Source organism: Talpa occidentalis, unplaced genomic scaffold (genome assembly GCF_014898055.3).
Source record: "Talpa occidentalis isolate TD23 unplaced genomic scaffold, MPIMG_talOcc4v2.1 talOcc4.5, whole genome shotgun sequence".
NCBI classification, from domain to species: domain Eukaryota; kingdom Metazoa; phylum Chordata; class Mammalia; order Eulipotyphla; family Talpidae; genus Talpa; species Talpa occidentalis.
Genome location: NW_023604861.1, coordinates 4,517,626 through 4,589,714, shown reverse-complemented (window position 1 = coordinate 4,589,714; position 72,089 = coordinate 4,517,626). Strand labels below are relative to the sequence as shown.

Genomic DNA, 72,089 nt, shown 5'->3' with positions numbered 1-72,089 from the left:
GCAACACACAGGTCTTCCTTCTCTTAATTACTTACAGGAGCAATTATCTCAACTGTCAAAGGTTAACAATAGATTTTTCCTTAAAAGCTCTTAAGAAGACTTTTCCTTCTTAATCATTAACTAAGCTGACAATTTTATTCACAAGTAAATCATCTGACAGGGATATTTTGAGGTTAGTTTCTGGTTCGATAAGTGAATGTGTTCTAATAAAATGAAAGGACATGAAAAAATAATGACAGGAGAAAAATAAAGCTCTACAAAGTTACCATAGCAAAGTCTTTCATCTCAAAATTGCCCATTTTACCATGAGCTTTCAGAAACCTGCTCTGTGTTATCATGAATGCAAATTTCATTTATAATTCCAACCAACGGTATTCACCTCAAAGGCAGAATAGATTCAAATCATTCCCATCATAAAGCAAGAAGAAAATATTTTTTGCCCAGTTCTATTATTTTTCATACCCTATCATGGATCATGTGTAAGATAGTCATAGTAAATTTCACGTAGTCTGGTGATATTTCATGTCTAGTCAAATGTTCATGTTTGAACACATACATATATTTTGATCAGACAAGCTTAATTTGTATTATGCTAGAACAGTTAATTATAAATATAAATCTGGACTACTCGACTGAATCTTAATCAATGTCCTTAACAAAAGAAATGTCCTGTATATAATTTAAAGTATTTGATTTTCCAATGCGAAATCACTGGGATTCAACAAACATTCTATGAATAGAAACACATTATTCAAAAAAAAAACCCTTTAAACCCTCTTGGATATAAGTTATCATCTAAAATTATTCTCTTATTTGTTGTAAAATTTTGACATAGATAGTAATTAAATATAGCAAAAATTTCACTATAGAAAGTACTGCAGCATGAATATGAGATAAAAATTGAAATGACTAATTTTGGAAGGTATATAAATGCATTGAGTTCACACATTCTATACTATTTGCACATGAAGGCACTAACTGGGTGTTGATAATTAAAGGTTTCATAATTACATAAAGAGTATCTTTGGGAGAAGATAAAACAATTTTTAGATTTTCTGCTTATGGATTTTATCATCGAGATTTGTATTGCTTTCTGTAAATCATTAAATTTATCACTTCATAAAAGTATATTGCATTATAATATCCATTCAAATATCACTTATCATTGTATAGCAAAAATAATGGAATGGTAATTATTAGACGAAGAAGATGTGTCATAGATAGCTGTCTATTTCAAAGAAATGAAGTGCTTTCACTTGTAACATTTCACATATTTTGGCAAATTGACAATGTTCCTATGACGGAAAAATCTTCATTTTCTTAATTTATGAAAAAAAAAAAAAAACAGAGCCACAAAGAGGCTATATGACTAAATAAAACTTAGAATTTGAGGGCAAAGCCATCCAAGATGCAGGATTTTCCTCGCTTTTTAGTTTTAAATCTTATAGATTCATAGAAAGTAGCGAAACTATTTATATGGAGGTCCTGCATACTCTCCTTCCAATCTTCTCCAACAGCATTGCCATGCATGTTTATTGTACAATATCAACACCAGAAAGCTGACATTGTCACAAGAACTTACACAGGTTTTGCATCTACATACAATTGTGCATGTGTGTGTGGTTCTGTGCAGTTCTATCACATGTAGAGATGCATTTAACACCACCAAAGTTAGAAAAAAACCTGTCCCTCCCCTTAAGATCTACACTAAGCCTCCAATCTCTGGCAACCACTAATCTGTTCTTTCTATGATTTCATTATTTAAAAAATGTTATGTAAATAAAAAAAATATAAAGCATGAGTCATTTATACCTTTGGAGATTAGCTTTCACAGCCAACATAATGTCCCTGAAAGGTCCATCCAAGTTGTGTTTATCAATAGTTCATTCATTTTTATTGCTATGTTCCATGGATGTACCAATTTAACTACTACCTTATTGAGATAAATTTTGGTCATTCTCAGTTTTTCACTATTATGAATAAGTTTGATAAGCACAGGATTTTGGGTGAACATTGGTTTTCATTTTGTTCTGAGATAAATTCAAAGGTTGATTTGCTAAGCAGTATGGTAAGCAAATGGTTAGTTTTACATGGACATTTATGCAAGAGGACAGAAACAGAGCTGAAAGGGGCAGGTAAGTAGGTAAGAATGTGTTCCCTGAAACTAATATATCTTGATTTCATATATAAGCTTTACAAGTTATTGTTCATGAGATCCTCGTTGATAAAATAGGAATTGTAATGATATGATGTTATTTCAATAAAACCATTACAGCGGTCAAATTAGTTGATTTATGACAAATTATTAGATCTATGCCTGTCACACAATACCCCTTGAATAAAGGCTAGCTATTATTATAAGATGCATGACTTTGGCTACCAGTGAGATTAAACGTGTTTCCCCTGAGTTGGTTAACTTACTAGTTAATTTCATCTCTAATGTATTAAATGCTCAGGTTTGAATGTATTAATATTATCGAACAATTTTCCTATTGATTTGTCTAATTTTTATCCCCTCTCATAGCAAACACAATTGAATATTCAAATCAATATTTAAAATAAGTAATTATTTATGATAATCAGCAATAAAATATAAACACTCCTGGAACTGTTCTCTATTATAAAGTTCACGAATTCTGTGTTGGTGTTTCCAGAAGATATTGAGGGAAGGTTTTAATGAGCCAGTTGATAGGGGGATGAAAAGTGTAGTGCTTAATTTTCCTGATGTCTGCACAATTTAATGGCAATCTGTCAAAATTAGCCAAACTTCTTTCTATTCAATACACTGGTGGTATTCAAATTATTGAAGTTATGGTTCCAGATAGTATATAAAAGAGTGTTGAATATAAGGAAAAAGGAAACCTCAAAACCACCTTCAAAACATATTGAAACTTTAAAATATATTTGAACTTTTAAAGGGTCCCAAGAGCAGAGAATAAAGTGTGGGGATAGTGTCTTGAAACGAACAGACAAGAGCACTCTCTGGCCACAATCCCCGAGGCCACATATACTATGTGATTTGACTTATGGCACCATTTCCACTTTCTGTTTTGCTTAACTCTAGAGTGTTTAATAAAATGCAATAAAGAGTAAATATTTGCTTTGCTGAACTTATTTTTCTAACAGCTGGCCAATGCATCTAGCTTATGTATACACAGTAAAATTTATGTTATTATTATAAAATTGTTAAAAAAGTTAACATTTCTTATTCATTCCTTTAACAGAGAGCATGAATGCCTACAATATATAAGGGACTAACCTTGCCACCAAGATCACCAAGTAGACCTTGAGACAAAGATTTTGCTTTTATGGTGCTTTTTTCCATTGGGGAAACCCTGCTGTTAAATTAGCAGATGACTATGAGACATAATTACAGGTGATGATGTGGGTATTAAGGGACAGGGATAAAGAGACACAAATGTCCCACTACAGAGGTGACCAGGGAAGGCCTCTAGGATCTTATGTCATGAGAGAAAAGAAGTCCATACGAACAGGTTCAAAAGGTTGTAATCATCTTCCAAAAGATTTTTTTTTTTCAAGCAAAGAACAGGAAGGCCCTAAAAACAAGATGTGTGACTGTGCTATCTTAATAACGAGATTATGTGCTGCTTGTATGTGGTTGCCATCGTGTATCCAGGCTGCTCTACCAAAATGACCACAGACTGGGTGGCTGATGGACAATCAGTTCTGGAGGCTGGAAGACAACAACCAAGGCCCAAGCTGACTGGGGTCTGGTGAGAACCCTCTTCCTGGGTCACAGACAACAGCTTTCTCACTGTAACTTTCTACATAGCAAGGGAGGCACTGGACGCATTCATGAGCACACCCCTCTCATGATTTGAATTACCCCCAAAGATCTTACTTCCAAATGCCAACACCTTGGGAGGGTCAGATTTCAACATATCAATTTGGGGAACATACAAATATTCAGTCTACCTATAGATTATATAGTTTGGCTAAAAACAGTTTTGTAAGGCAGCCTTCCAAAAACTTTCTGAACTCCCAAATAATTGCTTCAAGAACCAAAGGACTAACAGAGGATGCTTCAGAGACTATTGTTGTCAATGTCTGTACATCCATCTTTCCAACTGGATTGTACACCCTTCAAAGTCAACATGGCGTTCAATCATCTCTGACACCAAAACATCACTGACCTCATGGGATAGGTCAGGCATCGAGTCCAAATTTATTAGATGAAATATTTAAAAATCCCTGAACTTCATTTTGTTCTAGAAAACAAGATAGAATTTGCATTTCAGTTCATTATTACATATAGAAGACCTGGCCACTCAAAGATAAAACAAACAAACAAACAATAGTTCAAATCTAATTGCAACATCCTTTCTCCTATTGAATTGTCCTCAACAGTATTCTAACTATCACCAGACCACATGGATTAATGTTCCTGTTTCGTTCACCTAGAAATAGAAAGAAAAAGAGAGTTTACGTGTTGGTACTCTATGTATGATGATGACATTACATGAAGCAAAACAATATTTATTTAAAATCTACCCACTAGGTGCCTAGAATATGCCAAGCAAAGCTATGACACTAGGAAAGGCAATCATGATAGATAAATTTCTAGAACACCTATACTCCTGTAAGATGAAATTAATTAATTATTTACTTAAAATATTTGTGTGTGTATATGTGTGTGTCTCGCTCTCTCTATATATATTTCTATATTTATATATATTTCTATATTTCTATATATATATATATATAGAGAGAGAGAGAGAGAAAGAGAGAGAGAGAGAGAGACAGAGATAATTTAGAGAATTTTACCCAGGGAGATTTTGTAAGATAATAGGAGGGAGACTGGAAATTGTACTGTTTATTTAAAGGCAAAGATTATCTGAAAAAACATTTTATTTAACCAAGTTGCACGTAGTACATTTTAGGATAATCATTAAAAGAACAATAATAGAATTGTTTATAGAACAGTGACAAAAGGGGAAAAAATAATAATTGTTGAATTAAATAGAAAACAGACAATAACAAAATAGGCAAAGAAAGTAAGGATGGAAAACGCAAAATAATATAACTAAACTCAAATATATCAATCATCATAATGGATGAAAGTAGTTTTTTACAAGACCTAAATATTCAGTGGAATTAAAATAATATCTAGATTATATGCAAGGGGCTCAAATATTTATTAAAAAAATGAAAAACTTTAAATATCAGCACAAAAATATTCTAGGAGAATATTAATATTAGACTAATTAGAATATTAGGCTAATATTCTAGGAGATGTTAATATCTGACTAAGTTTACTTTAAGAAGCAAATGTAATTCAGGAAGGAAGAGAGCTATTGCATAAAGATAATATAAAACCTATAAGATTGAGATAACAAACTTGCGATCAACTAGATATGAGAAGAAAAAAGGGGGAATTTGAGGGTCTCCTTGGTGGCACAAGGGGTTAAGTCTCAGCACCATGAGGCTATCAGCAGCCACTGCAGCACAAGTTCGATTCCCGGCCAGGGAACTGACCCACATGGCACAGCAGACCTCTCCTGTCTCGCCCACTGCTCCCCTCAGCAGTGTATTTCAGTGGATCCACCTGTTCTGTTACCTACTCTGTCTCTGGTGAATCCTCTCACCCCCTGCACCTCTGGCCTACACCCCAGTTCTTGTATGCATAAATAAAATAAATCTTAAAAAAAAACAAGGGGGGATTTGAGGGTGAGTTGTTGAGTTTTATCATTTAGGTAATTGGGTGCTTTTATGTAGAAAGGGGGATCCAGAAACTTCCACAAGCTAGGCCAAGACATGGGCACCAACCTCAAAGTGTCCAATAAGAGACATCCAAGAAGTTAGGAGACAGCTTACCCCGCCCTTCCAGAAGGCAGCAGCCCCTCGGAAGTGGGGTCCAGTCTTGTCAGCTTATCTCTGCCTGGCTCGAAGCTGTGGCCTCAGGGAGTGGCCAGCAAGGGCAGAGTGAGGAGATGCCAGGTTGTGGGCTGCTACATTGAAGCAGAAGCTGTGCAGAATGCATCCTAGTTAAACGGTTATTAACATAAAATATTAGTAGAGTAATTGCATAATTTAATATGATATTGTTATAATAAATAAGCAGTGATGCCCTGGTGGAGACTGAAACGTGGGAGTAGGGCTTTAAATCTCCAGGGGCAGCCGGCAGAGGGGCTGAGGTGTGTGCGCCTGGCTGTGCAACTTCCCTGGAATTCTCGCTGGACAGATGTCACCAGAGGCAAAGGAGCAAGTCCCTGCACAGATGCAGGGCGGTGGCCGGGGAGACATGCAGGGTATTTATTTATATCAGGCTCAGTCATACTCATTTAGTTCACTGTTGATCGTCCCAAGACTGGAAAGTTTTAAATAAATATTTGGGTACTGAGCTGTGATGATGGAAATTCTGTTTTATGAACCTTCCTGAGATTCCTTATGGTGAAATCATGAACCACCCCAATGCAGCCCTTTTACTGAAATTTCACATCTTTTAGTTTCTGTATATTAAAATAAAGGTGTATTTTTCTTGATGCTCCTTGATGAGGAACATCAAATTATTTAATCAGGGTTTCTTAGAATCTTTTATTCATTAACCAAATAGATCTTGAGTGCCTTTTAGGTTGCAGGCGGAGGTACTTTGGACACAACGTCAAGGAAAACAGTCTGTTTGCCTTCAGTGCATTTCTTGTAAATTCATATACTGGTGTCCATTAACTCATATAAGTCTGTGCACCTATTGAATAAGGTCCAGCTTTTGCAGTATGCTTCTTTTAGCTAATTAACATGGTTTGCTCATTAAAAATAGATACTTCCAATGTTCTTTTTTGAAGTTAAAAAAGCAAGACTGAATTGCTGATTCAGTTGTCTCCTAAACATCACACAAATGAATCAGAGTTGGAAATTACGAGACCCGATGAAGCAGAAAATCTTTCGTCTCAATTGGAGGTTCAATGAACTTAAGCCAATAAATCCTGTGCTTAATTGTGGATAAAAGGAACACATTTACAGAACATGGAAAAAATATCACGAGAATTTTATCACTTCATGTGTCATTAGGAATTTGATTTCTGGTTTTTGTAGATAGAATCAGCTTTACACGTGTAATATATCTTCTTTTATATATATGTATGCATAAATATAGTCATATTACTTTTATTTTATTTTGGGAGGAAATGCACTAGGTGGTATATGTTTCACTCTAAGGAGAGCTAAAAGAAAACACAAGTCACATTCCCATGACTTGGAGTTGCAGACAAGAGTAGGGATTTCCCTAAGTTCTTTTTCTTCTACTTTCTTAACCCCCATCTCCCTAGCATAGCCTGAGGTTGACAGTAGCTTCAGGTTATGTGTCTCTTTAAGGATCCACCCAGAAGGAGTGAGGCCAGGCTGCAGAGGATGGGTGAGTTCATGCAAGAACAAGGTCACACTTTGCAGAAGTCCCCAGGGTAGCTCATCTCCACTGGTGGCCTGCCTTGAATCATTCACTCTTGAAGGCACAGTAATTGCCCTGAGGTCTCTGAGGGCTACATTCCAGGGAGTAGGAGTAAAATCTTGAGCCAAAGGGTGGATATTTTACAATCAGAATCCTTAAAGGAGAGAAAGAGAGGAACAGATTAGGTCTGCTGAGTGGGAGCCTAGCAAACGACATCCACTTTATTTATGCATATAAATCGGGGTTCCATTCATTTCACTGGTAATGACAAATTCCTTTAAAATGGGCAACACACCCTCAAATTGGGAAATATTTAAGAATAGTGTTGAGGTTCACACTAAAAATGACAAGTTACAGTATAATCTTTGGGGTCTCCTCCAATCTTGAGTTTCTGTGAAGTTTGTGATAATTGCTATTTTTTCCCTAATTTCAAAGCGTCATGAACATTGCACTAGCTGCCTTGTTCAATCTTACCGTGTTTTTATATCATTTGTTTGCTTATTTGGTTTCCATAGAATACAAATTAAGCAAGAAGGAGAGAAACAAAGACTATTTGGAAGACACTGGCTTGCATAACATGGGTAGAGACAGAAGGTGAGAGAGGGTCTTAGAAAGGTGGACCCTCTGTCCCAGTCTTGGAAGCGCTCAGGTGACCAGAGGACGGGGCTTCTCATTCACACAATGTTATCTATAGAGTCTCGGCAAAGCTGTAGACTATTTCCATCGGATGAACATGAATAGATATCAATCTTTCAGCTGCTCTCGATGGTTTCATGTAAAAGTGAAATTGATACACAGCTAGAAAATTCTAAACATGTAGACTAAAGACATGCATGAATTGAATCAACAAATTTCCAATGTAAGCACTTTGAAAATACTTAAGACAAATTAATGTTCCAGTGATGATGCCTAAGATGGGATTTGCTGTTTTACACAAATTTCCAGTAACTTGCATTTATTCACATGTAACATGCAACATGTATGCTTACATATAAAGGCACACACAGTGGAAAGTATATACACACAAGACCACGTTGTGTTTTTCTTTATCTATAAAATATGCAATCTAATTTACAAAAACCTATTCTAATATATTAGCTAGAAAAATGTCACCTCCTTAGAGAACGACTATCTAATCAACCCTGTGACAGTCTGTCCCAGTCACCACACTATTGATTTTTGATGGTTCAAATATTTACTTACTTGTGGACTATTTCCCTATGGAATTCAAGTTCAATGATGACAGAAATATTGCCCGATCTTCTGCCACTGATCCCTAGGGCTTAGAACAGCAATACATGATAGTAAATGTTCAATATTTGTGAATGTAAAATGCATCAATGAAATGGATAAATAAATTTATTTAGAAATAAATGAATTTTAAATAAAGTTGACCCAACACTTCTTGTCAATATACACATGATCTTTATAATGTATTTCTTGAAAATAATATTTGGAGTCTGGCCTATTTCATTCATTTCCAAAAATACTTCAATTTGTTGGTATCATTTTGAAAATAAAAGGTTATAAAATTAAGTAGTTCTTTTCTACTTTGCGGGAGTTAAGTTATTCAACTTTTCTCCAATTACTCTTCCTATCCTTTATTTTAGTTTTTCCTCCTGTGGTTTTGTCATACTATTTGGTCGGTTCTCCAATAATTTAGTTTTTAAATATTTATATATATTATAATAATTTTGCTATTATTCTTTACTAAGAGCAGTAATTTTTTTTATAGTATTATTCTCAGTTCCTCCCTGAAAATTCTCAAGGACAGCTACAATTATCATCCCCAAAGCTCAAGTTATCAGGAAGGAAAATGAAGATAACAAAAAAATGATTTTTTTTCTCAATTTGAATTCAGTTTTCATTCAGTTATTGAGTCGTCCCCTAAGCAAAATTTTGAAAGCTAATTTTATCTATTTTTCAGTATAAATATAGTCTCCTTTGTGTCTGATTTATTATTTTTATAGAGGGAGAATTCAAGAAATTAATTATTGCGCTTACAATTATTTTTATTTTAACAAAGGAATCCATTATTTTGATCATGTAAAGAACATGTTTTTCAAATATGAAAAATTTAGCAAAATTATTTTGACCTGGAAGTTCAGCATATTGTCATTTTTTCCCTTATGATTGTCCATTTTACTCCCTTAATTTTATTATTGTTATTTAATTTGAAACACTTCATGCAGGATGCCCAACCCTGTATCTAGAAAGAGAAAGCTGATGCATTTAAATGAGGTGCACTTGATTTGGTAACACCCAAACAACCTGGAGGCAACATAACTTATCTGTATAGTATGATAATCGATTCATAAATTATTTACACCTGAGCCCTTTTCACCTTAGGCAGGTTAAGAATGTCCAAAAAACCCCATCAAACTTAACACACTCAGAATCAGTGGGTAAGTCATATTTATGGCCAATTAGGGCCACTGTGGACCTATCTAGTCTATTATGCATAGTTGATTGTTAACAGTGACAAATTGAAAGATTTCAGCCCAGATGTATAAACACGCTGTTTGTATTTCTACATTTAACCTCCTACCCATATGTTGATATCTGAATGCTTGTTCCAAAGGTGGAGAGAATTAATTCTCTCAATGAAAACATAAATGATAGTTTGTCCTATAACATTTGTACTAGCGTAGAAATAGACCAGGGAAAGAGAAGGCATATTTTAAGATGCACAGCAAATAAGTCTTTTGTGAGTGTCGACTGATGAGGTGATAGCAACAGGGTCAAAAAATTTAATGATGTCCCATATGGACTGTCACACACAATATTGGGAAACTCCCATAAGAAATGCACCCTCCCATGCTGAGGCATAAAACATGGTGGGTAGAGGATCCAGGAGTGCCTCTTTTGTGGGGCTGTGAATATTTATAATAAGATTACTAGATTTCTAATTACTCAGTCTTAGCTCACTAGGAATATTTTATTGGAGAATTGTTTTTTCTTTCCATATTAAGCTGCCACTGTGAGTCTTCAGGAAATGAAAAAAAAAAAACAAAACTGAATTCTCATAGAACTAAAATCAGTGAAAATGAAATAATTATAGAAGAAAATAAAATCTCAGAGGAAATAAGGAACACTATTGTAATAACACAATGACCAAGTCAACAAAACTCAAAACATTAATAAAATTTAGACCTAAATGACCTCTGAAAGGAAAACTCACTATCCAATTTTGGAGACTATTTCATTGTTTCATACACTGAAGTGTGACAACATATTTTGTTTGGTCAATAATTCAACACTTGCAAAGTGTGCATTTACTTTGTAGTAAGTATTAAAACCTATTTGAATTACTAATTTTCCATTTTTTTCTTTGAAGTATTAGAACAAAAATTTCCTTTATGTTTCAAAAGAAAGATCCTTAAACATTTTGAATTAATTAACATGCTCTTTTCTCCAAAAATATTTGCTTCAAAGTTAACAATGGAAGATTTTCACTTGTTTTTCCTATAAAATCTTATCTTACCCATCAATGACCTATTCATGTGTCAAGCCATTATTCAGATATTTATATTTAATATATCAAAATGAGCTCTGTCCCTTTCGCAGGTGTGTATATTCAGTTTCTACTGGTACAGCATATGCTTTTCAGTTTCACAGACTCCTGGTCCTGTTGGTGATTATTGAGTTATCACTAAGTCACATCTTGTAACCATGAAATACTGTACTATCTGCTATTTTACATTTCTTGTCATTTTTTAAATCCAAGACATGCCTTGAGATTCATCCTATCAAATTCCATACACTTGGCATTTATCCAGCATTCCAGTCTTTTGAGATAATCTGAATTTCAATCTTGCCATTGACTGTTGCATTGCTTATTCCTCCCACATTTTCATCATCTCAAATTTGGAAAACAATATGCTTAGCCTTGTTCATAATTTGCACCCTGGTTTTTACTTATAGCCTGGGCCAATTGATCCATGCCACACACAGATGGTTGCCTAATCCCCAAAGTTATCTTTCTTAAACAGGAAGTGTTTAAGCATCTTCAGCCTCCCTCTTGACAACAAACTTCCATGGTATCATATGGATTTGATATAAACACACAGACTAAATGTTGACGTTATTATGCAGATTTTAATGTGACTAACTATATGTAAAATTTGTAATGCACACTACTTGAAATATGGAATAAAAAGGGGAAATGAATTATATTTTCAGATGGGATTCTAGCTGCTCAATGGGAATGAACATATTGGTTTCATTACATTTCTTGGAAAAAGATTAATATAAATATCAAATACTGATTTTTTTTTAAATAAATGAAGTTGAAAACAAAAGCCAAATAAACCATTTTATATAACTCTCAAATTATCTCATTTGAATTTTCCTAAAATTTAGTAATATATGAGATTCAAAGGAACTTTCTGGCATTCCATTGATTAACTTGCTTTAGAACAGTGTATTAATGAATTTTTCGTCCTCTCTGGCTTTGTTATGGATTTGAAGGACTTTCCAGCAATATCTGTGGAATTTTCTACACCAAAAAAATGTTCATGACATAATATTGTTCACCAGATTGAAGGAAAAGGGGTGGTAGTTTTCAGAAAGCCACATGACTTCTGCTTGGGAAGCCTATTTCTTGTGTTGAGGATGGGCTGGGGGAGGGCAGTGCTCCTGGAGACCAGAACCGGAGTCCTCTCTGCGGCATCTTCAGCCGCCAGCATGCATTTCTTTGCAAGGGTAACTGTGACTTAATTCTTGGGTTGGTTTTGGGAAGGAGACTGGGCTGCTTGGCTGGGAGGGTTTCTTTTCACCACTCTGTATGTGCTCAACCTCAGAGGACTTTCATTGTCTTCACTTTTCTAAACTTTGGAGTGAAATATCTAATTCTTGAGTAGGCATTAAAAAAATTCACGGTCTCCAACATGGTCTGTTTTTAGTGATAAAGATAATAATTTCCACCTGTCAAATTCCTCAAGCTCTATCTCTAATTGATCTCTCCAATTAATATCCACGTCTAGCTGAGAAACAAGACTCATTTCTTTGACCCTCAAATACTTTGATTAATAAAATTTAACAGAAATATCAAGCTACATATACCTGATCATGAAAGAAGTCTATATTTTAGCAAAAAGGAGAAATTCATCCTTTATGTATGAGTTTAAATGCCTTCGCCCTCCATCATCACCTCACCGACATAATAACATTTTGATGTAGGGGAGTAGGGCAAAGGTCAAACACTGGATGCAAGCAATATATATGACTTCCTTTGGAATGAATAAACATTTTGTTCATTATTTATAGTATTTCCTCCAAGTTTCTCTTATTCTGTGCTTTAACTCACAAATCAAAGATCTCTGAAAGGGAGTTATGGCTGAAGGTCATCTGATTCAATACATTTTGAACACAGATAAACATCTAACAGAGTTCTACATGAGACTGTTTTCTTATCTAGATAGGTTCTAACACAGTGTCATGATTTTATTGATTTCAAAATAATATTAGACTATTCTGAGCTAGCATCCCCTCATTGTTATGGAACATACAGATTAATAAGTATTGAGAAAGTATTGCAAATCCCCTCAATTGCAGAGCCTGTAAATATTAGATAACTTGCAAGTTAAAAATAGAAATTATAGAAATTCTAGTAGCCCACCCTAATATTTAATCAACAAAATATTAACTTTGTCTCCTTGCTACGTTCTGTGTTATGTGTAGATAATTGCATATGGATTTATTTTACTGTGGCTTTTAGTCGCGATCCTGAACAAAGCAGGATTAGTTGTAGGGACTCAGTAGAATTTATTTCAATTTCATTCCTACTTCTGTAAATTTCAGCACATGCTTCTCTAAAATATTAGACTATTTTTGATGCTATTTGATATTATCCAGGTTTTTTTTTAAGGTAGGAGTTAATATACCCTATCCTTAGAAAACATTTATTTAATCTAGAATTATCTTTCTCATCATAGTATCACAGCAATGATATTTCTAAGTCTTCAAACATCAGTACTAGCTATAACATTTACTCTTATATTCGCTAAATTAGGGTACAGAATAGGTCCTGGGAGAAACAGATTTGCTAAAGAATCTTGGGGGAGAGTAATTTCCATGCTGACTTTGAAAAAAATGACAATAAAGTCATTAAACTACTTGAAAATTGGCTATAACTCACTTAAAAAATCTTAACCTTTCCATGATTGGTTTAACTTTTATTTTGCTTTTTAGAAATTAACACTAACAGCATACTTCGAAGCTCAGAAATTTTGAAGTGTTAAAACTGCAATTCCATCTTCAAACTATTTTGTGAGCAAAATGATTGTATGAAGTTTCATTAAAGAATGACTAACTCCAGCATATTTATTAAAAATAATTCAAAACTTTAACATAGATTTTTTTCTCACAAAAATTAAACTAAAACTTACCTCTTGGACCTATAATCTGCATGTATTCCAGCAAAACAAGTCTCTCCATGAAAAGACTTTAAATTGTACAGCTATTAATTAGAGAATAATAATGCAATATACATTCACTTTTGCCTCTTAAAAACTAATTCCCTTATCAATTATCACCTCTTTAATTTTCTTTCTTTTTTATAAATTTACTTCTTTTTAATTATTTGATATATTTTTACATCATTTTCCATTTTTGTACAATGTATGCATTTTCATCTTGGTTATAGTTCTGGTAAACACCTCTTCAATTTTCAAAGAAGTGGGTCTCCCCTGGTGGTGCAGCTGTTGAGTGCTGGGCTGCGAAGCTGCCCACAGCCTCTGCAGCGCCGGTTCGATCCCCAGCCACCGGGCGAGGGTCCCACATGGCGCGCAGACCTCTCCTGCCACGCCCGCTGCTCCCCTCAGCAGTGTACTTCGGTCCTTCTGCCTGCTCTGCTCCCTGCTCTGGCTCTGGTGAATTCTCTCACCCTCCCGCGCTTCTGACTGTACCCAGTGCATGTATAAATAAATAAGTAAATATTAAAAAAAGAAAAAGATTTATTAAAAAAATAAAAAATCTTCAAAGAAATAAAATGTTATGTACAAAAAGTTGCAATGCAGCAAAAGAAGTGTATTAACTTTATAACAAAAGTATACAGATCAGAAAGGCTAATCTTGTACTTCTACACTCTGCAGATAAATTTTAAAGAAATTGGGAAGGGAGAGAATCAATTGGGATTTTCAGCTTTGGTCACAAGAGACTCTTGGCTCATGCTTTCCATGGAGATGTCAGCCTCCTAAATCAGCAGGCGCTTCCCATTCAGGCCTTGCTGGGGAGCCTGTCTGAGGTGTCTGTCTGCTGTGCTGGCAACCGGCCTGCAGGTCTGCAAAGGAGCTGGTGGGACAGGTGGGGGCTGAGGCCTCCTAAGGTGTGAACTCTGAGCGCTGCGACCTGAGCACCGCCTCTGCCTGTCACTGGAGCCCTGGCTCCCGACACTAGGGAGCACACTTTCCCCAGGAATTAGGCGCGAAGGGAGGCAGCGCCCCTTGGCAGCCAGCGCCAGCCGGGGCCTGCCTAGGCAGTGACAGGGCCGAGCGACCAGCGTGCAGGGCAAACGGTGACAGCCCCGGCAGGGCTCAGAGGCTGTTCCTGCTTCGGCATGTGCCTCTGCAGAAGTGGAGTTATTTTATTTGTGGCATATAAAAATGACGGCATGAACTCTTCACCCCCTTTTTTCCACTTTAAACAAATCAAAATAAGAAAAGTGTTAGCAGTTTTATGATTGTGGCAATGGAAAGTGGGAGGAGGAATTTGGAAATTAGAATGATTTTTCCCTGCAGTAAAAATACAAACACATATTGGTGCATTTTTAAAAAATTAAATGACAGGCCATTTGATTCTGGGGGGCTGGGGGCTGTGGGGTCCCCCCATCAGGGAGCTTAGATGCTTGACAAAGGTCCGGAGAAGGGAGGAGCAGGAGCACTAGGCCCCCACAGTGTTGCTGCATCATTTCATCTGAGTGTGTTAAAGAATTTATCGTTTGCCTCAGAATTTATCATGTTGCCTTAACTCTTTTGAGAGATAAAAAGGATGGACGAAGATGGACGGTGATGGTGGTGGACTCTGGCCACATCCAGAAGGGGTTGAACAAACTTTTAGCTTTAAGGGAAAAATACCTATTTTTAGTTTTTAATCAGCTGAATTTTCAATTAAATGTCAATAATGAACATGAAAATATATTCAACTGACTCTTGATAATGAGTTGGATGTAGCATGGAGAATAGTTTTGACTTGAATGATTCCAGTTTGCTCATTTACATTTTCAGTAAATGGAAGGTACGCCTTGTAAATGCTATTTTTCAACTGTTTTCAGTTTAATTGATTCTTTTTTATTATTACCTAACACATTTCTATAGAAATATTTTATGGATTCTTTCCCAAAGACAATACAATATCGAGAGATCCTTCTTGCATTGAACAGTCTTTGCTACAGTAATTACAGTGAAAAAATACCAACCATCTAATGAATTCCTACGAGGTGCTCTTTGTATTCCAGAATCAAATCAACGTGGTTCCAATTGCCCTGAGACTTTTGCAGAAGCTCTTCTGTTTTCACAAATCTAAACTCAAACAATAACCTTAGGTTAAACTCCATATTCATCACCCGATGGATAATAAAATGTAGGAAGAATTTTATTCCTTGTTAGCTCCTTAACAGTCTCTGGAGAGAATTGTCCCCATTGTCAGTTGCCAGGACAATGAGTTAAAAGCATGTCAGGTTGGTAATTGTGTGCCTAATGGAGGAAGAATTGCTGTGATGATAAGCACTGATCTTCGTGTTGGTCCCTCTTCCTTCTTCTTTTGAGTTCCCAAAGACTATTTCCTGCAAACAAAATTGCTCATAGGCAGGTTGTTAGTATCTAAGCAAATTACTTTGGCCTGATAGTTCCTTTTAGGGATATTACCATAATGCATAACATCACCATCGCAAAGGCTTATGTGGTGCTGGCATTTTTTCATGTAAATTAAGCCTTTGTCTCCAAGGTACCTATTGAGTCACAGAGCAGATTGTAAGATGCACTGTCATATTATAACGATTTTAATAAGTTTTCTCTTTTGTGATTGTGTGTGTGGCAGGACTGCTCTTATTTCCTTCAGGGAAAAGCAATCTAGAAGGACTATTACAAGGGAGTGAGGGTGAAATAAGCATTCGATTTAAGGTCTGGCTGGGGTGACCAGCTTGGATGGATAGTCCCCTTAGGTGTGTTTTGTGGTCTTCATTTAAATGCATATGTACCATATGGAAACTGGGGTTCCACTTCGCCAAAGGTTCAAAAAAGGGTCCCCAGGTAAAAAGCCAAACTTAGTGTGAATTCCAAAAATCACTCTACCTACTTTTTTGACCAATTAAACTTTTGACCACATACAAAGTACTACTTTAAACTTTCTTTATGATTATATCTTCAAATGTCATTTGTCTTCTTATAAACTACAAAGTAATTGAAAAAGAGAAAAGAGAAATGGAGACTTTCTCTTCTTTATCTTAGCCTTGTGATCTTTTAAGTATTATAAACTTAGAGAAAAAGTCATTTGTTTAAAACTTTTAACTCAGGTTTATACAAATTATAATGTAGCCAAGGTCAAAAATTTAATCACACAACTCCGATATACAAAGTCAACTTATACATAGAAATTTTTCTAGAAGTAACTTAATCTTCCTTGTAAGCTCAATACTGCTTAGAAGAGGAGACATTGAGATTTATCCTTGATTTTATCTTGAATTTTATCTTGTTTAAACCATTTCTTTTAAAGGATAAAACTGGACATTTAGTGGTGAGCTTAATGTATATATGCAAGAGAAAATTTACTGAATAAAAAAATGTGCAAGTTGTGTAAAAAATAAAAGAGATACACTCTAAGTCCGGTAATAGAATACAGATTCCCCTTTCAAAATAACATGTTTTGATTTTGAACTTGAAGTGAGAATTTGTAGAGGTCACCTTTTTTTTTTTAAGATTTATTTTATTTATTTATGCATATAAGAGCTACAGTGTAGGCCAGAGGTGTAGGGGTAGGGGATAGAGGTTGGGGGGAGGTGAGGATTCACCAGAGACCCGGTGGGGAGCAGAACAGTGGATCTCCTGAAATGCACTGCTGAGGGGAGCAGCGGGGAGACAGGAGAGGTCTGCTGTGCCATGTGGGTCAGCTCCCTGGCAGAGGATCAAACTCAGGCTGCAGCGGCTGCTGATAGCTTCATGGCACTGAGACTTAAGCCCTCGTGCTGCCAGGGAGGCCCGAGGTCATCTTTTTAAGTCTAAATAGGAGCCTCTGTAATCTACTGAGTTCTTTCTTGATTACAATTTTTGAAACTTTTGCTATGTATTTTTTTTGCACTTAAAATCTGTTTTGACAAAATTTGGATTTCTGACTTACAGAAAGTTGTACAAAGAACACAAAGAATTCTCATATATTCTTAGATCATATTTTCCAAATGGTAGATTTTCACTACATTTGTTTTATCTCCTCCGTCATGATAATTATTTTTGACCTCTCTGTGAGTAAACTGCAGACTTAACGTTACCCTTCATCCCTTAATACCTCAGTGTGAGTTTCTTAAGAACAAAGGCATTCTCCCACAGTCTCACTATTATCAAAGACAGAAAGTCAGCACTGACAGAAAACTATTATCTAATTTATAGGCTGTATTCACACTTTGCCAATTGCTAAAATTGCCCCATCATGTCAATTCTAGCAAAATAGACTCCAGGGTCATGCTTTTTTTTTGAGCAACTCCTTTGGTTAATTTTCAGTTTACTCTAAGTCCACCTGAGCTTCTCTGTGTTCTCATGCTCAGGGTGAAGTAGAGGAGATATGATCATTTTTCCCAGCTCCAAGGGACGAGCACGTTGTCCTAGCCCTGGCCTGCAGGTCCTGGGGTGGGTGCTGGGTTGAGTGGTCTGCACGGCGCCTGTCTCTTGACATGCACAGGCCGGTTCACTGTCTGCAGCCCACCCTGATTCCATGAACACCAGCGATGTGAGAGGAGGGCATCTTAACATCGCCTACCAAAGCAAATTTCCCCCTTTGCTACATTACTATCACCAGCCTGGTGAACATTGCTCCTTGGTTCCCTAAGGGACTTCTGCTGCAGCCGAGGTGAAATAAGAAAAGTCTTCTTGGGTTGTCTCGTGTGTATTTGTATGACTCTATTTCTACCTGCTCCCTAACTTACCTCCTCAGTTTCAGATTGAACCCAACAGACTCAGAAGAGGACAGTTTTTTTCTTTTACTTTCCTATTGGAACATCACTTTCTTTTTGTGATGTCTTAATTATTCCTTGAGTCACCCAACACACCTAGACTTACCCTGATGATATAAGGAAGGTCTTTGACAGCTATAAAAGAATATCCATCCACAAAACCCAACACAGTGAGTTGATAACTTTCCTATTTCTGGAAGATGTGTTCCTTGGGTCATTTAATTCTTAGTTAGGATCTATGTCATTTATCTTTTTTCCCTCATATTTTGTTTTATATACCTATTTTATTGAAACAGTCCAAATAATTCTAAACATTATATTCCAGACTTTGTGTTGAAATTTTAAATTTATACATGGGCCTTTGATTTTCAAGACATCTTTTGTTTTTGCCATTTATTTTACCATCTTATTTTTAATTTATGAATATATTCTCTCTATATGTCTGCCAAAAATACTCTCTTTTTTTTTTTTTTTTTTTTTTTTTTTATAGAGGCATGCTTTATTTATTTGTTTGCTGGTTTGTTTGTTTGTTTTGTTTATACATGCACTGGGTACAGTCAGAAGCGCGGGAGGGCGAGAGAATTCACCAGAGCCAGAGCGGGGAGCAGAGCAGGCAGAAGGACCGAAGCACACTGCTGAGGGGAGCAGCGGGCGGCAGGAGAGGTCTGCGCGCCATGTGGGACCCTCCTCTGGTGGCCGGAGAGCAGCCGGGGATCGAACCGGCGCCGCAGAGGCCGCGCGCAGCTTCGCAACCCAGCGCTCAACCGCTGCGCCACCGGGAGGCCCCAAAAATACTCTCTTGAACACTTTTGTTATAGTTTATCTTTTCCTAAATTGTACCTCTGGATATTTTTTGTTAGTATTTAAGATGTTTGTTTTCTTATTTTAGGCTTTCCTCCTCAATTAAAAAATAAATAAAGCAAGAAATGAAAAAAAAAATGTTTTCCCGTAGATATTTCAAAATGTGATCACGGAATATTGAACACTAGCAACTCTGTGAACGTTGGGCAAACCTCCTCAGCAGATAGTTGCTGCTTTCACTCACAGCAGGAAAGGCTTTATTGTGGGGTGTCCAAATAGGGTAAAGTTTTCTCTTGATATTTTCTTTAGGAAGTAAATCTCTCTTTCGGCTTTGGGTGGGATGACCTTCCATTGTGTGTGCATAATAAACAAGGTCAAGTGTGAATTGTTGATGTTGTACACACTCACTTCACTCACGTCTTATATATTCCAATGCCTCTTTGAGGTTCTGGCATCTACCCCCAGGGGCCTTGGGTCACATTAACATCAGTTTAGTCTTGTTAATCTGTGAGTACCCATTGTGTTTCTTCTTACTGAAATTTTACAAATCTCTCTTCTGCTGAAATCTGCCTAGTTTTTTGCAGTTATGGGATTATATAACTTTTATTATTCCTTTTTTAAATTTTAGCTTGGTTTCAGGAGGGAACATTATAAATATCTGTGGTAAACCTACCATATGTTTTCTGAGTAGATTTTTAAAATTTCAAGCAGGATGACATCATCTCCCTGAAGATTATTGTAGGGAGTTGGTTTCTGGATGAAAATACTCAAAGAAACTTGCCTAGAAAAAGCAATGTAAACAATGTAAACAAGACAGCAATGTAAACAAGACTTTCTATGAAACTAAAAAAAAACAAAAAAACAAAAAAAAACTATAGCAATATCATGCAGAAAGAATTCTTTTTTTTTTTTTTTTGTTTGTTTGTTTGTTTGTTTTCAGAAATAACTTTATGGACAACTATTCCAGGAAGCCAAAAATAAAAATATTTTATTTTACTCTCTACTTTTCCTTTCCTTTTCTCTATTTAGTCATCTTTTACTTTGTTCTCCTTCCTTTATCTTTTCCAATTATCTCCAGCACCCCACCAACCAGACTCAAATTCTTTACCCTAATTCTTCGATAGGGCCTACAGTGAGCTGAGCTCCCAAAAGCTGTCCCAGGGAAAGCAGCTTTCACATCAGAGTTTGGATATACCAGTTGGACTGTCTTGTTCTAACTGGACTAAAGATAAAGTTTGCCCCAAATATTGTAAGGATGCGAAATACTTAGATAATATACCAATCTTTAAATAGATAGCTGGTATTTTTTTTAAAGATTTATTTATTTATACAAGAACCGGAGTACAGGCCAGATTCACAGGAGGGTTAGAAGATTCACCAGAGATAGTGGGGAACAGAACAGGCAGACTGACGAAATACACTGCTGAGGGGAGCAGCAGGCGTGGCAGGAGAGGTCTGTCACACCATGTGGGACCCTCGCCGGCGGCCGGGGATCGAACTGGTGCTGCAGATGCTGCGGAAGGCTTTAAAGTGTGATGCTCAACAGCCTGCGCCATCAGGTGAGGCCCCAGATGATATTATTTTATTTGATTAAATGTCAAGTAAATTTATCAATGAAGTATTTTCAAGTAGGATGCACATAAAGGAAACACACATAGTTATGGTCTTTGAAATACTGTTTGCTCATTCATCTTCAATTTACATTTCAGATTTTCATTTTCCATTTTTCCTATGATATAATTTTAAAATTTTATCTTTATGAGTTCTATGAGAAATTTATTATAGGAACTGGCTCATGTTGGTGGAGGCTGGGAAGTCACAAAATCTGCTCTTTGAGGCTGGCAAATCAAGAAATCCAGTGGTAAAATCCAGCAATTCTAATTTGAGGCATCTATCCCCCCCCAAAAAAAAAATCAAAAACAGTAATTCAAAAGGAAACTTGCACTCACATGTTTATAATAACATTATTCACTGCAGATAAATTATGGAAGCAACCTAAGTGCCCCAAAACAGATGAGTGGATCAAGAAGATGTGGTATATGCACATAATGGAATATTACTCAGCCGTCAAAAAGATAAATTCACACCATTTGTGGCAACATGACGGAGCTAGAAGGGATAATGCTAAATGACATAAATCAGAAAGAGAAAGATAAATACCAGATGGTGTCTCTAATGTGTGGAATATAAAGTAACTAAATTAAGAGTCAGATAAGGCCAAGCTTAAACACTATCCTTTGAAAGCTGACTACAGAACTGAACCACCCAAAGAGGGAGAAAGTGGGGGAAATGAGAGAGAGCTCTATGGATTACGGTGATGGACTATGGATGATTTGGTGGTAGGGGAACTATGTGACACCTAAGAGAGGGGAGGGATCCTATACTTCTAAAATACTAACAATTATGTATATCAGTAATACCAACAAAGTAGGTTACTTGTTAAAGTAGATGGAAGTAAACAGTCAACATGAATATTATCTGTTGATGCCTACTGCAGGTGAAAGTACAAATTATGGATTAAACATTTTCTTTTAAATTAGCTCATCTTCTCTAAACAAAAAACATGTGGGAGTTGGGGTTGTATGGGGGAAGGGAGAGAGAATTTCACCCATGATTCTCTTTCAAAGAAGAACTTAAAATTTCTCAGGTTAATTTTGCCTGATCTCTTCCATTTGCCCACTGTTGAGCAGCCAAACCCTATTCATTATGTGTGTTCAGCTCAGTTACACTACTTGTAGAAATTTTCCACCACTGATTCAACACCAGCACCTAAAACCATGCCAACACATTAACACTTCTCAGTCGCTACTGTTAATACCACTGCCTCCTCCTTTATTCGACTTAAAAAAGTGTGTTCTCTATTCTGTCAAAAACATGGATACCTCTCTTTGCCACATAAAATGTATGTGCTTGTTGTCTTATTTCTCTATGTTACAAGGAACACTGTAAGACACTCATTGTTTTCCAGGCAAACCATAGTATATGATGGGCAAGGAAATTGAATCATTTCCTCCTGTTTATATAAAATAAACCTTCACAAAAGGGATAGAGTATTCCTTTGGAAATTAATATAATGAAGGATGGAAGAAAATGGACACATTTACTATCACTATGTCTGCTTTGTTTTATAATTTATACATGGCCTTGGTTTCATAGTAATGTTGGAATATTAGCCTACTAATGCCAGAAATTATCCTTTTATACTAATTCATTATAAGATTGATGAATTGTTCATATTAAATGATTACTGCTTAAAGTAGCATTATAATATCACTGTGGAAATGGGGATTCAGAACACCTTTTATGTATAACATATATAATATAATATATAACAAAAATATATAATATATAATGTACAATTATATGTATATCATTATATTATATAATATGTAATATAGATTTAATATATAATATATAATTATATGTATATTTTTATATATATAAAAAACAGAAAAACCTGAGCCACCTTTTTAGGTAATCATTTCTTATTGAAAGCATAATATGTAATCATTTGCTTATAGCAAAATTATTTCTAATTTTCTTCATATCGTTTGTGATTTTCTGGATTTGAGATCCAATGAAGAAATCTTGCAGTGACCAGACACTGTTAGACTTATGCTTTATTATATACTTTCATCTACAGGGAAATACATAACTAAACTGTTATATAAGTATATGTAATTTAGATAAATGATATATTACTTGTTAAATCTTGCAGATGCCAAGAATTTAAGCAGGACTGTAGAAGAAAAATTACAGTTCGATTTTTCAAATCCTTTTGGAAACATTTATAGAAAGAAATATTGGGGTTTACAATGAAACAGTAGGGGCATACCTAAAAGACTCAGTGACCTGAGGTGATGGTAGACTATGTCCCTCAGCAAAGGAAAATGAATGAGCAGACAGTTTCTGTAACCCACCCACTGAGCTGGCAGTGCCCATGACTCCCAATAACCTTTGTTTGACTTGTCACTTACAAGACAAATTTGCTCATATATCATGAATGTCAGAATTCCTTTTCGGCAACTGTATCAGTAATTAGCTATGCCTTGTTAGTGCTCAAGGCATGTGTATCTGTCACATTGATAAAAAGGTCTAGTTTTTTTTTCTTCCATTTTCAACTAATATGTTAGCCTCAGCATTGTAATGCCAACAAAGAGCTACAATATTGATCAAAACCTCATTGATGACCTTAAATGCTTACATTGTTTGGGAAAATAAGTAGCACGCAGTTCCATCCTAAGGAGGATTAAAATTAGAGATGAAACATAAATTCTGAAGTTAATATTTGGACTAATTTGGAAATATTTTTGTAAATTCTTTGGATAACTTTCATATTGAATCAGGGAATATGAAGAGGTCTCTGAGAAATGTTAGTTGATAAATTTAATAGATCATTGTCTATTATTAAAAAAACACTGAGTTAACTATGAGTTTCATTTCCACTGGGAAAAGAGGCATTTCAAGTGTTTATTTGTGGTTAGGACAAATAAAAAGAAAGATATGGTATTACATGGATTAGAGATTTTCCTATTTGATCATCAACAAAATCAAAAGTACCAATTACTTTTTAAAAAATTTTCAGACCAAACTTACTGTAACAAAATATCTGTAAAATAAAAGATACTATGAAAGCAAGAAATAGTCTGAAATAAACTATTTGAAAAATAAGGTAAATTTATTATTAACATTCAGATATTTTAAGAAAAAATTAAGTTTGCTACAAAACAATGAGACTAGTTTAAAAAAAATCAGCTAGATATATCAACAGGAAATTCAGAAGAAACAGAGATGGCCAATATTTAAAATTACATAACTTCATTTCTAATCAAGGTAAATCAAAATAAACAAACAATAGTGCTTCTTTTTCATAAGATTTGCAAAATTAGGTATATTCAGTAATTTTAGTCTTGATGTAAGGAATCTAACAATATTTTCCACTAATAGTGAGATTTTTCATTTTGTTAACTTTGAAAAGAAACATAAGAATATCTACCAATATTTTATAGATATGATTTGAGAAAAATTATTCAATTTTGGAGGTGAATTTTATTTCCCAATCATATTAAGATATATGATAGCAATCATTTGGATACTATGTTTGCATTCTCTTACTATTTGATAAGAAATAGAAACTACTTCTGTTCAACAAGAGAAAAGGTATTATTTTTTGCCAGGATGATATTTTTATTAAAGTATGTTATACCTTCTTCCAGAATATATTAATGTAGATTGACAAGTAATTTCATTTTTAGCACATATTTTATGAATAATTACTTGAGTTATATAAACTTGGGTAATATTATTACTCAACTTGAACCTCAAATAACTGTATATTGTGGGAATTATAAATGGAAAATGTGATTTGATCCTTTGAGTTTATCATTCTAACATAAATTAACATGTAACTATATTTAGATACCTAGCATATCATGTCACTGATTGTTAGAAATTTTTAAAAAAATGCAGATTTGGTTTTTTTTTTTTCTTTTTTAGATTTTTATTTATTTATACAAGAAACTGGGGTACAGATCAGAGGCACAGGAGGGTGAGAGAATTCACCAGAGACAGAGTGGGGAGCAGAACAATCAGACAGACTGAAAACACTGCCGAGGGGAGCAGCGAGCGAGACAGGAGAGGTCTGCCATGCCATGTGGCTTTCTCCCAGGCTGACCTGGAATCGAACCCACGCTGCAGAGGCTGTGGACAGCTTCACAACATGGTGCTTAACCCGCTGCACCACCAGAGAGGCCCTGATTTAGTTTATAATAACTGATGGATATAAACCAATTTTAAAATTCCAATTCAATATAATCTAATTATCTTCATTTGACTGGCAATATTAGATTTAAAAAATGTCCTCAGGTGTTTATTTTCTAGGGTATTTATACAATATCTATTTTATATTTGTATCAGAGGAACCAAAGAGACAGTCCCAGTCAAATGAAAATCATTTCATGCCACATAGTGGGATCAACAATAGCCATGCCATATACCTGATGATAAGCTGGGGTAATTAATGTCTACTCCTGGACAGCAGATTACTAATTAACTATGAACACATTAATGCATACATAAAAATAATTATTAAATAACTGAAAATTTTATTAAATAGATAATAAGTAGCATCAAGATTAACAAATTTTATTTGAAAATAAATACATATAATAAAGTGATTCTAAAATTTATGCTCAGGCTCATATGATACCTCTTAACTTGCCTCCTGACCCCTGGCAGGTTATTTCAATAAATATGTCCTTTCTGTTCCCTCCCCAAAATAATAACAAAAAATATATATTCAATTCCAATTGGCCAAGAATCATCATAGAAATTTTAAGAGAATAATGCTATGGATGAATACTTCCAAATATTAAAATTATTATTAATTTGTTATAATTAAGACACTGTGGAGTTGAAACATGAGTTTAAAAATGTCTATGGCTAAGAATGGAAAGACCACACCCAAATATTCCTATGTAATATTTATAAATATTCACTTGGATATTTATCTGTGATGACACGTTAATATATTTAAGTAGTATGGTAGTCCTATAGGTAGTATTGTGCTAGTAGTCTATATCTCAACTACAACAACAGTCATTTCTAGAAGATAGAAAGACACTAATGAGAAAGTTAGACTCCAAAAGACAAAAAAGTGAAACAGCTTCCAATTCCAAATTTGCCAAAGATAGAACAACATTAAAATTCATTTTCTTTTAGAAAATACCAATGGGAGATTGAAAAGGGTAATACACAGTGACAGAAAATATTTCCAATGCATCCATTCTATTAATGCACACAATAAAGGCAGAACGTGTAGAGAAACTCTACAAAACAGTAAGGAAAAGGCAGACAAACTAGTAGGAAATATCAAGACTTAAGCAGACACATTGCAAAAGATAGCTACAGGATCAAAAAACATCTGAAAATAGCTTCTTGGGTTTTGGTAGCCATGTTATTGAGGTTTGATTGGCATACTAAAAGCTGTATGTATTTAACGTACACATCCTATGGCTTTGAAAATAAGGGTTATCTGTGAAGCCATCACCATATGTATGTCATAACCCCCCATCACCTTATGGTACAAACAACAAATACTATAAATAGAATAACATTCAACCTTATAAAAAAGAAATTCTGCTATTTTTGACAACATGGATGAAGTTGAGCTAAGTAAAATAAGTTGGATATAGAAAGACAATCCCACATGATGTTAATATGAGGAATTTTCCTAGCCCAACTCAGAGGAGCGGAGAACAAACTGGAGGATTTTAGGACTCTGAGTTTGGGAGGGAGGAAGGGAGCAGTATTAATCAAAGAAGACTTATTCATCCAGGAAAGATGAATAATACCTAGTACTATCAAAGGGTTGAAAAAGGAGACAACTATAAGAAAAAGAAAAAAATATGAAAGAAGGAATCAGACAAAATATTAACAAAAGTGTAGAAATACTGAAAGTCTCTGGCATTGTTGGCAGAAGTCTTAATTGGCAAAACCCCTTTGAAGCACTTTCAGGAAGTCTGATGATGTCAGCTAAAAGCATAGCTCATATTCCAGCAATTTCTCTTCTAGATATAAACCACAGACATGTATATCCATCTGTACCACCAACATACATTGGAATGTTTTAGATGATAATATTTGTGACCTTGACCCAGTAGAAACTGGACAAATGCCTGTCATCAGTTATACCATGGAATCCCAGAGCACAGCCACACCTGTCCACACCAGTGTGAACAAAGTCAGAGACACAAGGGACAAGATTATATGGTTTGATTTATGGAAAGAACACAACAAAGTATTACTCTCCTGGTAAATGTCAGGGGAGGGAAGAGCCAAGGGAAGAGTCTTCGAAGGAAGCAGACTTCTGTTCTTCATCTTCTGGGGTGAGTTACACAGGTGACTGACTCACTGTGACCGTCTTGAAGAGGCATGTAATGCTTCCTGTAGCATTTTAATAAAAAGGATTATCAGAAAAACAATTTGATGGGAAAAATGTTACTCTGGATGCTATGCAAGAAATCTCCCCACCACAATCGTATTAAATCTCCCAAATAATGGTTGATGTAACATTTTCCTAGTCCCTTTCTGGATCATTCTAAGATAGTTATCAGTGTCCCTCAGTCCCTCCCAGAGGAAATGTGGCTTGTGGTTTCCTGATTTACAGTTTTGTGGTTTTAAAGCAATGTAGTCAAATTGTCACTGGTTTGAGTTTGTTTCAAGGCATTCATTTCGAGTGAGAAATAAAATTTTTATTTTAAGTAATACTAAGTTTCACAGGATTAACCAAGATTTTTTGTGTGTGTGGTGTGGGAGATGTATTTTGATCTTCTTTATGAAGGAACACATTGTTTTCATCATCATTCTCTTCTTAAACTTACATTTCTGTTCTCAACTTTTACAAGGAAATAATGAATAAAGCAGTTAATATAAACAAAGGAAAATAAGTATAAACTTCTTTAAAATGAAAGAAACTATCACTAAAATAAAAAGAAACCTTACTGAATAGGAGAATATATTTGCTCACCATGCATCTGACAAGGGGCTGACATCTAACATCTACAAGGAACTTAAATAACTCAACAAAAAGGAAATAAAGGAGCAATAAAAAATGGGTAAAAGAGCTATATAGACAATTCTCTTAAGACATACAAAAGGCCAACAGGCACATGAAGATATGCTCATCATCACTTACCATCAGGGAAATGCAAATCCCAACCACAATGAGATACAAAGTCACACCTGGGAGAATGACCTCTATCAAAAAGACCAGAAAAACAAGTACTAGTGATGATGTAGAGAAAAAAAGTGACCCTCATACACTATTGGTGGGAATGTGGACTGCTCTGGCGCTTATGGATAACGGTATGGAGATTTCTCAAAATATTAAAAATGGATCTACCATATGATCCAGCAATTCCATTTCTAGGTATCTATCTGAAGAATATAAAACCCACTGATCTCAAGGGATGCATAGACTCTTATGTTTATTGCAGCACTATTTATTTTAAGTAATACTAGCTATGCTACGGAAACAGCCAAGCTATGGAAACAACATAAATGTCCAGAGACAGAGTGAATTAAGATGTGGTATATAAACACAATGGAATACTACTCAGCCATAAAAAGATAAACTATTGTCATTTGTGACAACCTGGATGGAACTGGAGGACATGATTCTAAGCACAATAAGTGAGGAGAAAGAAAAGCACCAGGTGTTGTCACTTATATGTGAAATATAAAGAAACAAAACAAAGGGTCAGGTAGAGTTTTACCAATAACAAAGTCTAGAAATCTGACTCTGGGATTGAGGATCCCAGGGGGAGGTGGTAGAGCACAATGAACTATGGTGAATGTCTGTGATGTGTTGGTAGTTGGTGTGGTGTTCAAATACCTGGAGTGGGTGATCTTCTACCTAAAAAGCCTATGAAGTTGTAAATCAGTGTCATCTCAAATAAAAAAAATAAAAAGGAACAGTTATAAAAGAAAATTAGTAAAGGGGCCAAACACTTCTGCAAGTGCCAGTGGTGATGGCACATCTGATTTATATCTCAATGGAGGTGCCTGTTGGTGTGTTCACAGCAGCCCATGACCATATATGTACTGTTGATTAGGATTAGGATAGAGTTTATTAAGGAGCAAACCAACACTGCTAATGAGAATTCTCACAGGCTGTGTTCCTCCTCAGAGGCTCAGCCCCTCATGGACTCTCAAGTGATTCTAGTGACTTCCTAACAGAAGCTGCTACTTGTGATCGAACTCATGACTCGGTTGGCCATGCTGTGCAGATTGCAACTCAGGAGGACACACATCCTCTCTTAAACGTGTACTTAAGAAGTGTGTTATGTAAGTTGTCTGGATAAGATCCACTAAACCAACTTCTTTTGTTCATTTGATCTTGGAAATACAAGCTACTTCCTCTGAAGGCTCAGTGCCATTTGGAGGTTAACGTTCACTTACATATTTGTAATACATGATCTATTTGTCCAAAACCCATTCTGGATGCTGGAATTTCCACAAATTGCTGATTCTGTATCTTTGGCAAGGCATTCGATTCATGTGCTTTTACAAAGAATTATGATTTAGTGTTTAGAAATAGATGAACGACTCTTGACTTATAGAGTTTGATAAAATAACAGGAAAGGAGAAACTGAATAAAACTGCTCTCTCTGTATAAAGACAAGAACAAATTAAATTACTCATAATGTCTGTTATTTATCACTTTCCAAATAGACCTCATTTTGGAAAGATAAGGAAAGTAATAGGAAGCTATTTCCAGACCATATGGAACTACATCATTTATCAGGGACATTGCCAGATTCACGGAAAGTGACTGCACTTCACAAGCAGGAGAGTTCCTTTCACAGGTGGGGTTCCAGAGATGAGCATCATCTTTTGATGCTGCTGCACCTCTTCATTGCATCCATAGATGCTAGAGCAGTACGCTGATGACCATTTTTTTCAAGATTTTAAATACATACCATGATTCTGCCTTTTTAGTTCTGTTTAAAGTAGAGCTTGCTCTCTCAGACTGTGAGATGTTTCCATGTGGTTGAGTCCATAGGACATGACAATTTTTATTTTTCAAGATGATATTTTTTTACAATTTCCAAACCTCATTTTCTAAAAGGAACTATTTTTTGGATGGGTTCATATTCAAACTAGGGGTGAGCAGAAATTAACATTTGCTCTGAGACAGAACAAAGGCTTCTGGAAATCTTATTGCTTCAATAAGATTTGCTCATTTCACCTCACAAACTGCTGTGGATTGAATCGGGTCCTCAGGACTCATACCTTCAAATCCTATCCCTCAGTAACTCAGAGTGTGACTATATTTGTAGAGGTCTTAAAAGAAGTAGGTAATTCATTTAAAATGAGCCTTTAGGGGAGGCTCTAGTCAATCTGTCTATGGTCTAATAAGGAACACAGGAATGCCAGCTTCCATGAAGAAAGACCACATGAGGACACAGCAAGAAAATGGACACCAAAGAGAGCCAAGGTCATCAAGGTCAGCCAAGACCAGCCTCAGAGAAATCAATCCTGCTCACACCTTGACCTTGGACATCCAGTCTCCAGAACTGCTAGAAAATAAAGCTCTACAATCTGTGTATTTTGTTGTAGTAGCTCTTACAGACAATACGCAAGTTAATCCACCTTCAATACCTCAGCATCTGGCATGGTTGGGTTGTAGTTGTTCTATCTTCTTCTTAGCATATTAGAAAATGATCTAATTTAGCTTTCTGAGAAAGTCAATAAACATTCTGATAGATATTTTATAAATTTAAGACCTTTAAAAAAGTATATTGGAATAAGTACATTTTAATGGTCTAAACGGGAGAAAAGTTAGCTTTTAAATTTTGTACAATTTAAAATATTTATTACCTTTGAATATAGCAGAACTAGTGAAGCAAGAAATGAAGTAATTGAATGAAACACCTGTCTAATACCTAAGTAGTAACTATACCATCAAGGACAAATTGGAGAATCAACTTTGTTATATTTCCCTGATGCCAAGTTAAGAGTTAAGGTTCTGATTAGGATTCTGCATGAAAGGTTAAGCCATAAACTGAACTGTTGCTTTTCCTCACCAACATTATGAAAATTAAAAACACACTTGGCTGGAGAAATCAATAGAAATTTTAATATTTTAAAAAGGTGAAAGATAGATATTCAGGATTTTAGCAGTGGGTGCACAGATTTTAGTAATGTACCTGCACCTCTTTGCCATTTGGATACTAGGTTGGAAATAACTTCTTTGTCTTTGATCTCTCTGCATCTCTGAATGGCACTAGAACAAATAGAGGTACACTTCAGTTGGATGTTCAGGCTTCATGTAGAGTCTCCATTCTTCACGAAGAGTCTCGTGAAGATTGTCGGTGCTCTTCCTTCTGTTAAGTGATAAAATTATGAAGTGTTGTCAATGTTCCATTGTTTCTATGAGTTTAGATGGCATTCTAAGCCATCTTTACGTTGTAGGTTAAATGGAGTGTTTTAGAAAATATCAATGCCTTGTGTATCAGTCATTATTCAGAATTTTCCAGAAATCCTTATATTCTGAGTGTCATTCCTAACTAGGAATAGCCCACATGCAAGTGTAATCCTGACTATTGCATGAAGAAAGACCCCATCCTCAAATTGGTTGCCACTGGACACTGAGCAGGAGTTTCTCAAGTTCCGGGGTCTGCGATGGTGTTCCAAAGGCTCTATCTGACTCTATCAAGAATGATTAAGGAGGAAATAAAACAAAGAGGCAAACATGCATTGCACTGTATATTTTACAAAGTGTTTTCTATTGAAGTTGTTTTGATGGATCCGCTCTCAACTCCAGTGAGGTAACTTAACCTTCTTATAGGATCATAAACTTGGAAGATTCCTTATTACATCAATGGGTGTATAATGATCATTAATGTCTTCAGCTTAATATCTGGTAATCACTAATCTTGAAAGATATCTCAGGGGAAATTTCGGAAACACTATTATTCAAGTTTTATGACATGGCTTTATTAAAAGTAACCAAAGATGCTGTCCTCCAAAGTATTACAGAAAATTTGAATGGATCAGTGAGAAAAAGAATGAAAAACAGCAGAGGTCTGTTTCTGTGCCAGTCAGTCATGGTCAGTGCTTCCTTGTTGACTGCCAGCCTTTTGTGTGCTCACAATGGGGAGTTGCCTCACTGGTGTCCACCCTGACAGTGGATTCTAGCATGATAAAACAGCAAGAGCAAAGGAAGCCTCTCTCACATGTCTGTATGTCCCTTTTTCCCCATCCCTAATTTCCTAGTAGATGAATACATTTTGGAGCATAATGCATTTCTCTTTTTTTGTTAAGACTAGAGTTAGAAAATAGAAGATCAGATGTCAAGTGTCCTATTTTTCCAAATTTCACCTCTCACTTGCAGAAAAGCTCCAGCGATGACACCACAAGCATTCAAATCTTTCTGCTTTGGCAACTGAACTTTGGTGAGTCTCTTCATTTACTCATACATGACACATTTGATTCAATTAGATTTGTTTCCTCAATGAAAGAGTGAGAACTTTCTTTAATTTTTTTTTAGTGTGGCTTATATTCATATAATGAAACGATTATCCATTAAAGAACAGACAACTCCTGACATTTCTGGCAAATAGAAGAGTTTGCAAAATCCAGAGATACTGAAAGAGAATAATGCAATTGTTTCCTTAAACATCCGTCTTCAATTTTTCACTTACAATAGTTCAAATACATCACCTTTTTATCATCTTGTCATCAAACACTAACATGTTTGCTATTTGAGGGAAATTGCCAATTTGAAGATGTTATGGGTGACGCCTAAGTTACTCTGGTTTGTGTTAAAGACGAGTGTACTCCGTTACCAATCTCACTTGTCTGCTGATGTTGAGGAGATCGCTGGCATTCACTGGGCTAGAAAATTACCTAAACATATTTTAGATTTAACTCTCAAAGCATTTTTGATGCTTTTTCACTCTTTCTTATTTTGACAAATAATTCAGTGATAAGGTTGAATACATTCAGAGAAGGGAAGGATGTCTCCATTTTGAGAATAAAGGGAAGCGATACCTTTAATGTTTATTATTACCAAATCAGTGACTGCAGAATGTAAAATCTCTAAGGAAACTTGGAGGAGGTTTGGGTACAAATCCTATCTAATACACATTTGTATCTTTAGATGAAATTGTATTAAGTTCAACAATTATTGCATAATGAAAACATATGATTAATATTTTATCTATTTCTGGATTTCCAGAAAAATATATTTAGTTTTAGCATTTTTTATTATTGAAGAACTAAAAATGTATGCTGCCTATTTCATTATAATTATTGAGCACGCACATCGACCACTTTCAATCAAATAAAATTTAGCTATTTTCTCAGGTTATCTTTTTTTTGGAGTCTCACCTACTGCTTCTCTCAGATGAAGACATTTTTGTCTGAAGCTTATTCATCAGCTTCCAGTCATTTAATAATGAAAAACTTCTTTTCTGTTGGAAGTTTAAGGAGAATGTCCCCTGCAGAAAAGTACAGTGAATTAAAATGAATTAAGTTTCCATTGTTTTTTCAAGTCTCCTGATTATCAGTCCCCTGTATCAGACAATTATGCTTTTTCTTAACATGAAAACTGTGGATGTATTATTTTATCCCATATATGGTATAATTTTGATTTTGGCAGTTGAACAATACACACAGCAAAAATCTTACTTCCTTTCTTCTGTCTTTTCTTTTTATGGTCTTAGAAATGCTCGTATTTAAAAAAAATATTTCTTCCTGAGCACATGATTCCAACATTTTTCTTTTCATTACATTTTAAGTACATGGAATACCTTACCCAGTAGTAACAATTCTGGATATAAACCTTATTGTTATGAGATATTCAAAATTCCATCAGACGAATTTTAAAACACACTAAAACTATACTCAAGAGAGCATTTTCTGTTTTGAGTTTGCAAATGATACTGGTGGGGAGGGGGGAAAGGAAACTGGGGAGTGGATCCAATTGGCTGTTGGGGAGGGTCATGGGTGGCTTGGTGGTGGGCATGGCCTTGTGACAGCATCTGAGGAGGTAGGATCTTGCATCTCCAAATCACACACAGTGGTATAAACCAATGTGGCCTCAAATTAAAAAAAAATAATAAAAAAGAAAATGTTTTCTTGATTGAAGTTGAAACTATGTTGCCTAGTTCCACTAAAAGATGGTTGCCAAAAAAAAAAAAAATGTTATCTTCCATACCTACCACCTGGAAAGGGTAATAAGAGTAATAGATTTAAAAAATCAACATGTTTGATTGGATCATTCATTTTGTTATTTTGTTAACTGTGATATTATAAAGGTTAGATTTACTAAAAGAATTAACTTCTAGGCTTATTCCTGTAATGGGTTCTGTGATAAAGGGCTTGTGCAACATGATAAACTCATTCCTATATTTGTTAATATTGTTCTACGCCGCCCCTTCACACAGTACATGGATGGGATCTCTTAATGACTGTGCTTTGTTCAGGGGGCATTGTAATTGGAGAAGTCCCTTCTACCTGCACAGCACCAGGGCTGTAGCCTGAGGTTCCTGTCCATCGGAATCAGTTCTCCCCATATAACTCTGTGGGAAGCAAAGGTGTCACAATTAAGTGCATGTTGAATTAATAATCTCCTTTAACTTCAAGATTACAATGACTGTTAAGATAACCTTGTGCTACTTTATGCGGTAGATGCCATTTTTCCCATACATGCAAGATTTTAGTTTAATCACTTGTGTTCCATGACTTCTCTCTGGGAGTACTCCTTGAGTCCTTCTCTGGGAGAATAAATTATGAACCATCAAATTATGTGTATCCAAAATAATTTTTGCAATACTTTCACAAAATATGTTTGTTTGTGACTATGATTACAATATGATTATGTCACTAATTTCCCACTTTTGTCCTATAAGCAGTGTTCTCCCAGGAATTCAGATATTACTGATTTATGAGTAAGGAAAAGACCTGGGATAATACTAATGCTTAAAGGGCCAGCTTTATACATGGGGCATTCAATGACTTTTACAGGACTTTCTGGGAGCACCTGAAGTGAGGTTGAGTATTGAGCATCGCCAAAGAGTTCAGATGTAAGGGATTATGTTGACCATGAACCTGATCCCAATTTGTATTCATATCCGTAAGCTATATGTAATAATTTCTTAGTCCCAGAATAAAAAAGACCTTCTCTCTTATTTCCTGGGAAGTGATATCCTAGAAAACATTGAGTGCACACACATCATAAATTCATAGAATGATTTAGATGCTGTTATACTGCATCTATCAAAAATAAATAAGTACATGTAATCATAAAAACACAAATAATGGCAACAGCAGACAGATTTCTTGATGTGACAGGAAGTATTTTCCAGTTTAACAGATAAGTGATAATGTATTTAATTACACAATAGCCAACTATGGAATTTTTTTAATGTTTTTTGAACAGTGAACATAATGCTTTGGGATTATCCTAGAAGAGTTGACCTTCATAAACATATGCATGTGCATCTTTTTCTTTTTGTGAAAACTATTTTAATCCTTGGGCCCTAAATAGACCAAAGACCTAAAAATCAATGGTAGTTCTTAAAGCAAAAGACAGACAGTCAAAAAGTCAATGGAATATCCAAAGTTCTTTGCATATTTTAAAATCAAAATCAATAATGAGGACATGTTCGGTTCCGGTTGTTCATGTATTATTGTTTGTCTTCAACTTCTTCACAACAGACAAGGTTAATAGTTCATATGAAATCTATGAATTTTCTTGTGATGAAAAGAAGGCAAAAGTTCTAGAATAATAATATTAGCAAAGATATTGAAAGTAATTTTACAGTATCTTAGGTAAATATTCTGAGTATGTGTAATATGTACTTTAGTATATTAGAAGATAAAAATAGAAAAATATATCTGGTACATGGTGGGCACTCATTAAATATTTATTGAATGAATGAATGTTTTTATAGTAGGTCAACAAATATTATATATAGTTTTTATAGTAGGTCAACAAATATTTTTATAGTATGTCAACATGTTTTTATAGAACTTTTTTATAGTATATCAACAAATATCATATATTATATATTAGGTCAACAAATATTAACTATATTGCTTGAGGCATGATGACCTGACTTAGAAATCTTCAAATAATTTCAAAATCCTCCTTCAGATTATGAATAGAGGCAGAGAGAAGTTAAGCACCTTTTTTTAAAGGTAAGAATAATATTTGAACTAATGTTTATTATGTTCCAGCTATTTTCTAAGCAGGTCAGTTCATTGTTAATCTACTTATTCACCTCTGATTATACCTACATCTCCTTATTTTTCAAGCAAAAAACTACATATAAGAAAGGTTAGATAATATATCCTAGGCAATGCATTCGTAAGTGGTCAAATTTAATTCAACTTCGACTAACTAAGATTCCATTTGGCTGGCATTTGTTTCACCCTACAACCCGGTTTGAACTGTGTCACAATGTGATCACAATCACTAGTAAAAAAAAGTCCAGACTGAAAATGTCGGTTTCTTCAATAATTCTAGTGTTCTTTCCTCTTAATGATTCGACTCCCTTAGCGTCTCTTGCTGAGAACACATTCCAAATAGGCATTTCTAGATTGGAAGGATGCAAAGCTACTGAGACATAATTCAGTATTCACTAGAATGATGGGCTAGGAAAGAGAAGCATATAGCTATTGCTATGGGAAAGACTAGATCACTATTCAGTTATGGCTGAACAGCGAGACTTCAGTAAAATGCTACTTGTGCTGTCTTTAAATTACATTCCCAGTAAAGTGACGAGCATCATCGGAAATAGAGGTGTGAAAGTAGCATATGTTCAGAGCCCAGCTATGGTCTGTAAGTCAGAACCGACGGGCACGATGTCAAGATTGAGTGGGAAGCAGGACGGCGGCAGATTGTGGAGGCTGTTGAGTGTAACACTGGGGCATTTAGGTTTTATTTTCTTGAAGATGAGGAGCTATTATAAGTATGAGAAGATATATTTGAGAAGGGAAATGGCACAATTTAATTATTATTTTATAACTATAATTAAAATTATATGGAAGATACATCTATTGTGGAAAATCTAAAGCTTTTCAATGCCAAAACTCACTAACAGAGTACTTACTAATTTTCTTCAGATTCTGTTCATTTTTTAAAAGTGAAAGCTCATTTTTTTTTAAATTTTGATGGCATAATCACATTTTTTTATCATAAATTACATTTTAAGGTATGGTCTAGACCAATTTAATATCATCCAAACTTTAACACGTAGGCCACCCATGGAGGCCCCATCAAAATATTTAAATATATTTTTAAGTAAAGATGTATTAAATGAGCTCATGTCCATAACCATATTATTCATTCATCAGTGTATGAACATTTTATAGTTATGTGACTATTTTCTTATGCAAATTGCCTCAGAACAGTGATTAGATGTTGCTGTGGGAATCCAGAAATTAGATTTCTCAATTGTTTTAACCAAGAAGATACAAACCAATATGGAATTTTGCAAAACAACTTGAATATTTTCCCAATTTTAGTTAATGTAATTGGATTTCATCACCTTTCTATTTAGCATGCCAAGGGGATCTAGAACTATCTTTAGCTCTACAAGGAGGATCTTTCTTTCCATTGCAAACAAAGTCATATACCAGTGAGTGAACAAAACAAAGCTTTTTTTTTTTTTCCAGAAGAAAACAAACTAACATTTTTACTTGCTTTTCTGTTAAAGAAACAATGGTGTTCACTGATGGGTCACCTCTAAATCAGCACAGGCATACAATTACAACTCTGGGTGGAGAATTGTCTTTTTGAGGGAGCAGGATATGATATGGTTGTAGATGTCAAGAAACACTATACTGGAAATGAAGTGAGTACTCATTGGAGCCAAACAGAAAATGTGCCTAATTGACTGCTCCAGTGACTCCAAATAGTCTGCAGTCACAGATTCCTGGTGGGGTGATTCCTCTTCAAGGAGCCACACAGGTCTCTGCAATGGTGGGCATCCATGGGAATTCAAAACAGGGTTCCTGATGATTCCATGCCTCCTCTTGTCTTCTCAGAGCTGATTCTGATTCTTTTTAACCACACTGAAATTTCTTGGTTCCTGTTCTGTTGGTTTTCATGAGAGGAAGTAAAAGCTTAGAAGGAATAATATCAAAGTCAGAGGACACTATCCCTTCACTACTATTTTACATTGAAACAAAATGCACTTGATTTATTTTTGGCCACTTGATCATGCCACAGCTATTGTCATCATTTGGTATTTATTGAACCATTGAAAATAATTCTTTTTGTGGTAACTTCATAGCAAGATCAGACTTCCCAATTTCTAAGCAGTTAAGAAAATATTGCATGAGATATTTTAATTTTCAGCCATTTTTAGATGGTTAAATGGATTGAAGTAAAAAAATGAGATATAAATCCAGCAATGACTATACCAAATGAAATAAATTCAAGTAAATTCCTTAATGATTGGAAATTCTGCAATGTTTAGATTAGCCCAATAGAATTTTTTACTTAAAAACAACCAAGAATATTAAATCAAAAGTTCATAAGAATGAAGTTGAAATTTCTCATATGACATAACATTTCTTATCATTATGTCCTGAAAATCGGGAACAAGGAAATGATAGGTTTTCTAACATAGCAACTAACATATATTTATGTATAATATACTTAGTTAAGATACAACTGGAATGATAAAATAATAAAACTGAGCTCAATTTTCATTTTCATAATATATTATCTGTTCCCTATTAAAATAACATTTCTTTGAATTCAAAGAAAATATGTCATATAAATATCAATGAAAGACAAAATTAAAATGAAAATATGGATCAAACAATATTAAAAATATTAGTTTATATATAAAATATAATAACATTTGTTTGAAAATAAAATTATATCTTTATTTGTAAAAATAAATGACATGAGAGTTTTTTTACTGGTTGAAATGAAACAACATATTGATGGTCTTTAAAGTTTTTGAGTCTGTAAATGTTTCATTTATTTTTTTTAAGATTTTATTTATGTATGCATACAAGAACTGGGGTGTAGGCCATTGTCCTTTGTGTGATTTTTATTGAGAAGCTGGCTGTTAATCTTCTGCTTGCTCGGTTATAGGAATTGGCATCTCTTTCCCTCGATATTTTCTAAATTTTTCTCAAATTTGCATACTCTACATTATCTTAACTGCCATTTCTCCTTATCTTTGTGTTTGTTTTTTGTTTTAATATGACTTAAATAACTCTTAATTTCCTTGTTCTGTTTTTCGACTTCAGATTCTCTATGTGGTTCCCTTCATGGATTCCAATTAACTAGTGAAATTCTTTATATTTTCATCCACTTCTTTCATTCTTCTTTTGTACTCTGAAAAAAATCACCATTGTCATTTCAAAAACTTTGTCAACTAGCTTGACATTTGGCTTCACTGTAGGTTTGTTTCATTTTTCACTCTCTCTTTTCCTCTTGATTTTCAGTCCAGTATCAATAACAAATCTCCATTAAGCTTTCACTGCTGCCACTGCAGATGATCATTGTGGAATCTCCAGGTAATATTATCATCCACAGGACCAGAGCTTGATAAACTACAGCTCTTGGGTCAAAGCAGGTTTGTTTTCTGCTTTGCAAATAAAGTTTTATTGAAACACAGAGCATTTATGTATATATTGTCAATGACAGAGCTGAGAAGTTGCAGGGAGAGAATGTATGACCTGACAAGCCAAAAATATTTCCTTTCTGGCTCTTTGCAGAAAATGTAAGCCATCTGCTCTCATTTCAGTCTTCTCAGGGCCTTGCTACATCAAGCTGGGTACAGTTCTGATTGAACACACCCTACCTTGTATCTCCCTGTTCCTTTATGGTTTTTAAATAAAGTCATGGTGGGCTCTCTGCTGTTTTTTCTCCTGAAAATCATCTCATACTTGTCTCAGAAAATTGAAAGAAAAAAAAAAAGTTCCCCTTTGCTTTCTGTGGCTTTTCAGATTGGGTGTTTAGTCTTGCCCCTGTGGAATCCTAGTACTCTGCAAATGTCTTTAGGGGATAACAGCCTTATTCATTCCACATTTCTGCAAAAAATATCTATTTTTTCCTCAGCAGGTATCTTCCATGGACACGTACCTTAGGAAATCAGCTTTCTGTGACCATCTAGAATTAGAAAATTGCTCCATAGCAAAATCATTGCCAAAAGTTTCACTCACTTGTCGAAGGTTCTTTCCTCTCTTTAGTGTTGGTTCCTGAAGTTTTCTGCCTCTGAACTAGGATCATTTCCTTCCTAGTTCTTTCTGTCTTTGCCTCTGTTTTTTTTTTTTTTTTCTGATTGGTTAGGAAAGAGACCTAGTCTGGCACCTACTACTTCTTATCAGCCAGTGAACATCCTGCATTTAACTTAGATCACAGGTATATATGACAGCAATGTGAAACTGACCTTTTATATTGCTCTCCAACTTTTCCCTGGGACCTACTTTTCACTTTCAAAATGTTCATCTTATTATATATGTTTTGTTTTGTAACCCATTTGAAATCTTTCTTAGGAATTGGAGAGGAAAAATGCATTTAATGTTTTGCAAGAAGGCATTAAATGTCTGTTCTTTGCTTTTAAATGGACTTTGACAATCCAGTCTATTTAAATAGAAAATAAAATGCTTTAAGAACAGTGCATTTATGTTGGTCCTTTCACAGTCTCTTTCAAAGGCAGGCTGACAATGAAATAAAAGCAACTGATCCCTCATAAACACAGTCCTGTAGGAATTTCCTTTGACTCTACGAATGGAAATCGTTTTACTATTCACTGTCCCTACTTATGCTTTTTTCTCAGATCCACTAGTACTTCTTTTTGCTCTACTATCATCATACAGTTGTAGCTTGATGGTACATATGATTTTCAATTGTAACTTATTCACAAATGACATATGGTAAATGCTGCTATTATTCCTGCTAGCTTTCATCATCCCTGGTAGTTAGCATTAAATAGATAAAATATAAAAATTTAATTGTCCATCTTAGAGGATGACCCTTGATAAAAGTTTCAGACAAGTTCAACATCTTAGGCACTTGTCAAAATTGCTCCATGTCCTATTGTCTTACCTAATTTACTCATTTTCTAATTTTTGTGTTTTTCTGATACTATGTTATATAAATATCTGTCTTAGAAAATGAGACAATGAGAGGAGACTAAATTTATCAAGAAACTGCGATGACTCAGTTATTGCACTAGTTATATTATACTCTTTGCTTTCCAAACTTAATTTCCATAGAGTTACTCATGTTTGATACATGAGAAAACTAAACTGAAGAAAAGTTTAATAAATCTCCCCTGGTTACTCCCCAAATTACCATTATCACACCTTGAAAGTTACCAATAATTCTTTAATGTTCGTAAATGTCCTAAGGTCACGTCTCAAATTGTCTTATAATAGGGATTCCCATAGAGTTTTATTATTATGGTTTTATAATATAAGGCCTTGACTGAATATAAAGCAAAGACATTTCAGTCTTAATTTCTTTTTGATTTTTTTCTGGACTTCCTTAACACTCATTATTCATGCTGATTAATGTGTAGTTTAGCTAAAAGTATAAGAAATTCCCAAACTAAGGCCATATGTTATCAGACTGACATTAGATTCATACAGTCTTACAAAATTTATTTCATCAATCTAGAGATTTAATGAATCATTCCAAGGAAAATGAGTCTCTATTTTAATCAGGAGTCAAAATACTCTTCTCAAAAGGTATCTTACACCAATGGCAAAGGATAGTAGTTGTTGAACAGTTATAACCCAGACAGAGTCATTGGTGTATATTTCCATTCACATCTATTAGACTGAAGTGTAGTTGATATATCGTTCAGCACTGATTCTATAGAGAAGTGAAGGTAACAGCCAACAGAGTAACAATGAATGGAATAGTATTATGTCCAGGTCATCACTCTGTTAATGAATACATTTCAAGGTAGTTTTTCTTAAATTTATATGTATTAATTAGTCAGAGTGTGATAAAATTCATTTCAATGTACATTTTTAGGAACATTTGATTTTCATTTTCTCTAAGTATTGATTTCAACCTATAAGAAAATGTTTTGTCCATATTAAGGTGAGCCCTTAAGGCTTGATAAACTTTAATCATAAACAGGTTTTATTGTAAGCATTAGAGCAGATTGAAATATGTCTGTTATACTTATCAATAAGCAAGTTGGCTTAAAGATAAAAGGTGTTTTCCACACATGACACATATTTGCACCAGAACACGTGAGCTATGACATGACCTGGTGCTCTCAGTTGTGTAGCTAGTTTCATTTCATCAAGATGCATGACACTCAGTTCAAAATGAAAAGACAAGAGTTTGTAGAATGTTGCAAGATGATATTATTTGTAATAGTCTAAGCTATAATATGCTATTTTCTATATATTTTTTTCTCATTTCAAAATTCATTTTTAATATTTTCACTTTTATTTTTTTAGCACAAACACACACACAACAGATTTGTGTGTGTTTAGATACAAATAAATAATTTTGCCCTTTCAGTGTTTCTTGGCAAGTCCATTATATTTATTTTGTTAAGTCATCTTTTAGACACTGTTTTTCCTATCTTTTGCCATTATCTTAAGAAAGGCATTAGGAAAAACAAATCATAGGAACTCAAGCTTTCTTTGTTGTTAAAATCTAGGGTGAGAGGTGTTTTGTAATGCACTCCAACAAGTTTTCATTTTCTTCCAGTATGCATTTGAGAAATAGTAAAATCAAAGTCATTGAATGTCCGGTTTGAAAACGTATCTTCTTTTTCTGAGTAGTTTTTGCCAAAGAATTTTAAGTGTTCTTTAATCCTTTTTTTGGCCACGTATTTTGAATTTTGCTCTGTTTATCTCTATTAATCAAATATTATGCAATTAAAAACTTTCTCTTTCACATTATACTTTATGAGGTACAGTCCTTAAATAATCTAACATTTGTAATTAATACTGTATAAATATGAGCATTTCAAATGTTCTGTTGTCAAAAAGATATCCCTGTATTACTATTTTTACATCATTAAATTTCCTAAATTTAATATCACAGTTGAATGGTGATGTGTAACTGACTTAATTCAAAACTAATTCAATTTAAAAGCAACTTCTCATTGTAACAAAAGGTTGTTCTCCTTTGGTGATTCCATGAAGGTAATTAATTTTTGTCTTCCATAAAGATTTCAGGGTTGTAATTGGGTAAAGCAGAAATTCAATGGCTCAAATATTTGAATATCTTAGATCTCTTTCTGTACTGGAGATTTTTTTTTTTTTATGTTAAGGTCCTGACATCTACTGGATGTTAATTTATACTCAAATATGTTTGAGTTTCATACCTGGGGAATATCTAACTTGATTTATGATGCAAAACATGGAACCCTGAGTCTAACAAAAATGTTTAAGTCAGGTTCAAATGTGACTGTGGTGTATACATGTTGTCTCCAATATTTATCTTTAGAGATGACAGGACATAATTAGTGTGTACTAGTGAAAACTTAGAAGATTCCATTATTGCAAGATGAATACATTTTAATTCTAAATATTTCATTCATAATTTTTTCTACAAAACTATATAGCATTTAAAAAGGAAAGTATACACGATGAATCATCCATCCATCTATCCATCCATCATTACAACTACTTAGATATCATCTAATTGTCAGTTCTCATTTCAAATTCACTAAGACTTATTTGGTAACTCACTGACAAAATTGTTTGAATGTTTTTGTCTAACACTGTAGTTTCTAATTGGTCTGTTTAGACTTTCCAAACTTTTAATAAGGCATTTCATTTGTCAGGGCCATTGTGCACCATATTCATTCTCAAATCTTAGGAAAAACAAAAAACTCCAAGTCTGTGCTATCATAATTCCCACATGGGGATGGGGAATATGGTAATGATGACAGAGCTATTTCTATCTTGAACATATACATTGATTAGCAACTCATTTTACGGAGACACACGAGACATTGAGGCACTGAAAACGATGGCAGTTCTAAATCTGATCTAAACCCTCTTTTTGCCTTAGGAGAATCTTAAACACTCTTTTGATTCTTTTATTTTTTTTCTGTTTAAGATTTATTTATTTATGCATGCAAGAACTGGGGTACAGGCCAGAGGTGTGGCAAGGTGAGAGTATTCACCAGAGATGGAGTGGGGAGCAGAACAGGTAGATCTACTGAAATACACAGCTGAAGGGAGCAGTGGAGAGACAGGAGAGGTCTGCTGCGTCATGTGGGTCAGCTCCCTGGCCAGCCAGGGATTGAACTTGTGCTGCAGTGGCTGGCAATAGATTGATAGAGCTGTGTCCTTAACCCCTACGTCACCAGGGAGGCCTTGTTTTGACCCTTATAATCAATTCCTGTAACCAGTGATGAGAGACACTGATCCAGAAACTTTACAACTATCAAGGCATATGTAAATCACACACACACACACACACACAATTACAGTGTTGACTTGTGCACATGGCCGCTAATACATTTTATACAGTTACTTCATTTTCACTTGTCAACTTCTTTGAGAAAACGATCATGGGTATTTCACCTCCTGGTCCAAGCCAAGCATTTGCTAATCTAAGGTACTGACACATGGCTTTTCATTGCTGGCCAGCTTGCCCTATTGTTGGCTGTCAATAATGACATTTCTTAACAGTCCACAATTATTGAGCTGCCTAAATGTTTGCTTCAGTAACTCCTCATGCCATCCAAAAGAAAGCGAGCATGTTGACAAATGTTCAAAAGTGTCAGTCAGTAAAGTGAGAATTGAAAATGCCGAAAGGTGACAATTGTGATGTCAGTGCCCAAAGGGAAAAAGACCTGACAGTGTAGAGACTGCGGCCTGAAACGCAGTGGCACTTACATGTGAAAGTCATTCCTCTAACAAAGATGTAGTAGCAAGAATTTGAAGATATGAAGGTCTCAAGGCGGGGGACTTCAAGAGAGAGAATGCCACACATTAAACTCAAAATAAAGGGTTTGGCACATTTCTACTGCTCTCTTACAAAGTCTTGTTTTGTGTAAATTGCTTCAGATTTTTAACACCTCATAGATGACATAGCACAGAATGAGTGTTTCAAGATACGTGTTGATGGAATGAATACAGAGAGAGGATAAAGGGATATGTCACCCGGGCAGAAGGCAAAGGCGAAGTGCCTCAGAGAGCAAGATGTAGGCGATCAGGCTTGAATGTGACAACAAAAACATATGACGCATTTGCAAGGTAAATGAAGAAGAAGGGTAGCGATTCAACATTAGTAACTAGACATGCAGTTTGCAACACACAATGGTAAAATAAAGTGCTATTTAGTAATGTAAATCTTTTTTATTTTATTTTATTTTTTTATTTAAATATTTTATTTTATATAATTCTTACATCTTTTTTCATCTTTGCACAATGCATGCATTTTCATTTTGGTTATATTCCCCATACAATTGCACCCCCCCCTTATTTTGACCCTAATCCTTCCTCTACCCACCCCCCCTTTCCCCCCATAGTGTGTCTCTGGTTTATAGTTGCTTGTTGATTTTGATTTTTACTTTGCATTGATTAGTCTTTTTCCTGGCCCCTTATTTAAGTTTTCTAGATTCCTGCTATGAGTGAGACCATCCGGTATTTTTCTTTTTCTTTCTGGCTTATTTCGCTGAGCATGATCCCTTCTAGCTCCATCCATGTTGCTGCAAATTGCATGAGTTTATCTTTTTTGAAGGCTGAGTAATATTCCATAGTGTATATGGACCACATCTTCTTGATCCAGTCATCTATTTTTGGGTGTTTGTGTTGCTTCCATAGCTTAGCTATTGTAAATAGTGCTGCTATAAACATAGGGGTGCAGTAATTCTTAAGGGCAATGCATTTTAAATGAATTTTGAGCAGGAATCTAAATGGAGATTTGAATAATGCACAGGTGAAAAAATCTATTCTGGAATGAAGAGAGAATGAATGCTCCCTGGATATTAAAAAGCTGGGAAAGCAAGTAAGTTATCAAATACCTGATTTTCATATAATATCAAAACCTTATTAAAAGTGTGCTTAATGATGATAGATATATTATAAAATGTTTGTTCAGCGCTGCTCAAAGGAATTCACATTCATGTTAGAAACACACTTCAAATAATTTTATGGGTAGACTTGGCTACCGAATTATTCCTTCCTGACATGTGGCTTTGGGATTATAGGGAATTAAAACAAAATTAAAGCAGATGAGCAGAACCCCTTCTAGAATGCTGTCTCGTCCAGACCAATCTAACACGCTATCTGTTACTCTCATCATCACTACTAAATATCCAAGTCACCTTATTTGCACAACTTCAAACAGAATTTTCTGATTTATGTTGCCGACTGCATTGATGGCTTTTAGCTTTGGGCACTTCTTAATAATTTCCTACGTTATTTTTCTCTTAATGGGTGCTACAAGACAATTCACATTAATTAGAGTCATATTTATTTACGGCACCATTTATCAACTCTATTGTTCCCTCCAAACTGAGTGTTGATGAGTCGTAATATCGCCATCAGTGTCACTGCTGATAGTTTCCTTGCTCTCCACATGACTACAGTGAAAAGCAGTAAAGGCAGCTTTGGGACACTAAGCAACAACTCTCAACCCAGGATCTCGAGACACTGCCACCTTCCAGACTCTTCTCCAAGAGCCAGAACATTCAGAGAAAGGACAGAAGAAGGAGCAGGCAGAGAAACCAACACTCATCACATGTGACCGACATGAGGAACTGGTAGAAAAATTTTCAGACCTTATTTATTTTAGTGAAAAAGATGGTGGAGCTTCCCTTGATAATAAATCTATAAAACGATTGGCTTTTAATGTCCTATTCTGCGTGTCATCTCATTTATGTTTATTACAATATATACCCTTGATGCAAAAGATCTAATACTTCACAATGCTCTTGGAAATTATGTGGAAACATGCTTAAGAGAAAAATCCCTGCACCCCATGTAGGTCAGTGTTTTCTTTGTAATGCAGTAGGTGTGTTGCTCTACGTGTCAAGATTCTATTCATTCTGCATGTTAAATTTGCAGTTCTTTATTTCACAGTGATATAAACATTTCTCAACATGCTTCATAGCTTTTCTTTTAGAAAATGGGTTGTCAAGTTTTCTAGTACTCTATCAATCATATGGTGGTTTCTTATCCATTATTTCATGGATTGGTCCAAGGTTAATTGCCATATTTACACTAATAACATGCACAATTTGCAAAATATTGTTTTATACTATGTGCTCCACAACAATGAATGTTTTAATGTTTTAAAAAGTGTTTAATTCATTGTGCATCTATTTGATCACTAGTTTTACCGGACATTTTATTCGGCTATCATTTTTATTAATGGAAATTCAGGATTTGTGTTGAAAATTTTCCTTTTAACTAGAAAACTAGATTTTGTGCTTATTCACTTAAAACATGAGTGTTTGTGCTATGATTAATGGTTATTTATGTGACCCAATTTTTATCTTTTAATGTTTCTTCTTTGCAAAGCAAAAAAAAATTTATTTGGTCAAAGTAATCAATATTTTACTTTGTGATTCCTTTCTTGGATTTAGGGCTCAGACTTTCATTATTTTAGTGAATAAAATGATCTGCTGTATTTTATTTTTACAGTGATTGTATTGCTGAAATCTTCTGCTTATTTAGTTTGGGCTGTGTAGGACAAATGGAAACAAAGTCTTGTCAAAGTGTCAGAAGAGTTTTCATTCTCTTAATTTATCACTGTTATTCTAACAGGGTTCTAGCTTATGTATTTCATTGCCATCCTCTTTATGGTATGTAACTGCATGAGGGATTACTCCTTGAGGATCGGACATTTTGTCAATTAGAATTAACCCTGTTTGTCTTGGTCAACAATTTACCTTGTAATCCTTTGCAATTTATTTGCTGTCTGTATTCTGTGCCCTTATTCTTTCACCACATCACTCTCCACTTTAAGTTTCATGTGAAATGTAGTTGTAAATGCCTCTCTGAAGCAGTATTTTGCAGGTTAATATCTTTCATTAATCTAAGAATCCAGGAGTGTACCCAGTCCACGATTGTTCTCGGAAGGGATGATTTGTGTTTCTGTTTTGCTTGTTCATCTGGGTGAGCTCACTCTGCCTGGGTGTGTGTCCCTCTGCTATGGTGTGAGCTCTCTCAGTCTACAGAGAGCCCGATTGGAGTGGGGTGAGGCCAGCAGCGCCGTGTTGCTGCAAAGACCCTCCAGGAAGGCAGGTTGGCTGTATCGGTTGTCTGTCTGGCCCTGTGGTGGAGGGGCAGGTATTGTGATTCTCAGCTCGGGTGTAAGCAGCAGGGATGTGGTTTTCTGCTTTCCATCTTGAGCGCAATGGCAGCAGGTCTAGCGACTGAGAGTGACAAGGAGACCCTCATTTGGTTTCTCAATGTTTACATCACACTTAGAGGTGGAATTCCCTCCTATATTGTTCTGCCCTTTGGGCTTCTGGCACTTTCTTTGCCCTGGCTTGTTTTTCCAAAGCCCTTTGGTTCCCATGGTAGTTATGTTGATGCTTCCTCCCTGTCATCTCTAACACTGCATCCCCAGCCAAATTCTCGCAGTTGCCCTTAACATCTACATCATAGATAGAACTTGAAATAACCAAAGCAACACCCAGAATGCCTCCATTTTCCAGCATGAATCCTGCTCGTGATCTCCTCCAAGGATGGCTTGTGCTCCTTCCTGTCTGTTTTCATAAACATCGCTCCCTGTCTTGCACGCTCTCCCATTTATTCTGAACTGCACAGTCTTTGACCTTCTCAGAGACCTTAAGCTGCAATCACACTCTCCGTCTGGGGTCTTTTTAAGGATTCCTGCTTTGTTTACTCCATTCTCTCAGCTTTACATCTTAATACCAGTTCCTACTGTAGCTGCAGGAAGGGCACAGAGCAGGATCTCTATGATCCGAGCAGACCGTGAAGGAGGAGAGAGTCCTGCAACCCTCGGTGGCTGTTTCAGGCTTATATTGGGATTTACCAGGCACACGGCAGGCAGGGGTGCTGAGGCGCCGGGAGGCTGGCAGGCCTCCCAGCCCCCAGCAAGTTTTCACTCTTTCTGGACTCCCCGGCTCATTCTCTTGCGACCCCTGCTTCTCTGCTGGTTCTCTTCCTGGTCTCTCTTTCACTCTGCAGGTGTCCCCGTGATGCCGCCCTTATAAGCCCAGTCTCAACCCAGGTGTATCCCACCAACGTATGCCCACGCCCCATTCCAGGTGCCGCCATCAGGCATACATTCAGGACCACAGGGATCCATCACCAATCCTCATGGCAGGAGGGCAGAAAAGCTTGACACTTTTTCATTTACCCTACACTACCCTACAAACAAAAGCTATGAAATAAAAATAAGCCTCAGCTCACAGCAGCCTCCAGCTACCACCTTAAATGGTTCCTTGTTTTAACTCTGAGACTTCTTGTTTACACTTAATCTCCCACCTTGACAACCCAACTCACCACTCAACAGAGGGGGGTTCTGCCCTTTGGGCTTCTGGCACCTTCTTTACCCTGGCTTGCTCTCCATTCCCATTTCAGGGAAATTTGTTTTCCTTCATGGGAAATAGGAGGTTCTGGAGGAGTTTGAGAAGTTTCTCAACCATGCAGCTTCACTTCATCATGGACCTGTTGCCCAGGAAAGCCCCTCCTGTCCCCCTGGATTGATTGATTTAGGTGCAGACACATAATTCACGGGATATGTGGCACAGCAGGCTTGCGGACCAGAGATGGACCACAGTTTTAATTTAGTGAAAGATGCCATCTTTCAGTGGAAATCTTGCCAAGTTTTGGGCCACCTCCCCTGGCTGCCATATATCCTGGAATTAGAGAAACCAGGTGAGAGAGAATCGCAGTTATAGACACACAAGTCAGACTAAATGCAGAACATGTCATCCTGGGCTGGGGACCCCAGTGCCAGCTACTCTCCAGGTCCACCCATACATGGAGTTTCTTTGCTGTGACTATTACAACCTCTATTGGTAAAGATTCTCCTGTGCTCCTTTTCATCTAAGCTGAGAGCTTTTAAAGATGCTTGTTGTAGCTATGGTGATGTGGGGTCAGCTTACCCTTCTTATTCTTCTCTTATCACTGCTCATATCTCCAGCCTTCAACTATATTGAACATATATTCATTTTTCAATGTCTAATGCTCCTCTTGTCTCAAGTCCTTCCAAAATGCTAAGCTCTCATTGCAAAATACTCAGTTCCTTTCTCTTCTACTCACTCCTTTGCTTTGATAAGAGTTAATAATGCATTGCAATATGAAAAAGCACCCAAGGCAAAGAAACACAAGATTTAGCCTCATTTGTGTGTCTTGTAGAAGGAAAAATATGATTAGCAGACATGTTTTTTTTAAGTATTAGCCTGCTATGTCCTAACAATGGAAATTCCTGTCTTTATATCTTTTTTTTTGGAAGACTTTGAGGAATAAGTCTTCTTGTAAGTCACTACAGAAATTCTTTCTTCTAAGGAATTGATTGATATTGTCTGAAACTCCCATGAAGTAATTTCATAATACCACTTGTTAGTAAGGTGATTTTCATATATCACTTTGAAATAACCAATGTCCACCACTGGAGGATCCGGGAGGTGGGACCATCTTCTATGCTCAGGTTGAGAAACAGAAAGTGTGGTAACATTTGTAAAAGGATTTTAAAAAAAGAAACAGCAGGTAGACATGACTAAGAGAGATGCCTGTATATATGAAGATAGATTTAAAATGAATCTGGGGAGAAGTTTCTTCAAAGCCGTGCTCAATCAGATATTCATTGTGATGGGTGGTCAGGCTGCGTGCTAAGAGCACAAGCCATGGTCCTGGTGTGCTGCTGCGACCAGAGCTTGATGTCACTTGTGGGCAGATGGCGTGATAGTTGGAAATGGGCCCTATCATGCCCAGAGTTAAAAGTCACTGACCAAGGGATCCTTGTGATGTTCCCGCAGTCCCAGAGCCAGGCTGACTGAGTTTGCTGCCCCAAGGCAGATGCATCCCTGAGGAACTGTGGCGATATCACAAAGGCAGTCTTGGGAGAAACATTTTATAGAACTCAGGCTTGTGCAGGACGGGGTGTGGGAGAAACTAAGAAACAAGGACAGGTTTGGAATTGGATATTTCCTGGAAGAAAAGGGAATTCAGAATTACATATTTTAAGCATTTTCTCTGGGAGAAAGGAGCATTAAAACAGGGTCAGAATCGTCACGGTGATAAAGCAGCATCGGCCATGTCTGTCATGTTTTCCACATGGTCCATGTTCATCCAAAGCTCGATTGTCCAGTTGTTGTGGGGACTGTGTGGTGCCAAGTCCATCTTGTCCCCAGTAGGCTGGCATCACGGGCTTCTTTTAATGTTATTGGTATTCAGTTGAGGGACCTTGTTCTGCCTGTGACAGTGCGTTCTTAGCGTTGCCAGGCGTGACTATGCATCTCTGCTCTCCTGTGGCCCCACGTCTCGTGTGGCCAAGGGACACTGAGTAGAAGTGGTCATGGGCATGATTAGTTGAAGATTTCAAGCAACCATGTTGCCTCCCCAGCAACCTTTACCCTCCTGCGAGCCCCAGGACATTGCAGATGGGCTGCTCCTTGAGCTGTGTCCCCTAAAAGAGCACAGAGAAAGAGTCACTGCCCTCACCAAAGGACAGAGGTCAGAGGACAGGGTGGGTGTGAGATGGTTGCTTGATTTGGTCAGCACCCGAAGCTACTGAGATTTAAGAGTTGTCTGTTCCATGACACTGTGGGGAGTCTAAGCTGGGGGACATGTACAGTTATCAGAGCAGTTCTTGTCCACTAGTGACCAGTCTATAAGTATGGTCTCATTGACATTTTCTGTTACCTTGAAAATAATTGCAGGTTAGTGACCTGATTTGTCCCCGTATTGACTACAGACTCATCTCTCAGACACTGAATCTATAAATAATATATAAAACCAGATTCCCAGCATTTTAATTTACAGTGACAAGTATCACGTCACTGGGCTATTCTCTCAGCAGCGTGAATCATTTCAGAGAAATACCACTGGGCTCCACATCCTCGTCATCTGTGTATGTGGTTTTTAGAGGCAGATCTACAGGGATAAACTAGACCACAATGAACAAACTGCTAAGAAAATGTGGAACCATTGTCTGATAATTGAAGTAAATCAAGTGTTTATTTGCATTAGGCTGTGGCACAATCGTCTTCCATATTGAATGAACCAGCCATTGAACATCCCACGTGGCTTTGTTCTCTCTCCCCTAGACAGCTCATGGTTGGGTGTTGACTTTAACATTTACACTGAGGTAGTGATAGAAATCCTCATCTATGGACCTCCTTGGTGGCTCAGGAGGGTAATTCTCAGCACTATGAAGCTATCCATAGTCACTGCAGCACAATCCCCAGCCAGGGAGCTGACCTACATGGTGCAGCAGACCTCTCCTGTCTCCCCACTGCTCCCCTCAGCAGTGTGTTTCAGGAGATCTTCCTGTTCTGCTCCCCACTCTGTCTCTGGTGAATCCTGTTGCCCCCTGCACCTCTGGCCTGTATCCCAGGTCTTGTATGCATAAATAAATACATATTTAAAAAAAAAGAAATCCTCATCTACTTATTCATACTTTGACATACTTGCATAAAAACCTGGAGGGAGGCTCCTGCCCAACTTTGTGTTCACTATCCTGATGGCACACATACGTTTGCACACTCTGGGAAACACACTTTCCTAATGACTTCATATATGCATTGCTACTTTTCTTAATGGGGGAATTAACCCCTTATAAATCCAGTGCAAATTTGTCACCATCTCCTTCCTTGGTGCCTCTATTAAGTACATCCCATGGGACTGCGAAGCATAGATTCTTGGTGAAGTGAAGCTTTTCAGCCTGGAAGTTGAAAAATTTGTTACTCCCCCAGCAAATGGAGCATCAGTAACTTCGGGCCCATCAGCTCAACTGGTTTTACAGAGTTTCTGCCTGGAGTGTTCTGGCCTTCATGGTATGTGACTTACATCTAAGTTGAGAGGAGCTCCAAAGCTCTGGGTATCAATAGCTGGGTCAAATTATCTCCTGCTCCTTCGATTGACAGTGGTCTTTGCATCAGGTGACAGAAGTAGCTATACAGAATATGAGCCAGATTAAGACTTAGTAGAAAACATGGCTCACTGTATGTGCTGCAGACCACCAAGTGGCCACACCATCACTCCATCAGCCATCAGGTAAATGTGTGGCAGATCAAGAAGGGATGCTTGCCTATCGAGTGATTTTCATTCAGGAAGAAGGTCAAGAAACTCGAAGGGTGGCTCAGGGATGGATTCAGTACCTGTTAATTTATACATCCATGCACTATCTAAAATTTTATTGCATTGGGGGGGAGGGATCAAGCCATTTTATCGAGGTACGTCTTTGCAGGGTCAAATGGCTGGAAAGATGAGATTTGATGTCCTTGAACTGGACAGGGTCTCCCCAGCTTTCCCGGGGCAGAAAGCCTGAGATTTTAATATTGTAAAAACTTGGCTTTGTTTCAAAAGTCTTAGAAATATTATTTACTTGTGGAAGTCATTCAAAAATAATATACTGTAAAATGGGTGCTGGGCTTTGGGGAAGTTGCTGTATTTTTTGGAGCTTCATTTCAAGATGTTGCATCCCCCAGTGTGATTACGTGGAACAGATGTTCAATAGTTTATCCAGTTTCTTTTAAATGCCTGAATTGAAACATTTTATCCACACTAAACTTCTCTAATTTCCTTTCAACTCCAAAAGTGGAATTTGCATTAAGTAGAATCCCAAAGGAATTTCGACCCTGTGATCTAATGCCATGCTGTTTTTGTTTAATTTAGCCACTGTTTCTCAAAGGCCTGGGAGAAGCATCTAGGATGTTGATTCATAAATGTTAAGGAGCATAGTTCTTTCCTTTTTTTTTTCAGTTTTCCTTCAGTAAGTCCTCTCTAAAGGGAAGTGGAATTAAATTACTTCTAAACAAATAACAGCATTAGCTATGACTTGGTAACCTGATATCAATCCGATAAATAGACAGAGGCGCGCTCTTCATGTGATGACGGATGGAGTAGACTTAATTTTAGGACTAAAATGATTGTGGAATGTGGCAGTTATCTCAAGAGATGTCAGTTGCTTATATAAGAATGGAAGAAAACATTCTTGTGCAAACGGTATTGACAAAATAACTTATTTTTGCATTACTTTGTAATGTTGATTTGCTATCTATACCTCAATGCCCACCAAGCACAAGACTCAGCTCAGCTCTCCTAGGAAAGGAATGTGCACCCACTCACAATTGGATGCCAACCATAGCCCTAACCTTTCCTCAGAGGAGCTGCCAGAAAATGGCTTTTACAGAAATAACACATGTATTTACTTCTTTTTTTTTTTTTTTAATCTTTTTTTTTTTATAGAGGCATTTTATTTATTTATTTATTTATTTGTTTTTTTTTTGTTTATACACGCACTGGGCACAGTCAGAAGCGCGGGAGGGTGAGAGAATTCACCAGAGCCAGAGCGGGGAGCAGAACAGGCAGAAGGACCGAAGTACACTGCTGAGGGGAGCAGCGGGCGGCAGGAGGGGTCTGCGCGCCATGCGGGACCCTCCTCCGGTGGCCGGGGAGCAGCCGGGGATCGAACCGGCGCCGCAGAGGCCGCGGGCAGCTTCGCAACCCAGCGCTCAACCGCTGCGCCACCGGGGAGGCCCACATGTATTTACTTCTTTTTGATGGCATGGGAGGTGAGCGAAAGTGTGGATTCCCCAGCCTCCCCTTATTCTTATTCTCGGGATTTTGCTTGGCACACACAGTTGCTGCTGTTCAAGCTAAAATTGTAGAGTGGGGCAGGGGGCCCTCACTAGGACAAAGACTTGGTATGAGGATACCTGCTGAAAACAGCAGGCAGATATGATGGCCAGATTAGTATAACCAGCTGGACCACCTCCGCAGGTGGTCTAAATGTAGGTTAAATGTAAAGGTTAAATGTAAAGAGAGGCTAGAGATAGGATGTTTTGATCCTTGGGAACAATGGAGTCCCCCAGGCAATAGCTCCTATTCACTCCCTCCCTAGCTTGTGCCAGACTATCATGCTTCCCCAGTCCACATCCCCGCTAAGCACATTCCTCACACTGTCCTCCATGGACTCGCTCACCTTCCCTGAACCTGATACCAAATAAATGTGAGACTGGCCTGAGAAAAGGGTGCTGCATCTCCACAGGTGAGAGATCTTCTAGGCCTTTCTCTCTCTTTTTCTCCCTCTCTGTCTCTCTACTTGGACTTTGAGTTGTCTTTCCTCCGTCCTGTGCTGCTCCCAATGCTGCTGGCCCTCGAGGTGACAGGAAAAGAATCCATGGAATTTATTAGTTTGTTCTTTCTTTTTTTTATGATGATCACGCTGAAATCATGTGTTGAAATTTCTCTAGTTATCAATAGGTCACCGCCGTGTGCAAATGCTGTTCCTATGTGCACAGAAGTTGGAAAAGCCAAATCCTTTTTAATAGATTCCTGGGTCCTTTACACCCAAATATAAACACAAGTGCTACATGAAAAATGTGATTTAACACATTTTAATATGCAAACTCCAAACACACATAAAGATAAGAGGATAATATCATGAACATGCTTGTACTCAGCAGCCTGCACCAAAAAAATGAAGCCCCTGTCTGATATTATTTCACCCATCTCTACACTCACTTGTTAGAAACACACATAAACTTACAACAAACCACAATGTTATTTCATTCAAATTTTAACTATTTTAATGTTTACCTCTAAAACAGTTTTTAATACAATCATTAAAAATCCTCTAAAATCCCTTATTTAAGTTTTCTAGATTCCTGCTATGAGTGAGACCATCCGGTATTTTTCTTTTTCTTTTTGGCTTATTTCGCTGAGCATGATCCCTTCCAGAAAACTTAAATAAGGGACCAGGAAAATGAATATAAGAAAGTGAAAATCAAAATCAACAAAAAACTATGAACCAGAGACACTTTTTGGGGGTGGGGGGCGGGAGGGGAAGGATTGGGGTCAGAATGGGGCGTTTGCAATTGTATGGGGGAATATAAAAATAGAATTTAATATTAAAAAAATAAATAAATAAATAAATAAATCCTCTAAAATCATCAAATATCTAGTTGATGTTCAAATTTTCCCACTTGCATTGTAAGTGATTTTGTTTCAGTTTGTTTAAAACAGGATTCAGAACCAAACAGGACTCAGAACCGCTCTATACAGAATGTGTTTGAAATGTTGCAAGCTCTGAATACGCAGGTTCCCTCTTGTGCCTGTTTTCTCTTTTCCATGCATTTGTAAGTGAGAAGAATAATGTGTCCCATCCTGTTCCCTGTGGTCTAATTTTTTTCTGATTTTATTTAATAGTGTCACATTTCATAGTCTCTGCTCTCTGCTTGCTGCAAGTTGGTAGATTCTTGACTAGAGTAAGGTTTCCTATTTTCATGGCAAGATCATTTCAACATCCATTGCCTACATTGGTCAGGTTGATAACAACTTACTGATAACAGGTGACTTTTTTTTTTTTTTTCTAATTTACTTCTTGGTGTGACTAATGCGGAGTCATAGGGTATAGATGCTCACAACTGGGTAAATGTGGTGTGTGGCTCTCCAACGATCAGCTAAAAAGTGAGCTTGGAAAGGCAGGCATTGTGGCTTGAACAAAGAAGAGAGAGAGAGCACGACCTTGCAAAAGGAGAGTAAATGTCCTAGGAAGCCTGGGAGGAGCCAATACCTGAGAGCCATCAGGGCCCATTGGAGGTACAGTTTCCCATCCAAAGCCAGGCCAGTCCCCTAGTCTCTATTGCTTTGCTAGCTGCAGATGGGTAGATGTATCCAGAACTCTTGATTTAAAGAAAGATTTGCTTTTGCAGAGGTGGTGGGTGGGGGAGGAGAGAGAGAAGGGGAGACTTGAGCTTTTCAGGAGAGCTCTTCCAATGATTCATCGAGGATTTCAGTTGGGTATCAGGAAGAGAATCAATACTGAGTAATCACTGGGAAGAATCAATGAACTGGAGATTCCGATAGACACAAAACCTGATAAAATTATGCTGCCAGACAGAGTAAGTGGGAATGAAGGTGGGGTGGACACAAAGAGGGCTGTCAGGAACTTCAATTGGGGGGTGTCCATGATTGCAATGAGAGTGTCTTGCTAGGACCATGAGGATGATTGAAATTCAGATGGAGCGTCAGATAAATTGATTCTGGTGTGCCAAAAGGCAGACCCAGATGTCTGATCTCAGATCTCATACAACTCTGATTTAAATTTTCTCTTTTGGCTCTAGACTGATATCAACTACCTAGTAACTTCCATTTGCTGATAATGCTGCCAGAAAATGCAACATAGTTTGGCCATAATGAGGTACAACTTTCCATTTGTTCTGAGAGAAGCTGGAGAGTTTTAAGCCCAGGAGGGTGTTGCAGTGACTCCTCCAGCATCTGCTGCCACCCTGTTGGGTTCCCAATTACACATCTCCCTAGCAGCTCTCAAAGGAGTTAGCAGTGAGGGCTCGGCCAGGAGGTAAGTTGTTTTTAGAATTTTACTTATTAAAATCTCACTTATTCCTCCAACTTTCAGGAAATGCTTTTCCCTTTCATATCACTCTCAAATTTAAAATGCACATATGTTACTCCTGGAATTGTTTATTTATGTCTGTATTCTGGGTCTCTACCACTGAGTGACATGAATTTCGAAAGCATAAGGGCCGATTGTATTTAAACCAATTTTTGTTTCTCAGAACTCAATGTGAATGTCTGTGGCTTCATAAATCGAATTAATCATTGCAATTATTTGCATAATTTAAAGATTAAAATTTGGGGGGGTGGGATAGCAGAGAGAAACTTTTTTTCTTTGAATATTAGACAACAAGACACTAAACTTATTGTAATGAATGCTCACCTAAAAATCCTTGGTGATTTTCTTGGAAGTTTTTTGAATTGAGACTCACAGCCACGCCAAACAAGAGAGAGTGTATCATGGGCAGCGATTTTATGTTCTGCCTCCTTTTTATAACTTATAGCATAACATTTTAGAGAAGCTTTTTGTTAGTTTGCTGTTATAAAGCCAAGGAGGGAAAACCCTAAGTTATGAATCTAGTTTCATACTGCAGAAGATGTTAACTGAAAAATCTAACAAGTATATAATTTGGTCAGAAGACATATTTGTTAAAATTGTTCCATAGAAATGTTTGAAGATAGCTGCTATTGTTACGGAGCAGCCCCAATATAAAACGGGGTGCCTGGCTGTGGGGCCTCACCCATGTGCTTAAAAAGGGACTTATTAATACTCCACTACAGGCACACACGAAAGTTTAATAGAAGGTTTATTTACAAGGGAAAAGGAATTGACAAAATGTACAACTCAGGGAGAAAATAGGGAAATAAAGTCTTTAATGCGTCCTACCCTATCCACCGACCTGGAAACCCAAAGTCACTCTCCGAGCTGGCGGGGAGCCAAAAAGGGGGAATCCCCCAAAGCCCACGTGTCTGGTTTTATACCAGACCTGGCTGCTTAACCCCACCCTCAGGTTCCAGCCACCTTTCCTTTGGAGGTGATGGGATTTGTAGTTCCCAGTGTCTTTGGCTTTGGTCTGGGGTGGGGGTGGAGTCCACAAAGCCTGTATGGAATTAGCTTTAGGATATATTTTTCCCCTAACACTATTAATAAATAATGTTCTTGGGTAGCATTTCACTTTGTAAATGTGGACCTATTGAGATGAAATCACTGACAGATCTAAAAATTTGTATCAGTTTTCTTACATTCAAATATATTCTTCACCACACTTCTAAACGCAGAGTTTCAACGGATTTGCAAAACAATGTTAAATTGCAGAATCTCTGGCTGAAATTTTGAGGTGAAATGAAGTGCCTATACTCTCCACCAATCTGAAATCATCCAATACTTGTCTTTATCTTCTTAGCTAACTTAGCTTTGAATAATTCCCTCACGGTCTTCCATTTTGCTGCAAAAAGTAGAAATCCATTTTTTCTTGTACCTGAATCATATTCCACTGTGTTTCTAAACCACATCTTCTTTATCCAATCATAATTCAGTGGACCTTAGCAGATGAACTGAGAAAAGCAAAATAAAAATAAACCAGTGGACATTGATATCTGAGCGTGGTTTCCAGAGGTGAACTGTGGGGGGAGAGAGGTGGTGAGAGAGAAAAGAGTGAAGAGGGTATAAGATGGTGGTGGGAATTTGGGTTTTGTTATTATTGCTGTTACTCAGAAAATATCAAGAACCTAAAGACTTCCATTACCAGAATCTAAGGAGAATGGTGAAAAATAAAAGAAAGAAAGAGGGTATGAAGGGGTGGGAGGGTGTGAGGAAAAAGGGAAGAAGAGGGATTATTATGAAATATTAATGTCTAAATGCAGAAGCTGTAGTAAATCAATAAGTGTGAATAAAAGGATATGGTGTTTAGCTCATGAATATTCAACTTATAAAAGCATTGATGTCTGTGGAGACTGAGAGAAACTCACTAAGTCAGAGAGGTAAAGAGAGGTCTGGCCTGGTGGATTAACAAGGAGAAAACTAGTGTTAAAGGGGTTGTCTTGAGGGAGCTGGTGTCCCACAAAGAAAGCATACACAAAATACTTTGGAAAGGTCAGGAAATCTGTGCCTTTGGGGATTTCACCCAAAAAGTAACAAAATAAAGGTGTGTAGAGGGAAAAGTGATATGTTAGAAAATGCTGAAATCCACAAGAGGATTAATCCAAAGAACTGAAATCAATAAAATAAAATCCTGCATTCTATTAGTCCACGAAACAGGAAAATAATGAAAAATGCCATTTATTTTCTCCTTCTGTTTAATAGGGCATAGACTATAAAGGTAATACTTAATTATGCTAATATAACAATGTAGCAAAATATGGGCAAATGGGGTATGACTTGGGATTTGGCACACTCCAGAAACAAGGATGAGAAATTGTATTTTAGACAAATTGCAAAAGTAATCCTAAAAAGATGAGAGCTTGGTTTTAGAGGAAGAGCAGGTATATAACAGAGTGATCGAGAAATGATTTGGGGCATTCATAGAAGCAGGTAGAATCTGAGCCACACAATTTGCCAATGACTTATACCAGATAATGCAATCAACATTCTGTTTTCCGAGGAACAAAAATGATCCCACTAATGGAGAACCAGGGAGGGTTCGGATATTCTGAATATGATTCTGGAGCAGAGATACTATTCTCAACAGCTCATACGTATGCACTTCACATGTGTGATCATGATGTAAAGGAGGTTACTTGTCAATATCCAGTTCTTCATGAGTACAAATTCCATGTTCTTTCCATTATAATGGAGTGTTGTGTGTACTAAAGGACTTTTAGACACAAGAGAAAGCATTTTAGGAGAGTTTCAAGTTAACAGAAACATTATGAAATAAACTATGAGCATAAAAAACAAAATAAAAATCCATGCTGGGAAGAAACTTCGATACTAAATAGCTGATTTCCTCTTTGCACATTAGTTTTAATGTGAAGGACATAGTGGCATGTGACAAAGTTTGAGATTGATACATTTTGGGAAAATCAGCTAGTTAGGGCCATGATGTCAAGATAGACAATACACCAAACAGCAACATCCTGTGCCAGTCAGTACATTTCACACGGACAGTTACTATCCCACACTGCTCCTGGCTTTATCCTACATCACCATGTCTCACATCTGCCCAAGTGTAAAGAGGCCTATGTCAGTATGAATGGCCCTACGGTCACAATCTTATTTAATGTCTTCAAGAGACATCTATTATCATTAATTCTAATATTGGTCATTAGTTTCTTCTTCCTAGGCACTATGCTAATAGTGATGACAAGTGTGTAAAATCTTTTCTAGCACTAAGAGTAAAATATAAAGCTAAGGAAGTGTAGCTAAAGGAAGTGTAGCTAAATCCCTAGGGATGGTAGAGAATACAGAAAAGAAGGCCTGCGTGGCCTCCATCACAAAGCACAAGGACCATGAAAATGACATTGTTTCTATGGCACCCCAATTTCCCCTCAGCTCCATTACACTTTGCCACCTAAAGGTCTGTATGAACTTGCCTGACAAATTTATATGTGAATAACACACCTGCATTGTCACTTAGATTTTTTTTCAATTTCACTCCATTTCTTACAATAACCCATTCCATTATGCTATTATTACTTGATATTGGCAAATACCAGGGATTTCATGTTTGGAAACAGTAAGAAACCACTATATAATGCATCCCCCAAGTGTCTATATAAAACCAACGGATCACTTTTATTATTGCTTTATTTTCAAATTCCAATTAACATTTTATAATTTACAAAAAAAAAAAATAAATAAAACTGTCAAATGACTTATTTATCTTCCCAAAACTTGCTATTGCATTAAGATAATTTGTGAATTTATGGATTTAATATGGGACCTAGCATTTAGGCAAGTTACTCATCTATTTTAAAACATCAAGAATTGTAATATTCAACTGATTCACTTTTAAAATTGAGAATTTGTATGAATTTAATAAAAAATAAAACAACGCAACACAGAAATCTTCAGAAATCAGTAACTTTGTAACTGTTACTACTTCCAAATTCCCTGCCTCACAAACCTCCTGCTGTGAACATCATTGCTTATATAGACTTCATCAAGTTAGCTTTAGAAAAATTGAGGACATCAACAACAATCTTTGCATTCAAAGTTTGAAAATGTTTACTCAGTGTCAAAAGTTAACCTAAGTGTTGCGAATAAAATTAGAGTTTGGATTCTAATTTCTTTAAAACAAGCTTAACCTTTTCAGAATCTGTATTATATCAGACCTAACTATGTGTTGTTGTCATTTGAACTACAATTTCTGGTCAGCTCCGGGGCAGCTTGGTAGTTAACATAATACAAGGAAAACCAAGAAAAACAATTCAGGGTTGGTCAGGGTAAGAATGTCTGGCACAGGGAAAACCTGGTTTTTATGCTGTGGAATCTGGTGAGCAACCTCATTAAGGAAGGCAATTATCTTCTTCTACTTTTTAACTATTTTTAATTTTGCGAGTTCCTTTAGCAAGAATTTGCCAGAGTTGCACACAAGGTCATTAAGTAGATAGTGAGTGTTCTGAGGTGAGATACATATGCAGAATATAGAATTTAAGTATTTAATGGACTTTCATGACATTGTAAATTCCAGAAGATAGCACAGTATCATTTTTCTACCTAACCCAGATGAATGTACTGCAAGATTTAAAATGATTAGACTGCCTGAAAATGATCTAAAATAAAATAAATAGAAAGGCATCAAAATGACCCCCATGTTTTTAGTTATTAGTGTTGATGCATTTGAGGGATTTGGAGATGAGGACTTACTGGTTTCTCATGACTTCCCAACCCATCCAGTCAGGTCATCCACTTACACCCAGAGACCTGACAATTTGGAAACGACATCTTAGCGATATTAAATACTTAAGTGTAACATGCCTTTAATTATTCAGAGAAGTTATTGACTTGTATTAAATGCCATTTCTCTCCTGGACCATTACAATTCTATTAGAATTTTCAACTCAGTGATTTGTGGTAACAAGTTTTAGGGGAGTTTCACATTAGATGGCTAATTTTTAGAAATATACTGGCTATTGCCACATCGTTTTAACATGCGTGTGTGTGTGTGTGTGTGTGAATGAATTTCCATTACTAGGAGTAATAATTCTCTTTTGTTATGTCTCTGTTTTAGTCACACACGTTTTACTCTTCGGCCATTATGTAAATAAGTTACTACTTTATGTATTTAATTTAAAAATGACATAAGGTGAGCAACCAGGTACCTCTTTTTTTTTTTTTTAGGTACCTCTTTTTTAAAATCACTTGAGGATTAGGAAAATAATTTACAGAGAAAGCTCCTCCTGCTATATAATTCACTCTTAAAATAAAAGAAATAATGAAACAGTACTTGGTAAGTTTTTGAAGCTGTATAAATGTGACCCCCCTTCTCTTCCTAGGGATACTCTAAAGCAGTAGGATGAACTTCTCTTTCTCTTCTCCTTTTAGCAAAGTAGGAAAAATTTAAATACTCCCTATCAGGACCAGGTGGTAGGTCTTCCTGTGAGAGGAGACCAGAGCATCATGGGATCAAGACTGAGGACCAAGAGAGCCGTGATCAAAAAAGACCCATCTGGGCCTCTCCTGGTGGCGCAGGCGGTTGAGCACTGGGCTGTGAAGCTGCCCGCAGCCTCTGCAGTGCTGGTTCGATCCCTGGCTGCCGGGCGAGGGTCCCACATGGTGAGCAGATCTCTCCAGCCGCCCACTGCTCCTCTCAGCGGTGTATTTCGTCAGTCTGCCTGTTCTGTTTGTTCCCCGCTCTGGCTCTGATGAATTCTCTCACCCTCCCGCGCTTCTGACTGTACCCAGTGCTTGCATAAATAAATAAATACATCTTTAAAAAATGAAAAAAAAATGTTTAAAAAAAAAAGAACCATCAAATACAGTGCTCAAAGGTTAAGTGCAGAACCACATACAACAGCCAAGGAAGGACTTGGCCAGAGAGCAGAGAGTCCCAGCAATTTCTTTGGGCTTCAGAAAACAAGGCTGCAGAAACAAAGGGGAAGCACATGAAAAGTCCATATTTGTTGGCACAACTTGCATTTAAAATACCAATATATAAATGATAAAATAATGAAAACTATTCATAGAGACATGATTCCCTCTTGGTTGGGGAGAAGCAAGCAAAAATAAACTTACCCATGAATTTTGGATTATGAAGGAAAATTTCAGACAATCACAATCACTCTCTGCCTCTGCCTCTACCCTACAAAACGCACACACAAAAACCATGCAAAACACACCAAAGGGCTGGAAGTAAAACAGATCTAGGAAATTCTTGCATTTGTAAAGTGGAGAAAACTAAAGAAACAGCAAATAATCTATTGATCTAAACTTAGGTATCTTCTGGTTCCAAGAAGAATAGAACAGTGATGGGAGATAAGAACTTGTGCCTATGCAACTAGAGAAGATGCATGGAAAATTATGATCGACCACTGGAGAGGTGCAGAATGAGGCAAGGACAGGAGGAAGCAGAGGAGCCAGGAATCTGGAGGGGGAGAAGCTTGTTCGGTTACTGCAGAAATTTCACTCCGGTTGATTGACAGTGAGAGGAAATCCCAAGGAATATCAGATGGTAGGTCCATAGAGATTAGAGAGGGAAATTAAAGTGCAGGTTGCATATTCTGGCTGTTGTGAACCATGTCACTTGAACCTAGCAGTGGCGTTTTCATATTCTTCAGGCAAATACCTAGCATGGTGATTCTGGATCATATGGTGTTTCTATTTTTTCTATTTGTAGCTCTTCAGGCAATCTCCAAACAGTTTTCCATAGAGACTGCACCAAACCACACACCCACCAACACTAGGGGAGAGTTCATTTTCCTCTCGCCCACACTTGTTTCACATCTTTTCAATAAGGGCATCTTCCCAAGGGTCTTGGCACTGGAGTGCCCGTGGAAGGTGAGTGAAGCAGGTACACACGTCCAGCTGTGATGCTTGACTCCTGAAATTATAGCTTTGAAAATAAATGGATGAAATGTACTAAATCAATGAAAACTGTTAAAAATACCCATACAAAAAAACAACTGAGCTCTGGAAAAAACCAGTGAGCTTCAAACACCAGACTCATTTCCCTCTAAGTTGTTTACCAAATACCCGGGTGGGGAAGGTCAAGACAAATTGGTGCAGCCCATTACTCGCCCAAGCAGAAAACTTTGGGCATGCAGATTACAGAGTTTTGGCAATCTGGGGAGACCATGATGGGAGTTGCGGAGGTAAGAGACCCATGGAATAAAAACCCTTCAAGGTTAAAAACAAATCAGAGCACTTAGGGCAGCCAGGCATGATCGTTTCCGATTGCACTGTGGTAATGAATCTGACCTATGTGTCCCTCTAAAAGGGAGTCAAAGAGAACGAGAAAATTGCTCAATCTTAGTGAAAGATTTTAACACATCGTTCTTACAAACGAAGAGAAAAAAGATGAAGATTCTGTAATGATATAAAAGACTTGAAATCACAATAATAAAGTCCACTTAGCTGACATAAAGAACAGTGCCTGGGGCAAGACCATGAAAAATGTTCTCTTCCAATGTACAGAAAACATACCACCAACATTGACTATACACAGGGTTTTAATGCAAAATTGATCAAATTTCTCAAGACTTAAATCATTTGAGTAGATTTTTCTGCCCACAGTGGAGTTAAGGAAGAAATCAATGGTAAAAAAATAGAAAAAGTCCTGACATTTTGGAAAACAAGAGATATGCTTTCTAAATAATGCAAATCACAGAGTACACTGAATTATATGGACCTGGTTTTGGTTCATAAAGGCAACAGCAACGAGATTCTGAATTCAACACCTACCACAGATGCACTGAAGCTACAGTTACAGGTGGAAAAATTCTCTGTGCAAAAGGGGAAAAAAAATAACAAAAAACACAAAACTTAACCAAGTAACTCTTTCACATGGAGGAATTAAAACAACATCTCAGCAGGCAGCAGAGTCTCAGACACAACCTTATCATAACCCCAAACCCCAGGACAGTGACCCACAGTCAGAAGGGAATCCAAAATCTGGTGCGTCAACCCAAGGAGCTGTGTGTTTGACACCCCCCACTTTTAATACCTGTACGTGAGAGACAAGTCCCCAAAACATTTAGCTTTGAAAAACAGCAGGGTATCATCCACAAGGCACAGAAAGACTTAGGAAACTAAGACACGAGTTTGGGAGCTCACTCACCCAGCACAGATGCATCCACCTGAAAGGCGACTGACTGTGAAATAGCTCAATTGTTAACCTTAAAGCTCCCACCTGAGGGGTGGGCCTGGGTGTTGTCCAGAATGGAGGCAGGTGGGCGCCATCTTGAAGGTCTCCCTGTCTGTGCTAAATTCATCGGGGCCATTTTGTTTAAATTCTGTACTTGTTGATAAAACTATCACACTTAACAATATGCAGGTAAAACAAGTTAGAATGGACATTTATAACTTTAAGTAAATATTAGATAAGAAGTCTAAAACATGGATTTTATCCTCTATCTCCAAGACAGTGAATAACAAATTAAACATGGGTTTGAATAATATTGATGATCTCGGAGGGAGACTGATGAAGGCGAAGTAGGGAGAGGGAAAGAAAGACTAGCGATAAAATATATCAGGAGGGAAAAGCTTCACTATAGACTCTGTAGACATTAAAAATAAGAAGATATGATGAACAGGTTAATGCTAAAACTGACAATTTGAAATTGATCCACTCTTTGAAAAGCAACATACTTTAGAATGTCACAAAAAGAACTACAGAAAAAGGTGGATGATGCAGTCTTTTAAAATCTGATATTTCTCAAAGCTTGCTTCCCTTTAGTTTGCAAAATAATCTGATAATTGCATCCTCTTTTTGTTCACCCCCAACATCTTCTTTGTGTGTGGCTAGCCCTCCAGCAATCCCTCACTTCATTGGTTTGCGCCCCTATTCTTTGGTACACAAGGGCAAAGAAGACAACCTCTTGCCATTCAATTAACACACACATGCAGACATAGTTCAGGAATATTAATAGGCAAGTATTTCATGTTGTCAAGTACATCTTCTGGAAGTTCTAGGATATTAGCATTCAACTGTTTTTGTTTCCAATAATATAAGTGTCATTGAAACAAAGAACTTGGTAATTAGCTCTCAGGGGAAGAGAAAATGCCACTGATCATGGCCTTAATCCTTTAGTGCAATGTCTTCATGAGACAACACAGTGTTTGCAACATGCGGTGAGGGCACAGGTGAGAAAGCACATAAGAAAGCAGAGGACAATGTGACCGGGAGGCCAGAGGTTTAGGGTTACAGGTGCTTTCCCTAGTTAAGAAGCACACCACACATGAACATGGTAAGATATGGTAACGTGCCAAGGTCAGAAACAATAATATTATCCCTGTAAGCAGACAGTCATATAGCATCATTGTAAATTTGTAATTATGCAGAAACTGAAATGGTAACTGTTAAATGTAATAATTATATCCTAAACTAAATGGCTTAAAAATACCAGATGGTGTCACTTTTATGAGAAATAGAGAGAAACCAAATAAAGGGTCAGATAAAAGCCAAACTCAGAAGTTCCCTTAGAAAGCTGATACAGAATGGACACATCCAGAGGGGGAGGTGAGAGCCAAATGGGGAAGGAGCACAATGGGGTGTCTTGGGGGGAGGGCAGTGTGCTAACAGAGCCCATACTTCTAATACACAACCATGATGTAAGCCAGTGTTATTCAATAATAAAAAAAGCTAAACTTTAACTGGCAAACTATTAAAAGTCTAATGTGGCTCATTCATCTGCCTATTGTCTTTCACCTGTTGATGGGCATTGACATATTTCTGTTTTTAACTATTACAAAGGATAATTCTATAACTTTAATATATACAACATTTTTAGTGGAATACAATTTTTTCACTCTTGGGAAAATACCTAGATGGATAAGGGATTCTTCAAGCAGTAGTTTTATGTTGAGTATTTTTAATTGGTAAATTATTTCCCCAAATAATCTTATTTATGAGCAGTAGATGAGTATCACAGTTTATCTACATCCTTGGCAACATTTGATTTGGTCAGATTTTTAATCATAGTCTTTCCAATAGATTTGATTAGAAGAATGAAATTAAAAATAACAAAACCATTCATATTTCAATTTCAGGTTCCCTATTGACTATGCCAATATTCTTTTTCCATGCATGTTATCTACCTTCTATTTACTTCTTTCTTTCTCTCTCTTTCTCTCTCTCTCTCTCATTCCATTCTCTATTCATTCATCTGTCATTTATCTAGCTATGTCTATCTATCCATCTACCCATCCATCCATCTTCTTGACTAATGATACATTTTAATAATTTATCCATTTTTAAAAATTGAATTGTTTCTTTTTTTCTTTTTGAGAGTTTTTATGCATTTGGCCAAGAAGATCTTTATCAGATACAAGTTTTATAATTTTTTTTTTCTTCAAGTCTATGGATGTTTCCATTTGATTTACCAAGTCTTTCAGAGTTTTTAATTTTAATAAAATACAATTAATCATTGTCAATAAAGTGCTCAATATATTTATTTATTGATCTTTGAGGATGTCTAGTGTGCTAAAAATCATTTCATATTTTGTCCATTTTTTTAGTTGTTAGAAGCGTTGGTACTAATACTGAATTATTTCAGGGTCATGGAGAATCAGGAAGACAACTTAATCTCAAATTATGCAGAAAAAAAAAAGCTCTTCACCTTAAACTTGCATTTCTTCCACATTTGTAATTATTTCAAAAGACATTAATAAAAACTTATTCAGGGTAAGTAAGCTTTGTTTTTAATGATTTATATATATTATCCCAATTTCTCATGCTTTGGTCTTCTAAAAGTTAAAAATATATACTTTGGTAGAATGAACTTATTGCCTAGAAAAGGCAATCTCTTTGAAGAAATATTCAAATAATAGAAAAATGGATTGAAATTTTCAAGAAAAAATTAACCACTGAAATAATAAAATGCTTGAAATCTGAGCTAGCTGATCAGAATAAAAATATTGACATAAAAATACCACTAACAAAAACACATCCCTGTAAAATTGCCAGATAAATAATACTCTCTTAACTCCCTTGTACTTCTGGAAATCAGCTTGAGTCTTTGCTCTCCCAGCCTGCAGTGTGACAGCATTTGTGGGGTGCATTCCTATTGGAGGGTAACCTGTGGCATATGTGTATAGTCAACTATAGAAATAGCCATGACGTAAAATGACAATTATGTAAGAGACCTTAGAATCGTGACACAAATGTTTTAGGCTTTGTTAAAAATGAATATATTCATTAGATGCCTGGCAATATTTACATCTGAACAACTGAAGCATGTGCTAGTAAGCATGCTTTGTTTCTTACTTTCTACTTTAGAAAGGGCATGCTGAAAGAAAATGGAGAATTTGAAGGTAGAGTTGGGTGTTGGGGGATCTGTTCCATTTCTCCTGCTGTCCTTGTGGGGGGAGCTGGCCAGGCTGTTTAGGGTATTGCCTGCCGGCACCTGCCGCACACTTGACATGGAGAAATCTTCAGTCTTTTCTCCCATTCCTGAAATATCTTCTTTAAAATAGGGTTAATAACAGCCATTCATTTCTCTAGTAGACTTTTGTTCAGGGATGAGGATGTAAATGAGTGAATAAATTTCACCGCTCCCAAAATGCAGTCATAGAAAATTTTAATTTTAATATTTATGATAACATTTTCCAAATATCAGTAATAATATTGAGTTATAATTGTGCGGTGTTCACCATACCACGATCAGGGTCTCATGGATGTTTTCTTTCACAAAAGACACTCAACAACGTACCAAGGGCCACTTAGTAGTTGTTGAGACTTAGTCCTCTGTGAAGATGGCTTGGATTTCTGGTTGTGCAAATGAATGCCCTGTGAGAGAATTAATGATCTCCAGCAACTTCGTGACAGCGCTAGCCAAAGATGAAGCCTGACTTTGTCCCCCCACACCACCCTTTATGCTAACGTTATTTCTTTGAGAAACATATATGTGATCTATATTTACACACGTAAATAATTTCTATGGTTTATTAGCTTGAAATAGGGATGAATTGATCCAATAAGCAAGAAAAGGGCATTTTCTGGTTTTTGTTTGCTTGTTTTACCTTTGGGGCAGTATTCCTTTGCATTCAGCTAAATGCATATGAAAATTTTTATTTCTAATTTATTTTTTAAATTTTTTTAGTATGTATTTAGTTTCTCTTTTGCTCTGATCTGCGATGTAACTCTCTAATGTGTCCTGATGTACAAGTCACATATAATAACAACCACAGAGAGGATAGATCTGTGGTTTTACTCTCTCAGTGAATTTTGAAGTTCATTTAAGATTAAGTTAGAGGATAGCAGTAGCTTGGCAAAAAAGATGCGACTCTGACTTTCTGCAGATTAAAATGTACAGTCTTTTCCCATCCCCCTGTTGCCATTCTGTGCCCTCCAGGAAATCAGTGCCACAAACATTTTCCTTCTCCGGGCAGGCCAGAACAGCAGTGTAAAGTCCTGTGGAGCCCAGGAGAACAGGCCTCGCACCCTGCATCTTTGGGAAACAAAGCAACCGTTTTCCATTTGAGCCGGGGTAGCTGATACTTATGCATCAGGAGCTCACAGGGATGTTTGCCATTATTCTCGGGGGCAGAATTCGCCTGGACAATGTCCTGGAAGACACTTGATGAGCAGAGAATCGCAGTCCGCTGGGACAGCTGCTCCCAGCTCCCGGGGGACATCTTTTCCATCTCACACTTGACTTCCAGTCTCAGATGAAATCCACACGACACTGCATCTCTGATAGGGGGTTAGGTTCTAAAACCAGCATGGGAAGTGAAAATGTATATCATCAAGATAACATAACCAGTGAACTGAGGCGAGAGGCAGGCGCAGATGAAGGCTGCCCGAGAGGACAGCAAATGCAGTATTTCCCCTCAGCCTCTCCGCTCCCTGCGAGGCGCACACATCTGATATTTATATGACAATTGATAATTCAGACAGCAGTGCACAGAGATCATTGCATGTGACCTACATGTCGTATTACCCCTAGCTGAAAAATCAGAAAGAAAATGTCCAGCTAACTGACACCCCTGAAGAGTCTTGCTTAGAGCTCACGTCTCGTGTTAGGTAATTTGGGGCTTGGGGATTAACTCCTCTTCACTAAGACACAGTGTTTTGTCTTGTTTTTATTTATTTTCCTGCTAAGCAGTCATTGACAGAGGCACTTCAGTCCAGGATCGCAGTTTTTTTTTTTCTTTTGTGCCTCAGTAACTCCACACACGTTTAGCGCTTACCTGTTCTCACCTCTTCTCAATGTTGCCCCTCCCCACGGTAGACAGACCACAGATGTTTCCAGATTTTGAGCCCCGTGGCTATAACATGGAGGGAGCGGGAAGTGTGCTGGAGGTATCAGTTTCAATGTCTGCATGCCAGAATCGACGATGTGAGAATAAACATCCCTTTCTAACCTCCTTTGTTGCCTTTGCTGTAACATTTCAAGCTTAAAATGCAGCATTTTTTTCTCATTTATTTTCCTTTTTAATAAAATCCTGACAGTTCAAGCAATGTGTTATAGAACCCTGGTAATGGATTTGAAAATACCTATTGCCCCTCGGTCTCTCCTAAGCTTCATCTACAGCATAATCATCACCACCTTCTTCTTAGATTTTCCTGTTCTTCATTTTGACAGAAAAGACTTGACAGTTGTTTTTGAAGGCGCACTTCTATTGATAATATTCTCACGTGTTGCAATGGCACTGGAGAAAGTAATTCACTAAAACTGAGGGAGACCCATTCACGAATGGAGAATTTGATTAATTCAAACACTTAAATGTGATGTCTTTGCTATTGCAGGTATTTCAAATATACATCAGATATGGGAATGTTGCTTGAATTATAAACAGCGTGTGCAATAGTAACCTTCATCAGGAGAAAACTGGGGAAGTTGTGTGCTTATGTTTTCACTGGATGGGAAAGATAATCTAGGGAAGAACTTTAATTTGTGATTTTTTAAAAAAGATTTATTTATTTATTTATAGAAGAACTGGGGTACAGGCCAGAGGTGTGGGAGGGTGAGAGGACTCACCAGAGACAGAGTAGGGAACAGAACAGGCAGACTGATGAAATACACTGCTGAGGGGAGCAGCAGGGAGACAGGAGAGGTCTGCTGCGCCATGTGGGACCCTCTCCGGCCAGCCAGGATCGAACCAGTGCTGCAGAGGCTGCAGACATGCTTCATAGTGTGGCACTCAACCGCCTGGGCCATCAAGGGAGACCCTTTAATTTGTGATTTTAGAAAGTCTTCATCTCAAGGGGCTGGGGAAGGGGTGAGAACAGAGGAGGAAGCAGGAGGGAGGAACTATTGTGGTAACACGGGAGGGAGGGATCTTTACTTCCAAAATACCAGCAATAATGTAAGGTGACATTTCTAAATTAAAAAATAATTAATTAAAAGCAAATAAATTAAAAAAATAGTTTGTGCATTTCATGAAATTTGTGCATTTCATAAAAAATCGTTTGTGCATTTCATGAAATCAAGTTACTTACAATAATGGATTAAAAACTATAATTTATTGGAAGTAGCTATGTTTATGTCATAGAAGTTTTTGTTATGTTCTTACCACATTAAAAAAAACCAAAAGAATCTGAGTAACAGGCAATAGACTTATAAGTTAACAATTTTCATATATTATGACTTTATAGTACATATATACAACAAATAGCTCTCATACCACAAGTCTTTCCTCACAAATGTAAAGAA

General features: G+C 36.7%; 1 long non-coding RNA gene across 5 annotated transcripts; it reads left to right on the top strand.

The window, feature by feature from the left end:
- The first annotated feature begins 32,055 nt into the window (after positions 1-32,055).
- Positions 32,056-68,114, top strand: LOC119259435 (uncharacterized). Of its 5 annotated transcripts, none has more exons than XR_005128454.2 (5): positions 32,056-32,110; positions 32,193-32,323; positions 57,104-57,339; positions 62,617-62,725; positions 67,989-68,114. It is a non-coding gene; the product is annotated as an uncharacterized LOC119259435 (long non-coding RNA). The 5 variants fall into 5 exon arrangements; XR_008554210.1 differs by lacking the exon at positions 67,989-68,114 and adding an exon at positions 63,711-63,757; XR_008554211.1 differs by lacking the exon at positions 67,989-68,114 and adding an exon at positions 62,821-62,856.
- The last annotated feature ends 3,975 nt before the right edge of the window (positions 68,115-72,089 follow it).